Below are 72,089 nucleotides of genomic sequence, written 5' to 3' on the forward strand. Positions count from 1 at the left end.
ACAACAATAGTAATTAAATCTGGTACAGTATACAACATTACATTTACAAAAGCTTTCTTCCTCCATTCAGTTTCACCTTATGTTGTTCCAGGAATCTGTCACAAAAAGCATTCTACAACATCATCTTCTGTGATATTTTAGCCAATTCAATTTGTTCAGTCTATTTGAAGATCCAAGTTTGACTTTGAGATTTCTTCAATTTGTCATTGAAAAAGACTCATAAAAATACCTTGAAAAAATATACCACATAATTCTGGCTTTGACAAACCGCTAAAATCCACTTGCGCAATGACAAAATTTGAAGAAGCAGCCACAAAATCAAGACAAAGAAACAAACAGATGAGTACATTAAAACACATTAATTATGACTAAACTGGAACACAATTGGGAGTGATTTTCAATTGTCAGCTGTGTTTTATTGAAATCACTGATGAGAGGAACCCATTAACTGTCCACTGATGTTCACATGCAAATTTAAAGTAGGTCAATCAAATCAACAAACAGCACACCTACCTGTTCAGCATAAATTTGTTTAAATATGGGAAATCAAAGGCTATCGGCAAGAGTAACTTTCAAATACAATTGGACGAAGAATGACATCCTGGAAAGCTGAACAGAAACTTCTGGTGGAAAGGGTTTGTATTCAATGAGGACATGGAATACAAACCCTTATTTGTCCGTATTTTTCCAGGGCCATTTGAACAAGTTCAAGAAAATTACCTCTCATATACTTTTACTTTAATTAGGCTTTGACTAGTTGTGACAGCATTAAAAGCTTTTTATTTTTTAAAAAGTCCATTTGGAAATGTTATGTTCAATATAGTTTCCCATCCCAATGTCTTATCCCCAATTCATTATATGTTAATATGGCCAGCCCACCATACTGGGAAATTCACCATATACATGTTCACATGAATAGCTACCAGTGAGTGAAATTTGTTTCTGATCATAGTTCTAAATTATTATATCTCTCAATGTAAGCCACACACCTGTTGTTGTCGAGATTGTAGAAGTTGTAATTTCTAAAAATGAAAGCAGAAAATAGTTACTTCAAACATCATTTGTCAAATACCCTTTGATTTACCTCAGTTAAAATTTGAGAGAAATGCCAAAATTGATAGTGCTGATTCTAGTATCTGCTCTTGATACTGTAAGACATATATTCTCCTCAGTTATTAAATTCAGATATTTTATTCTATCCTGCATATTTCCATGCAGTGAAAATGTCGCAGCACGCATAATCCAGAGAATGGGCACATACACTGTGACCATGGGTACAGTCCCATCACAGCTGAATGGTAGAATTCAGTTAAAGTAATTTAAAAAGGAATTAGAAGTGAATTTATCATTGATTCTGCTAAAAAAATGCCCTTTTAAAGAATAAAATCTCCTGTCTTTACATAGTCTGGTTTACATGTGGCTTCAGAATTACAGCAATGTGATTGATTCTTAACTGCTTTACAAAATAACTGAGCAATCACTCGGTATTCACATTATCATCGTCTCACAGGCAATCAGTAATAGGAAACAAATGTTGATCTTGTAGGAATGTTCATATCACATTTTTAAAAAAATTAAAAACCCTTAATTTTTCTCTGCAATGAACTTTTCTGCCATCTTCCCCCCGCCTCCCCATCGTTCCCCCCCCCCCGCCACCCCCCCGCCACCACCCCCAGCCTTCCACATAGTTTCATTAAACTCCTAATTTTGTACTCTGAACAACTATCATTCCTGTCAAGACTGTCGGTTGCTATTTCTTTCCAGGAAACATCTCCTAGTTTTAGAAGTCTCCATTTTTCAGCATTCTACAATTTTATGAGATGCCTCCATTTTTAATCTACACATATCCTTTAAAGTAATGGCTTCTATTAAAAAATAAGTTAAATAAGTATTCACTATCACTTGATGGCATGGTGCTGAATTTTACCACAGATTGGTTAAATTTCAATTTTGGTTACTTTCACGGACAGTTTTCTTCCATCAGCCTGAACAGGTTTTCACACACTATCTTACTAAACTTGTCTCCTTACTTATGAACCTCGCCCCACCATGACACCCCATTCAACATGTTCTCCAACTCAGTACAGTAGTAATGGCAACTGCCAGGACCTCTTGGGATTTGTGTGTCAGTGTCATCTTTGAAGCCCAGCCAATTGCCAGGCCAATCACAGCCAGCCCGTATCTGCTGTTAATTATTACAGCAAAACCAGGCACAGGGAAATTAGCAACCAGCTTTGTTCACAGGGACATAGGAGTCCCAATAGTCTGGGGAGGGAGGGGTATGGTGTACTTGGTCACTGCCAATGGAGTGTGCCCTGAGATTTTGGTAAATGTTGGACAGAAAGCAGCAATCTGGCGTTACCAGGTTACTGCTGTAACTTTTACATTGGGAATTGCCAGCATCTAGTTTTTCTTCCATATGTTGAGAAGATGGGAAGCTGCATACCACTAATACAAGATAATATCATGATGTGAATGTTAATGCATGCAACTGGCTCATGCTACTCACAAATCTCATTTCACTGTTCAATGCTTGGTTGGAAAATGGGGCATTTTGCTTTTGATCTTGGGAAGATCCTCGCTGACCATCTCATATGATTCTCTGAACTTTCTCACCATTATCCATATATTCATTCATTTTGTCCTGCATTTACACTCAAAGACCGTTCATTATCAAGGTAAGATTAACTAGTTTTCAATTTCATGCAACTTCTTTGACAGTCTCTTATCCTTTGGCTTTTAATAATTTATATTTAGTGCCTCCTCCATCAATGGCCTAACGTCATTTAATATTCTGGGATTCATGCAAGATTCTCCAAAGGCCTTGGTGTGTTTTGTTCCATTCACATCAGGGAACACTTCTTTTTCGAATATTTGCTTCCAGCAGTAACTCTTTCACTTCTGCATTCTTATAAGTTCCATTTCACTTTGCTTCATAATATGGTAAAAATTTAATTAAAGTTCTTGACATTATATGAAACAAAATATGAAACAAAATTATAACTAGGAACTGTTTTCACATATCCATAGATAATATCAGTGAGAGTTAGTCACCTGTAGTGGTGATCGTTGTAGTCGGAGATGTGGTTGTCTCTAGAAAAGAAAATAAATTATTTTAGGTCATTGCATGACATTCTTTTGTCTTTGACAATTTGATTTAAAGTTAAAAACAAGATGCTGGGAATAATAATATCAGTTGGTTAGTCAGTATCTGCAGAGAGGAAGTGTTAGTATTTCAGGCCTGTGACCTGTCATTTTAAGCGGCAAAAGTTACTAATTTTAAGATTGAGGAAGGGAATGGATTGAGTGTGACAAAAGGAAGGCTTATTGATGGAGTTGAAAACAGGAGACAATGACTGTCAGAAATATCAGTTCTCTTGGACCAAGTGAATGTGAATGAGCAAAGAAAAGAAGGGAAAAAATATCAAAATTTGTGCCCAAAGCAGATATGCTGCTGACTGAAAGCAAAAATAAGAGAAACGTTGCAAGATGTAAATAAAATGAAACAAAATGGAGGAACAGAGTTACAATCTGAAATTGTTAGGCTCAACATTGAGGCCAGCATCTAATTAAAAGGTCAGTTTCTGCTTCTCAAATTTATGCTGCTTTTGCAGCAATGCCCAGCTGCCAGAAACTGATTTGTTGAAATTGGATAAGAGGTGGAGGCATAGTGCTCATGTCATCTGGTAATGACATAATAGCTCTGGTAATCCAAAGTGCCAATAAATGTTCTGGGGAAGTGGGTTTGAATCTTAACCTGGTAGATGGTGAAACTTAAATTTAACATTTCAAATTAAAAACAATTTAATGGTTACCACAAAGTCATTGTCGATTTTTGTACAAAATCACTTGTTTCATTAATTTACTTAAGAGCACGAAATCTGCAGTCCTTACTTGGTCTGGCCTATATGTGACTCTGCACCATGGCAATGTGGTTAACATTAAACTATCCTTTGAAATGGACTAGAGAGCCAGTCAGTTCAAATGCTGGCCTTGCTGACAATTCTTGTATCCCACAAAAAGTAAGCAGCCTTTCTGACAGCACTGCCTTGTTTCATTCTGTGACATGCCTAATCTGCTTGGTCTAATCAGATCTCACACCATTTCTTAAACTAGCAGATATTACTTTGAGTGGAAAATAAACATTGAGAGATGAAGATTTCATCAAACTCTGTTAATTTCTTACTGGATTGGTGCTTGATGCACAAAAGACAATTTACAGTCTCATTTTGGTAGGAAGTTTGGGAGAAAGCATTGAACTTTGAATTATGTTATCTTCATTTTTTTCCTACTTTGGCCCTGATTTGCTTAGGTTTTTGTTTTCATTTTCAGAAAATGACAAGATGTCCTTGCCTTATTAGAACGTTGCTCTACACACACACAAGCAGAAATAACAAAAGTACTAAAGGACAGAAAAGCAATTATCACTACAATTGACTACAAGGGCTGATTGCCCAGTTCAGCACTGTGGTCGGTGCTAGTTGGGAAATCACAAACTAGTAGTCCTGATTTGTTTTACAATTAATTTAACTATATATAATGTAGGGCCTGGCTGCTGCTGCTCTGAAGTAGAGCACTGTTGCTCAGGCCTATATTTTATCCAAAATGAATCTAAGCATTTACAACTCATTTGAAGGTGTAATCATGTGTTTGTGGCCCTTTCAGTTTAGGGAAGCCACTTCATACGTTACTCATAACTCTAACCTAGTTAGATTTGAGCACATCGTACCTAAAGACATGTTAAAAATTGAAATATGGTTAAACTTGGATTTTTAAAAATCTCTATAAATTTCCAATTTATGATGTTGCTTCGTTATTTCATGGGCAGTGTTAGTTAGATGTCGGTGACTGGGGTATTTTCTTGGATAATGGAATAATTAGAGAAGAATATCTTTTACGAGCAACCAGAGTTGATTTTTGAGAATATCACATGAAAGCAGAGTCTATGTTTTGAGTAAAAGTCGGCTGTATGAGAGTTAAGTTGGGGAATGTTGGGTAGAATCTTCACAGCCCAGTGAAAGCAGGTTTGGACTCAAGATCGGGAGCAGCATTTTCAAACAATTGTTTCAATTTGACTCTTTTTATGAGTTCCCAGCTCCAAGTACTTGCCAAAGTCAGGGTCAACATGTTGGCAGCTACCTTCCTGACAATGGTGGGCACCATTTAGACCAAAAAAGGGTCATTGTAAGGTTCCCTCATGCATTCCTTTCTACCTCTGCAGCTGCACCTCTTTAGCATTGTTCTCTTATGACTAGTAATCTAGTGCTATCGCCTTCCAATTGGATCTACTTTCAGTTAATGTCCTTCATTGTACTTTGAGTGCTGAGATGAACATTGAATTAGCATTTCCCTAAATAAACCAACTGTTCTGCAGTTCTGGGTTGCTCAAAATATAAGTTCCCTGATTGTTTTACCCATAGTGTCTGATAGCAGTATTTGCCATTGTAATGTTTTACTGTGGTGCATGAATTATTGAAAACAAGTTCACTTACCACAGCTGACAATACCTTTGCTGCATACACTGTAAAATATTAAGTTTGGAAATATTACCTTCGAAGATAGTGCTTAACAAGCCTTATCCAGTATATAGTGTCCATATTCAATACACTATAGATCCCCATTAAAAACTGGTACATTTGCAAAACATGGAGAAGCCATTCAGATTTGTCCGATCAACCCTGCATTCTAGTGAGGGAAAAATGCAGCTTTTTGCAGATCTAATACTCACTTAACAAAAATCACTTATGCTTTCACCTAATATTGAAAAAGCTATTGCTTGCTAAAAATTGCACTTCGTAGACAGAGAGCACCGGTAGTATTTTGCATTAACTTTTGAACCAGTTCCTTTTGCATTATAATTAGTACAACAAAAAAGTATATGACAATACACAAGGATATTGTCATGTTAGCATGACTGTAGAAAGGACTGACGAAGAAGAGGTAATAACAAACTATTTCCTTCCAGCACTCTCCTTGTGCCTATCAAGCAAGAGCGTAAATCACTTAAACATTCAAACATGATTTACTCAGCTTCTTTCAAACTTTGCTATTCCCTCATTAAAGGCACAATCAAAATCACTTTATAATTGTAAATTCTTTTTAGCTCATCTCTAAATGTTTAGAATGAAGTTGGCTTTCAATGCATGACAGTCTATGGACGCAACACTTTGGTTCAATGATAATGAATCATTTTAAAACCTGCCTGGTTTTATTAGCATTGACCTCAACCAAGAAAAACCTATAAGGCAAGGTATAAAATGGACTGCTGATTTGGTTTCACAAAAGAAATTTTCACATTATCCAACTGTGATTTATACCATTGAGAGTATCATCATTTTCATGATAAATTACTTTTTTAAAGCAAAAGAAGCAAATTAAACTTCTTTGAATCAAATTTTACTCTGTTCATAAGTTTTAAAGTAGAGACAATCTGGTATTTACAATGCTATGAAACACCGAAGAACTTGGCAAGACATTCAAAACAATATGAACAAACTGGGCAACTTATCAATATTTATAATGAAACACGCTGTGGCCAAAATACCAAATTACTTCAGTCATTTAATCTTTGGAATAAACATTGATAATAAATTGGTAGTGTCACTGTTAAATTTGATTAAAATCAGGTATGATTTTAACTGGTGGTGGGAGAATTTTCCCACCGATACCCATTGACTCTGGTCTTGCCAAGACACAGAGTCAAATGTGGACTCCCCTATCATTTTCCCTCTAGAATTCAGCTCTTTTGTCCAGATTTGATCCAAGGCATAATGAAGTTGGAGCTGAGTGATTCTGGCTGAGCCCAAATTGAACATCAGTGAGCAGGTTATGGTAAACATATTTGTTAGATAGCATTATTCATGGCAATTTCCATTATTTTACTGACAATCATGTGTAGACTAATGGAGCAGTAATTGGATGAGTTGGGGTTTTTCCCTGTTTTTGTGTGTGGGAAATACCGGGTCATTTTCCACATTGCTGGATAGATGCTGGTGTTAAAGTGTGCTGTTTGAGGTTGCAGCATATTCTGGAACATAAGACTGTGCCAAAACATTGTTACAGCATTTGCCGTATCTATCATTTCCAGCCATTTCTTGATATTATGTGGGTGAATTGAATTGACTGGAAACCGCCATCTATGATATCTGTGGAGCCGTCTCCTCCATTGAGTTGTTTAGTTGTTCATCAGCATTCAGAACTGCAAGTGGAAGGTCTGCAGAGTTTAGGTCTGATCCATCAATTGTGAAATCACTTAGCTGTGTCTATCACTTACTGCTTCTACCATTTTGCATTATTTATTCATTCAAGGAAGGTAGGCTTCTCTGGCTGGAACAGTATTTAGTTGCTCCTGAGAAGGTAGAGCTGAGCTTCCTTTGAAACCTTTATAATTTATTTTATGTAGATGGTCCAGTTTTATTGTCTCACCACTTTGAGATTGCATTTTTAGGTATGCCAAATAAAGAGTACTCCTAGACTCTTCATTGAACCAGGGTTGATACCCTGGCTTAATAGCAAGGGTAGAGTGAGGGGATATGCTGAGTCATGAAGTTGCAGATTGTGTTGGAGTACAATTCTGCTGCTGTGATGACACAGTCCTTCATAGAGTGAGCTAGTCAAGGATGTGTAACAGTGATTGAGAGGGAAGAAGTTGGGAGTCACAAAGTGTTTCTTGGAAGGATCGGCTTTGGAATTATCCAGATATTAGACAGTATCATGTTGCTTTTCTTCAAGCATATGTCCAGAGTCTGACAATTTGGAGACTGGAAGACTTGGCCCATAGTTTCTTTCTTGACACATTACTAACTAACAATAAAACACATTTTCTGGATACTTTACCAGTTTCCACAGTCAGGTACATTTTCAAATGGATGATATATTTTGCCATTGTAATAACAAGTGCACTCATCTAGGTTGACACATTTCATTGTATTTTCATCCAGATAAGGAGTACTGTCTGGGCACTTCGGGTAGCAACCTAATTATTTAGAAAATGTGAAAGTAAGTGTGAGGAACTATGGTGCTATCATATTAGCAATGGTTTTAATTATAGATTGATTATGTATAGACATCATGGCACAGGGATCTGTAGCTTGGTTTATTAGTTATTCAGCAGGACTCTAATTTTTGTACTTTGCCTTTCACAATTTTGTCCTATTCATGGTTCATTGTAGTACACTCAACAAAGTGAGTTATCCATGTAATTACAACTGTACAATTTTAGTTATTTGTTTAATTTACGTTACACAAGAACTAATTCATTCATGATGTTAGATTCGCCAAATAATTCTATTTTCTTTCAACTGATTTAATAAAAGCAGAAGACCTGAAATTTAAATATTGCTAATGTTCCTTTTGACGTTTTGTTTTGGCTTCTTGATGCCACACTCTGTTAGAAATTGCCTTCAAGTCACAGACAGGAACTCGTTTCAGCTCTGCAATTCAGCTCTTTTGTCCATGTTTGGACCAAAGCTGCGATGAGACCTAAAGTCGAATGTCAGAAGTCACATGAACATCAGTGAACAGATTACTGCTGTGTAATGTCCCTGTATAGCACTGCAACTGAATGAGAACTGACTGATCAAATGGAAATTGACCAGATTGGACTTGAACTGCTTTTCTCTGGGCAGCACATAGCGGTACAATTTTACACCATATCAGGGAGATACCAGTGTTGTAGCCGAACTGGAAAATTAACAAGATGCTTCTGATCGGAATCATTTTAAATATAGTTTTAGTTTTAGAACATTGATGTGTTTTTTTAAAATCTTATATGCTAAATTATCTCTAAATAACTCGACTTGTGCTTACATTAAACACATAATAAATACGTTGTGGCAGACCTAAACATCAGCAAAATTATGAAATAATACAACCTTCAAGGATGGCAGAGAGTTTTCTTCGAATTGAATGGTCACTGCATGTTTTTACTGTCAAAGATCCACATGGTTGATAATGCCAGCTGCATTCACCGGGGCTGTTGTAATAGTCACAAAAGACAGCTGCAATATGAAATAGAATTAGTTGATCTACAGTGCCAGCAATTTATTCAACATCCAAAGGAACAGCTCAGATCAAGGTGCAAACCTTGTTGAAATAGTTCAGAAATAATTAGGGGGATGGGAACCGGAGCTCCAGATCAGAGGAGGGGGTAGTTATTGAACAGGTAGAGATTAGATTAGACTTACAGTGTGGAAACAGGCCCTTCGGCCCAACAAGTCCACACCGACCCGCCGAAGCGCAACCCACCCATACCCCTACATTTACCCCTTACCTAACACTACGGGCAATTTAGCTTGGCCGATTCACCTGACCCGCACATCTTTGTGACTGTGGGAGGAAACCGGAGCACCCGGAGGAAACCCACGCAGACACGGGGAGAACGTGCAAACTCCACACAGACAGTCGCCTGAGTCGGGAATTGAACCCGGGTCTACAGGCGCTGTGAGGCAGCAGTGCTAACCACTTTGATAGAATGCAGAGAGTCTGTCAGGAAGGATACACAGTTGATAGGGCAAAGGGATGGGTTAAAGTGTGTCTTTTTCAATGCAATGAGTGTCAGGAACAAGAGTGTGAACTCAGAGCATGGATCGGTATTTGGAACTATGATGTTGTGGGCATAATGGATCGATAGATTTCACAGGGGTAGGAATGGTTGCAGGATGTTCTTGGGTTTATATCTTTTAAAAAGAGTTGGTAGGATGGGAAAATAGGAGATGAGTAGCACTGTTAATTAGATAGTGCATCACAGCCCCAGAAAAGGACTTTGTTGAGAAGGGTTTGTCTACAGAGTCAGTATGGGTGGAGGTCAGTAACAGGAAAGGAGCAGTCACTTTATCGGGTGTTTTCTAAAGACCCCCCCAATAGCAACAGAGAGATGGAAGAACAAATTGAACAGCAGATCTTCGATAGGTGCAGATGTAACAGAGTTATTGTTATGGGTGACTTCAACTTTCCCAATATTGACTGGAACATCCTGAGTGCAGATGGGCTGAGGAGAGCTAGGAGTGGACACAAAAAGCTTTGGCAAAAGGGAGTAGGAAAAACCTAAAGGTGTTCTAAACTGAAGTGAGGAGTAAGAGAATGATCAGAGAGAGAATAGGGCCGAGCAGGAATAGTGGAAGGAACTTGTGCTTAGACTTTGAAGAGGTAGGGAATGCCCTAATTGAGATTTTGCTTCAGTATTCACGAGAGAGAGGGACCTTGTTGACAGTGAGAACACTAGACCAGGTTAATAGGCTTGAACAGATTGATATTAAGAATGTGGATATGTTGGACATTCTGGGAACCATCAAGACAGGTAAGTCCCCAGGGCCAGACCAGATATATCCAAGGTTACTAAGGGAAGCAAGGAATGAGATTGCTGCACTTCTGGCAAAGAACTTTGCATCCTCACTCTCCACAGGAGTCGTACCGAATTTTTAGAGGAGGTGAATTTTGTTCATCTGCTCAAGAAAGGGAATGGAGAAATCCCTGGGAATTACAGACTAGTTAGTCTTACATCTGTGGCAATCAAGGTATTGGAAAGGATTCTGAGAGACAGGATTTATGACTATTTGGAGAAACATAAAGATAGCCAGCATGGCTTTGAGAGGGGCAGGTCATGCCTAACAAGCTTTATTGTGTTCTTTGAAGATGTGGCGAGACAAGTTGATAAAGGTGTAGCAGTAGATGTGGTGTAAATGGATTTCAGTAAGGCTGAAATGAAATGGAACCAAAGAATAAGGGCTGGATTTCTCTGCTGCTATTGACAAGGTTCCCCACAGTAGGCTTATTCAAAACGTTAGAAGTTGTGGGATATAGGGAAATTTAGCTGTCTAGATAAGGAATTGGCTGGCCGAAAGACAACAGGGAGTGGTAGCAGATGGAAAGTATTCTGCCTGGAGGTCGGTGACCAGTGGTCCCACAGGAATCTGTTCTTTGGACTCTGCTCTTTGTAGATTTTATAAATGACTTGGATGAAGAAGTGAAAGGGCAAGTTAATAAGTTTGCCAATGACACAACGGTCGATGTTGTTGTGAATAGTGTTGAAGGTTATTACAGGCTACAACCAGACATTGACAGGATGCAGAGCTGGGCTGAGAAGTGGCAGACAGAGTTCAATCTGGATAAATGCAAACAGATTAATTATGGAAGGTTGAATTTGAATGCTGAATACAGAGTCAAAGGCAGGATTCTTGGCAATATAGAGAACAGAGGGATCTTGGGGTCCATGTACATAGATCCCTCAAAGTTGCCACCAAGTTGACAGGATTGTTAAAAAGATTTATGGCGTTTTGGTGTCCATTAGAGGGGGATTGAGTTTAATATCCCCGAGGTTTTGCTGCAGCTCTATAAAACCTTGGTTAGACCACGCTTGGAATATTATGTCCAGTTCTGGTCACCTCATTATAGAAGATCCTTTAGAGAGGGTACAGAGAAGATTTACCAGGATGTTGCCTGGATTGGAGGGCATGTCTTATGAAGAGAGTTGAGTGAGTTCGGGCTTTTCACACTGGAGAGAAGAAGGAAGAGAGGTGACTTGATAAAGGTGTAAAAAGTCATGAGAGACATAGATAGAGTAGATAGCCAGAGACCTCTCCCCAAGGCAGAAAAGGCTGTCACAAGGGATCATAATTTTAAGGTGACTGGAGGAAGATTTAGGGGAAATGGCAGAGGTAGGTTTGTTATGCAGAGAGTGCTGGATGTGTGGAATGCACTTCCAGCAGTGGTGTTGTATCAGAGACATTAGGGACATTAAGCGACTGCTGGACAAGCACATGAACAGCAATAAATTGAAGGGTGTGTTGGTTAGATTGATTTTAGATTAAAGTAAATGCTTGTCACAACATCGTACTATTCAATGTTCTATGTTTTGTATAATATTTCCAATTCAATCAAATATTTAGACTTACGACAGCGTTCAGGCGTTCTCCAGCGAACACAAACACCAACTTTGTTACAAGCTTCTGCATACACAGCGACAGCTGTACAAAAACCCAGATATTTTCCCTGCATATCACAGGCACATGCTTCCTTAATGCAAGCTTCATAATATGGCTCAGAGTTAACCTGATGAAGATGGCATCACAGTGTCAGAAAATATAAGGAAAGACATTTTTAAAATATGATTAAAAACACACAGAATGCTGACTACAATGTTTATTTTAAATTCAAAAGCCCCTGTATATAAGTGTTAATATTCATGTGAGTAAAAAATTGATTCTTCTTTATAAGTTGAATAGATTTGTTATGCTCCAGTCCACTTGCCCTTCACCAACTTCGGCAACAAAAGCCCTGGTTGGCCTGGGCCTTCCCCCCCAGTGATAAAATACTGATGGCAGTGTCTTCGGGCCCTTAAGTGGCTATTAAGTGTTTTAATAAGGCAGGCAAAGCCCAAACATTTCTCAGTTTAACCTTCATGCCTGGTAACATTTCAGAATAGTCTGGGGCAGCAGAATAGGCAATGGGAAAGCTATCTACTGAATTCTGCATGTCTCTAGACTTCAAGCTGCCAACTAGGGAGTGTAAAATCCAGCCCTTATTCTTTAGTTCCATTCATGACTTGTTGTGGTAGGATAATATTATTTGGCTCTGATCTGTTTGGAAGTACTACTTAGATCCTTACATATTCTGTTGTTACTTGTAATGTAACTTCACCTTATTCTTGGTTCTCTGTACCTGAACAACCTTTCACATCCCTCACTGAATCAGTGTCTTATTATTTCATTTCATCCCTTGTTTTTGGCAAAAGAAATAAACTTTATCAAGAAAAGGAAACGGTAGGTAAAACTGCACTTAAAGCATATTGGAAAAATATTTTGAATGACATCAATAAAGAAAATAAAAAAATCAGAAATCTAGCTGAATATCAAACTATTAAATTACATTGGCAACAACTTCCCATTTCTACTACATGTGATTTATGAAATATAATAGAAGTTGGCATCTGCACTGATGATTGGGACCTTCCAGTTTTTATATCTATGATGGCAATATAAGGAGTGCTCCATTTGAAAATGTGCAAGTGCGCTAATGTAAAGATGGAGTTTCTTCATCATTTATTTTCACAGCTTTAAATCTATCACCAACAACATTCAAATTAATAGTAATACCTTTTCAATAAAAGCTTCTTACCTTTTTGTGACATGTTTTAAATGCTCCATTTGGGTCTTTAATTATGGAACATTTTCTCTGTGCCCATGGAGAACAGAATGGGTTTCTCTCACATGGAAATGTCTGATTCACCGAATCAGAGCAGAACTGATTAGATTTCCAGCTGTTCCCTAACTCAGCGGAGCTGCTCGCCATTGAGTTAAATCTGGTTGTTAGATCATCTTCGGTGTCATAATTGAAATTTCCGCAGAGACCACACACTTTGTTCTATTGTACAAGTTACAAATAACCAATCATTAAGGATAATAATCTGACATCTCAAAATTACTCTTCAATATAAATTAATGTAGCTGCTTTGATCTGTAAAGGCAGGAATATGTCCCAACAACAGGAAGCCAAATGTCTGAGAAATAATTAATTTATCTCAGCTGATAGCATCAATTGATCTCCACTCGGCTGGTCTAGGTATGTGGCCAGGGAAGAAAATCAGCTCAAAATGGTGTCAATATTGTTGGTACAGGGAAGTAACAAATGGAGGAAAAATATTTTTGATCTCAGTAAGCAAGTTTGTTATTGGATATGCTGTTGCCCAGACATAGGTATTTCAATTGCTATAAATTGGGAGTATTTTATACCATGAAGTTAATTTATTTCTTAAATTGTAGTAGGAATAGAAATGTATGTATTTAATTATTTTGCTTCTTCAGTGCTGCACCTGAGAATTGACTTCTCGAACTTAGTCAAGTGAGGATGCACGTGCAGTACATTGCGCAGTTTTGGTCTCCTTATGCAAGGAAGACTATTCTTGACTAATGGCTGAAGGAAAAATTCAAAGGATTCATTCCTTGGATAAGGTATTGAATGGAATGAATCTATTTTCTCTGCAATATGAAGAATGAGAAAAACTTGCAGTGAAAAGGATAATGACATTCCCTGAGGGCTTGACAATCAGGATTCCTCTGCCTGGAGAGTATAGTCCATTACAGTTTCAATATAAGGAATCAGCCTTTCAAAGATTGGATATATAGAAATTGTTTTGCTCAGTATTGGAAGGCTCCAGAAATCCCCATCTCTGAGATCTGCAATTGAAACCATATTGACCTGGATTTTCCAATTTGTGTTCTAGAGTTTTGTTGAGAAAGATTCAGAACACACTGTCCATCACCTCTGCAGCAACTGCTTTGAGCAAGAGGGTTTTTGGTGCCCTACTGTGGAATTGTATAACAGGAGAGGCAGAAGTGATCACCACGGCCACAACCTTGTAGTATTCACATTGCTGGCCCCATGTTTAAGGCTCAACTGCACACCAGTTCAGAAGATGCAAGCTCGGAACCTATTTTCACACTTTCATACTCCATTATCATTGCAGAAAACAAGGACTCAAGAAAGCAAAGCTCACACTGGCTTCACAGACTGGGATCTGGAGTGGCTGGTGAAAGGGGTTGTGGAATGGACCATAATCCTTCCTCTTGCTGACCACCTTTAAAGGTCACACCACCAGATAAAGCCAGCCTAGATCTATATTGGGAATACAGTGAATGCTCAATTGTTGGTTAAAAGGAATGCCAGCAATGAAGGGATAAGGTCAGCGATCATCTGTGCTCAGTGTAAGCGCTACCATCACTTCAATGTTACCTCACACTCACAAGGGCATCAGGCATTGTAGCTCTGGCACTGTATCCACCTCTTGTGAGGCTCATGGAATATTCTTGCATTATTGCATGCACAATATCTGCTTAATAGCTCTCAGCCATTTCAGTCTCCTAATCTACGAACCAGCTTTGCCCACTGTGGTTCCTCCTTACTCATCTTATCATCTTATCACCTCTCCTGCTCCTGCATCGTCAGTAAGTTCTCTCCAATCAATCAAATACTCGATTTGTCTCATTGCAGAAAAATTGGACCAGCCCTTGGATTGATGACTCCACAGAACCCTGACTGGAAGCCCTGGACTGGTTGCGCATAAACTGCAGGGCTGATAATATCCAATGGGTGGAGTGAAATCAGGTAAGGCCCTTGACTGACTGTGGTAGGACTTCCTAATTAACTGCTGTTCTCCTTGACCCCACTAAAGCCAGCTTACCTTTAACTTTCAGATATGGCTAATTGCTTGAAGCTCATGCGGTGTGTTTGCCACATTAGCTGCTGGCACATGTTGCAGGTGTGACATTGTTGCAGCCCAGTGCTATCCTTCACTGTTCAGCACTCCCCACTGTGAAAAGTTGCCTGTCTCTCCCTCTTTGCTAAGAATTAATACAAACTACAGAGACTGGCAGCATCCAAGTAAGTACGAAGCAAATCAACACCAAGACATTAAGATAAGAAATAGAAGATGCATCCTGTGTAAAATAAGAGATTCACATGTGTTCCTGCAGTCAGGGAAACCTGACAGAAGCTTGCAAGTTAAAACATAGTATGCAGAACATTACAGCACTGGACAGGCCCTTTGGCCCTCGATGTTGCGATGACCTGTGGAACCAATCTGAAGCCCATCTATCCTACACTGTTCCATTTCCATCCATATGTCTGTCCAATGATCATTTACATGCCCTTGAGGTTGGCAGTCTATTACTGTTGTAGGCAGTGTGTTCAAAGCCCCAACAACACTCTGAGTAAGAAATTACTTCTGACATCTGTCCTATATCTAAGACCCCTCAATTTAAAGCTGTATCCCCTCATGATAGCCATCACCATCTGAGGAAAAATTTCTCACTGTCCACCATACCTAACCCTCTGGTTATTACTTACAGAGTGTAAACAGGCCCTTCGGCCCAACAAGTCCACACCGACCTCCCGAAGCGCAACCCACCCAGACCAATTCCCCTATATTTACCCCTTCACCTAACACCACGGGCAATTTAGCATGGCCAATTCACCTAACCTGCACATTTTTGAATTGTGGGAGGAAACCGGAACACCCAGAGGAAACCCACGCAGACACGGGGAGAATATGCAAACTCCTCACAGAGAGTCGCCTGAGGCAGGAATTGAACCTGGGTCTCTGGTACTATGAGGCAGCAGTGCTAACAACTGTGCCATTGTGCCAATCTTGTATGTAAGGTCAAGTTATGTGTAAGCTGGTTTGCGAGCAGGCAAGAAGCTGGTGAGACTGGTCTTGACCCATGCGGACATGCGTGGATGAGGGTCAAGGAGGATGATGAATTGTAGCTTCTGGGCTATGGTGATGAACCCCAGCTGGAAGAAGACCAGGACAATCAACTGGTGAGCTGCAGCTCACCGGGTTCCTGCTCTGAATTAAGTCAGAAATATGTGCACTGCGTATCTTGGAGAAGGGAAGGAGAATTGGAAGTATTGTAGAAATAAAATATACAGAGGAACCTCTGGTCTCCTTCCTATCAGAAAGATGTTGTGAAACTTGAAAGTGTTCAGAAAAGATTTACAAAGATGTTACCAGGGTTGGAGGATTTGAGCAATAGGGAGAGGCTAAACAGACTGGGGCTGTTTTCCCTGGAGTATCAGAGGCTGAGCGGTGACCTTATAGAAGTTTACAAAATCATGAGGGGCATGGATAGGATAAATAGACAAAGTATTTTCCCTGAGGTCAGGGAGTCCAGAACTAGAGGGCATAGGTTTAGGGTGAGAGGGAAAAGATATAAAAGAAACCTAAGGGGCAACTTTTTCACATGGTGGGTGGTACAGTTATGGAATGAGCTGCCAGCGGAAGTGGTGGTGGCTGGTACAATTGCAACATTTAAGAGGTATTTGGATGGGTATATGAATAGGAAGGGTTTGGAGGGATATGGGCTGTGTCCTGGCAGGTGGGTCAAGACTGGGTTGGGATATCTAGTCGGCATGGACAGGTTGGACCGAAGGGTCTGTTTCCAAAATGGACATCTCTATGGCTATTATTCTATGACACAGGCAGAGAGTATTTTGTTCGGTTAATCAAATGTCAGATAATCGATGCTGGATAACATAGTTAGCCACGCATTGGGACCTTGCAATCTTGATTGAATGATCCGAAGTTCATTAATTGAATCCCGGACAATCGAGGTTCCCATGTTTATTGCTGTTAATAATGTGCAAATCCATCGAATTAAATTTGTCACTGCTCAATAGCAACATTCTGAAGTCACAATATAGAGCTTAGGGGGAAAATTGGAAAAAAAGTTTCTCAATGGCTAGAATCTGAAATTTTAATGTTGCCATATTTTCCCAATCTTCCCAACATCACCCCAGCATACGAGAACGGGAATATTTTGCCTATTGATGATATTCAAGACTAAGCTCAAAAGATATTTAAGCACTAAGGGAATCAACGGAAGAAGTGTTATGAAAATGGAAATGGAGAGTAAACAACAGTCATGAGCATCTTGAACAGTGTAGGAGGCAAGAATCACCAGGCAGAACTCACTTTTGATATCTTATGTGCTTATACACAGCATATATTAACGTTGTTGCATTGCTGGTTTCCCTTTGTAACAAACAAAATACAGACGGTATTTCAAGTCCGAGTCAAATCTTTGGACTGTGAATTTGCATCAGGCAAGTAATTAATAGGAAAAAGATTTGTGTATCCAATATGGTCCTGTGTTTTTAGGGCTGGCAAAGACTCCACATGTAGGTTTAGACTAGCTCACTGACTGTTGGAATATTTCAGGGTTGCAAGTACTGTCCATGCAACACCAAACTCTGGAACTCTATCCAGTCACATAGACAGACATTCTGGCTAAACTAAATATAATTTTTCCAGATGTATGATCTTCTTTTTGTTGATTTGTATGAGAGCTCTGATGATTTAGGTTGTTGTTTCAAAGCAAATTAATTGACTGGTAACTCCTTATGTCAAACTTGTTTTGGATGAATACAATTTCTGAAACCATTTGTTTGCTTTCAAAAAATATGAAGAATCAACGAGCACATGTAAGAGGGGATATTTTAACGCAGAACTCCACTTACCCTCCATTGTTTATCTAGTGTTACAGAAAGTCTTGTGTGTTTGTCCCAAATTATAACGATCCCATTGGAAAATGTGAGAATTAGATAGAGTCCGACGGTGTGATATGAATAGGGATCTTCTGTGCATGTTGATATGGAATTTGATTCAGAAACTTTTACTTTCCCATCTTCCAAAGATAGTTCCTTATCCTATAAGAGACAAATGGTTTTGAAAATAGAAGGCTTTTTAAATTACATTTATTAATAATCTCAATTGAAAATTATTCTTTTAGGGTCTTATTAAAACAGTACTGAGCCAATATTTGTAAAATAAACCTGAAATATAATTTTGATATTTCTGGAACATGTCACTCCATCTTCACAGCATGCAACATTTTCAAACAGTATCTGGAAAGTACCAATCTTTCCTCCGCAGTGGTCCTAAATGAAGAGAGGTTTCATTAAATATATGCAAAAAAAGCATATTCTGTACAATTGGAAGTAGCTCGGTCAGTTCAGTAATTAGTACTAATGTATCATCTGTATTATGGTAAAGTTACTCATGCAATTTCAACCATAAACTATTGTTATGTTTATCTAATTCTAGCAGTTTTCCTTACATATTATTTTGAGCATTGTAGAAATGTCCCTGATGCTCACTTTGCACAAATGGAAGTCTCCTTCAATATGCTAATCAGAAATGGTTATTTGAATTTCAACCTGCAGTAAGGTCACTCAGACAACATTTGGCTTTGTCCACTGACTCTCAAGAATCTATTAAATGCATTTCATCGCTTCCCACACCAAGACTTGACTCCTCAATGACTGCCATTCTGATATTCTGGGGCCATAATTGTGGTTTGCACCTCACTGGCACTATACTATTGAGGCCAGATAGACTCTTGTGCCATAGTCTTACTGCTGGCCTCATTCAAACAAAATAGAATATTCTTCTATTAAAACTATCATCCACAATTTGATATAATTGTCAAAAGAATCAGATTCATTGAAGAGGTGAAATGTGAAATAACTCCACAGGGGCCTGTATTCCATCACAAAGTCACCCTTTATTTACAGGTGGAAAGTCCTTGACTCTAATCCAGCAAGCTCAGAGACAGCTCTTAGAATGACAGAACCTCTGAAACTCCTGTTTATATCTTTCATTAAGTCATAACGTCATAAAGATGTACAGCATGGAAACAGACCCTTTGGTTGAACACGTTCATGCTGACCAGATATCCCAATCTAATCTAGTCCCACCTGCCAGCACCCAGCCCATATCCCTCCAAACCCTTCCTATTCATATACCCATCCAGATGCTGTTTAAATGTTACAGTCATACTAACCTCCACCACTTCCTCTGGCAGCTCAGTCCATACACATACCATCCTCTGAGTGAAAACATTGCCCCTTAGGTCTCTTCTTATATCTTTCTCCTCTCACCCTAAACCTATACCCTCTAGATCTGGACTTCCCCACCCCAGGGAACAGACTTTGTCTATTTATCTTATCCATGCCCCTCATGAATTTCTAAACTTCTATCAGATCACCCCTCAGCCTCCAATACTCCAGGGAAAACAGTCCCGACCCATTCAGCCTCTCCCTGTAGCTCAAATCCTCCAACACTAGCAACATCCCTGTAAAGCTTTTCTGAACCCTTCCAAGTTCCACAATATCTATCCGATAAGAGGGAGACCAGAATTGCATGCAATATTCCAACAGTAGCCTAACCAATGTCCCATACAGCCACAACATGACCACCAAACTCCCGTATGAATACTCTGACCAATAATGAAAACCATACCAAATGCCTTCTTCGCTATCCTATCTACCTATGACTCCACTTTAAAGGAGCTATTAACCTTCACTCCAAGGTATCTTTGTTCAGCAATACTCCCTAGGACCTTACTATTAAGTGCATAAGTCCTGGTAAGATTTGCTTTCCCAAAATGCAGCACCTCACATTTATCTAAATTAAACTCCATCTGTCAACCAGGGCTCCCTGATTGGACCAGGTTTACATTCCCAATCAGGCAACTCATATTCTATAAAGTCCACCTGGATAACCTTGTCACAATCATTATGAAATGCACTGTCTGAAAGATTGATGGAAGGAAATTTGATAGTATCTTTCAAAAGGGAATTGAATCCATCTTTTGGAAAGGAAACATTTGTAAGATAAGCAGAAGGAGCAAAGGAATGGGACTAATTGCACTAATTTGTTCAGCCAGGCACCTTGATCTGAACAGCTCATTCTCCATCTTATGTTTGGTATGTGCATGTGATTTAAATCCATTCATTAGTTTTTTGTTCATGAATTCTAAATGATTGCAAATACATAAAAAGTCAACCATGAATGTGTGACCTTCATCTTCATGATGTTCATTAAAAATTCTAGTTCAATAAAAGGGGTAGACATGCCAGAATAAGTATTTCCTGCGGATTGTCAGAACTCAATATCAGGCCCAGTTCAAGTTCCTGGGTCTGGCATTTTGGGTGCATGCCTGACTGCGCCAGCTTACAGGAGACTAGCCAGTCAATTAATATATTACATCTGTAATCGCTGTCCAGTTCTAACAGTGGACAGGTTCTGGAGGAAGTGACAACACAATCTGGTTTGACAACCCACACTTTTAGAACAAGGAGAACGGATGGCTAAATAGATGCAGAGGCAGTGAGATACTGCAACTATCCTTAGAGCCAGTAAAACAAACAGAAGGTAAGATACATACAGCCATCAGATTCACAACTTCATTACTCAGTTGGAAGGCTATGTTATGGATGCAGTACCCTTGCCATTTGCTGCCAGTAAGCTCTTCGACAACTTTAAAAATACAGTGGCTCAGACATCCCATTATGAGCTCGTTCACTCTCACCTTCCAAAAACAGAAGTGGGACTTGTGGTGTGGTGTATGTGCTGCTTGCAAATATCTCAATGTGTCTGAAAGTAGGGGATGATTAGTCCTTTTATGTATTTTTATTTGACTGACAATGCTGCTATGCAGGTCACTGTACATGAAAACTGACATTGAGAAAAACTGCATGGATGTGCAAAGGCATCAGGAAGTTGACATGATGTACAATATTACACATTTCCAAATTACAAAAATCCTCTTAGCCACCTCAAAAACTGCCTGTGTAGGACTGGGAAAATTCAGACAACTTTGTGGATCTAGATGTATAATCTGCTAATAACAAGGCTTTTAATTTTGTATCTCCACTTTATCATTGAAGTTTTGGGCAAAATTACAAAGGAGTGATTTTGAATATTCAGAAATGTTTCATATTATTTTAATACCTTAACTTATACTTGACCAAATAAATACAACATTTTGATTCACAGGAAATGAAGGATTAATTCATTGTTGTTTACCTGAACAAATATATATTCACAGTTCCCCTCAAAAGTATATGTGTTCTCATCAAATGTTGTGAAATGACCTTCACCATAAACCTTACAGGTCTTTGAACAATGTTTCTCAGTACAGTTCCATACTCCACCCTGGCACGTGCTGCAAAATAAAGAGCAGATATAGTGTTCTACCATACCAAGGTGCTTTAATATACTAAATTGATAAATTTGGTCATTGATTCAATCTCACCATTTATTGCAATCCTTCTGGATCACTTTTCCTTCATGATGGCTCTCTCCTTCAAACAAGCAAGGACATTTTTTATGCCAAACACAATTTCCATTGTCATCTTCAGCTTTACCTTCAGGACAGATGCAACCAGGAACGCATTGATCTGGCTGTCATAAAAGAAAAGATCTTGAGTGATTCCTCAAAAATTATTAAAACTGATCTCAAATAACATGGAGTAATAGAAATGAATACTCATTATATAAATATGTTCGTCAGTATTACTAATCTCAGGCGATACATAATTTTGAATGAGTGAATAACTTAGACAAGAATAACTTTGTGTGGCTTTCTCTCTCCCACTCACTCAAATACACATACTTACAACTTATTATCTAACAAACATAACAGTAGATGAAATTATGGAAAAACGACACATTTAATCAAAGTTCGGACAATTCACTAGAATACCAATGTAACGGGAGTAACATTTTGATTCTAAATGAATAGGGTGGGCTAAGTGGTTGACAAATGCTCACTGATTGGTAAAGACTCTTTCGTGGGGAATTCACCAGTTCGATGAAGACTGACAGTCAACTACCAAGCTTTATTTAAATACAAGCCAGGCAATTTATTGGTCAAGCCATTGCTCTTAAGAATAAAATAGAGAATGGCTTTCACCTGATTTGTCTAGTTATCATAGATTCAGTATGTTTGCATATTATTTCAGTCTGCAAAGAACATAGTACTGTGTATTAAATAAATGTTAAGTTCAAAATGCACAAATGTGCCAAATTATGAGTTTTACAATGTTCACACTCTGGATCTGACTGAAAATTTTGAATGAGTTGTCAACATATTATATGGCCCACTTGGGATTATTTAGAAAATGCTACCCACTCACAGAATTGCAAGTGTAGCACATCTTTTTCTGGTCAAATTTCACTTCTTCCTCCAAATCTATTGATACTCTCGTTGTGTAAAGGTCAAATGGTCTCAACTTTATACTGAATATCTGCAATCCTTGTGATTCAGAATTCCTGAGATTCATAATATTCTGATTAAAGAGACTTCTTCTCCTCTCATATCTGAATGGTGAGCTCCTTATCATGACGCTATGTCCCCTCATTCTAGATTCTCACGGTGTCTAACCTGTCATGATCTCAAAGAATGTGACACACTTCAATAAAATTACTTCTTCTAAACTTCAGACAACATAGGCCCATTAAGAGTCACGAGGTTTTGCTGCAGCTCTATAGAGCCTTGGTTGGACCACACTTGGAATATTGTGTTCAGTTCTGGCTGCCCCATTGGAGGAAGGATGTAGAAGCTTTAGAGACGGTGCGGAGGAGATTTACCAAGATTCTGCCAGGACAGGAGGGCATATCTTATGAAGAGAAGTTGAAGCAGCTAAGAGTTTTCTCATTGGAGCGAAGAAGAGTGAGAGGATACTTGATAGAGGTGTACAAGATGATGAGAGGCATAGATAGAGTGAATAGCAGAGACTTTTTTCCAGGGCAGAAATGGCTGATCATGAGGGGATATTTTTTCAGGTGCTTGCAGGAAGGTTTTAGGGGTGGTCAAAGGTCGGTTCTTTACACAGAGAGTAATGAGTGCATGAAACACACTGCCAGCAGTAGTAGTAGAGTCAGATACTTAAGGGACATTTAAGCGACTCTTGGATAGGCACATAGATGATAGTGAAATGAAGGGTATGTAGGTTAGTTTGACCTTAATTAAAAATCACACAACACCAGATTTTTAGCTTTTTAGCACCTTTTTAGTTGTCATCAGATTAAAATATGCCTTTCCGTTGTTTAGAATAGCATATTCAATTATATTTTGTGTTCACCTTTGCTTTATATTCCCTCATTCCACACAAACATGTACAATTCTCACAAGTTTATATTTTCAGATATCACTTACACATGGTAAATTCAAGTTGCTGCATTTCTTTGCACAATCTTTACGATTTAAGTTTCCAGCTCCTGAACAATTAAAATACCTCTTTTCCCCACGACACACTATTGGACAAAAAAAAGTGGAGAAAGTTGTTTCATAGAAGTTCCAATTCATGTTTTAGGTGCGGATGACTTTAAAAGATACAAGTAATTTACCTGGTGTCTGTGGAGTAGTATGAACTTGAGCACACGCAATATGCCCATTTATGCACATGCTGAAAGAAAAGAAAAGTTACAGATCCCTTTTCATATATTTATTATTGCAACTTGCAGCAGATTTGACAATTATACTTACCAATCATCAATACTTTCTCCAGGTGAAATATAAATGCCCCTGTGGTAACATGAGCATTTTCCTTGCTCAACACAGAGTCCATTTTCATCCATGTACTTTCCTGCAGGACAGCCACATCCATAAACTGGAACATCCTGAACACTACAGGTGAAGTCAGGTTTTGACAGTGATCTGCAAGTCCGGTTACATGTTGTCATGTTGTTGTCAAAAACTTGGTTCTTATCACAAGTTGTATCTAGAAACAAAAACCACAAACATAAGACCATAAGACATAGGAGTGGAAGTAAGGCCATTCGGCCCATCGAGTCCACTCTGCCATTCAATCATTCTCCCTGTAGATCAGGTTATCGTTAAATAGTGGTGAAAACTAGAGAAATATCAGAAACCCTGATTAAATGATCCATCCTGGTCTCCTTCTGAGGTCCCTTCCATTGTAGAACCCATTCATCAAGCAGCTTAATGTAATTCCCTCATGATACGTGGAAATGACTGAGCGCATCAGCTACAATAAAAATTATTGGCCTCAACACCCATCAAAGCATGAAAGAATTGTGCTCTGCAACTAATGGAGTTTATCATATCATTAGCTATGAGAAAATCTGCAAAATTGCTCAGGTTTTCCTCTTAACAAGTCAAGGGTTGCAGCTCTATATCCAATTGGCTCCTTCCTACTTCTGCTATCCAACGACCCACTAAAAGACCTTTTACTCTGATATCTTCCCAACTATTCTACCAAAGAATGTGACTTGCAATACTTTATCTTGAGTCTGTCATGGAGGAACTTCCTACCAAAATAACTGCACTTGCATAAAAATATAGAAGCAGTAAATTGTGTGGATATTTTATGGAAGATAAATATCTCAACTTACTGCAAATACTTCCAGTCCATTGTGTCAGGAGCACCTCGTTTTCTGCACATGCATGAACATATGAACCAAATACAGCACAAATGCAGCGATCAATATTTTGACAAGTGCAGATGGAAGCCTTACACATCTTTAAAGCAAGCACAATTAAAAACATATTTTTTGAGTTCTTTTTGGTAACAATACATATTTTACAAATCTGCAGATAATGCCAGAGCACATTAGAAGTCAAATAATCATATTTATTTTATCATATTTGGGTGCGGTTCCTGGGTGACTGAATGACAGAGTTCACTAATTTTCTACTTATGCTGCAGGTAAAGAAGCTCTCTTGATTGTGAAGTCTTGGCCTCAGCAAAATGTCCAGCACAACTCTTGGGCATCAAACAGGCAGCTTCATGTAACTTGTCAAATTAAAGTTTTGGATCAGGCTGTGATGACTTGGGTGAGCTGTCATGCTTATGGGTTTTGGAGTCCCAGGACAGTAGCAGACCAGGCTATGTTTTGTAAGCATTCTGTTTCTCAGGGACCAACAAAAATAGTGTAACATAGTGGAGACTCAAATGAGTCCTGAATTAAAATGGTAATCTGGATCTAATTTATGTCATTGAGCCAACGTATCTTAAAAGGAGGCTAATGCTTCAAAGAAATTGGTACATAAGAAACCTAGCAGTTGGTTATTTCATTCTGTAGCTGTTATTGTCTAGACTTTCTGATGACTTTCATTCTTCTCAAACAATACTTCTTGTAATGGATTAGCATGTGACATTTCCAGGCCTAATTAATTTGTAATAGATTCATTTAAAAATTGACAGATTTGTTTTAAATTTCTTTCATTATTAGGAATTTTACAACAACTGCAACTTTATCAGAGGGTAAAAATTGTATAAAAATGCCTTCAGCTTTTAAGTAAGTAAGTTACTTGTCCTTTTAGCTTTCCCAATATCAGTTACATGAGTCCTTGAGATAATGTTTAGACATGATGTTTACTGCATCAAAAAGGAGATGCCCAGAGTAATATGTTGTTCCCTATCTTTATATGTCTTACTTTATTAAACAACTGGCTCATTGAGTTGTATTATGTATCATCCTTTACTAATCAAATATTTTATCAACCCAAATCTTGATAATCATCCCAAGAAGAATTTTGAACATTTGCATTACTGAATAATCGAGGAGTATTCTGATAATAGATCAAGTACTAACTTAATGTACAATGGATATTTGTCCTTTTTTTCACATCTTTATATAATTTACTGCCACTGGTTTATCACCAAATAGTCAGACTAATGATGTTAATTATAGATTATGCAGCTTCATTTCACATTGATTCTTAAAGATTTGCGTATGTTTGAAGAAGTTTCCCACTTACCTTATAGTATACGCTGTAATCCACTACATGGTGGCAAGGGGCAAAAGCCCCTTTACTGTCCATCAGCTCAGCACAATGTTCTTTAGCATAATTATCTAGAGCATAATACATAGATGTGATTACTTATATTCTACAATGGATTGCATTGAATTTAGATAATTTTAGCAAATTAATAATCCAAAAATAGTGAAAACGAATCAGGTGTCAATCAATACCATTTAAGAAGTTCAACTTTAGCCAAAGGAACAGTCGTGGCAGATTTAAGAGTGTGCTGCTTTAACATATGTATTTTGTGAAAAACCAGTTTCAGTTCAGAATGATACAATATAAATTTAAAAGTCAAACACAATTAAATAATTCAGTCATCTAGTTTCAGTGCACAACTGTTGGGCAAATATCTTTGAATGTTTGCTGTGCGAAAACTGTCATGTTATTAAGCAGATTAAAAGAGAAGCCCTAGGCACCCCTCTCCACCTACACAGTACATTTAAAGTAGTACATCTGCTGCCTGAAGCATTATCATTTGAAGGTTTATCATTTGTGCTCCTTGGACACCTTCATTTACTAAAGTACAATGAAGCCTTCGATATTTATCAGGTTTCCGATTGTTGCGGAATTAACTAAGTCTGACATAAAGTAATTCGGTCAAGCATTTTGAGCCATTTTACCTCACTCGACATGTTTTCCAAATTGATTATTTTCAGGATTTAGAATGCATTGTTATCATAATTATGCACAGCTTCAGACACAGTAGTAAACATGTCCAGAGGGTGAGAATGACATGGACATTGTCGTGCATTAGATGATTATGAAGAGGTTTCATCATTGTCAATGCTGGTCTGCTGCATAATCTCAGTAGGTCACAAGTATATCAAATAACAGATTAAAACTAATTTGTGTTACTGGATGAGCCTTCTTTGGCACATAGCAGAGCTGAACAGATTCTCCAAAAAACAAGCAAAGATTTTTGCCACTATGACATCCTGAAAAATATTGTGCTTCTGAGACAACATTGATCAGGCACTAACTTATGTTTATGGTGCCAGAAGCAATTGGGCCGGTTTCCTTTCATTCCAATCAAGGGACACAAAACATACTTATACACTGTATTATCTGTCTAGTATATATTAGTTTGTCTGACAATTCTTCCAGATAACTAATACAGGGCAATTCCTACTGAGGACTGCATTGGTGTCATTGGGACAAGGGGAGGTGTGTCTAAAGCTGTCATCTTGTTATTTTTATTTATTTATAATTGTAGACCAAAACTGAAAAAAAAACTAAGTTATTTTAAGGAACTATTGAACTTTTGAGAACAGGTTGCTGGAACACATTGTGAGTTGCATTTACACTGTTACTTTGTAAATAGTGGGGAGGAGAGAGAAGATGGCATGGATTGAGAATGGGTGGAGAGTGGGATTGTGCCAAAACAGACTGTTGAATAGTTTAAGCAGTTGTGACTTGTCTGGAAGCTTGAGGCAAGCAATATGACAATAATCCTATGCTCAGCTTCTAGGCAAAGGGACACATGTCTCCAAAATTGAAGAAGCACAGCCTGTCTTTATATTTCTGTAACAAATTAACGTAAGCCTGAAGATGGCCAATAATTGTCTTCTACCATTTGCTATAAGCTGTTGTCTCCAATCAGTGAAATTCAACAATAAATATATAAATCCCCTGTGTTCGTGGCAAAGAACAGAATGAACTTGAAAAAGGAAATCAGAGAAGTGAAGATCTTGGAAAGAAAGACAAACATCTCAACAAAGCCTGTGGACTGGTGTTATTGAAGTATATTTCCAATGCTTATTTTCCCTCTATCTGGCATGGTGGTTCAGTGGTTAGCACTGTTGCCTCACAGCACCAGGGACCTGGGTATGATTCCAGCCTTGGGAGACTGTCTGTGGAGTTTGCACATTTTCCCTGTGTCTGCGTAGGTTTCCTCCAGGTGTTCCAGTTTCCTCCCACAATCCAAAGATGTGCAGTTTAGGTGAATTGGCCTTGCCAAATGGTTAATAGTGTTCAGGAATGCGTAGGTTAGGTGCATTAGGGAGGGGTAAATGTAAGGAAATTGGTCTGGCTGGGTTACTCTTCAGAGGGTCAGTGTTGATTTGTTGGGCCAAAGGGCCTGTTTCCATACTGTAGGGATTCTATGGTGATTCTAAGTGATTCTTACCATCGATGTATTCTTTTGTTTTATCTGTGTCTGTCCATATGTGCATGTAGGGTTTTAAAATGGGGTTAGAATTTCAACTAATAGAGTTATATGAAGTTATTTATTCCTGGTTTTGATGTGCCTTTAGCTATTATTTATTTATAATCTATACTCTTTCTTGTTATGTACAGAAATCTGGTCAATAATTCCAGCATATTGGTAAATGGGGGACTTTGCATGTTTTGATTCAAGCATTAACATTTGTGGCACCTCTACAAGTTGTGGGGCTTGAAATCAATGCACTTTCCCAAGTGCCATGTAACAGTATGACAAACCATGAACAGCCTCAAGATGACTGAGATGGGTGATGGAAAATCATAAAAATTGTTAAGTCGTATTAAAGATCAGATTCAACTTAATTTCCATTGGGATCAATTTGAAGAATGAGAGAAATCTACACTGATTCTGCCTCAGTGGAAAGTGCTTCTTAGAACTAAATCCTGTAGATCCAATAAACATGGAATGATAGAAATCAATATAACAACAATATTAGTTTAATTGTCCATGACACAAGATATTTACTGAGTGCTGTCTGATGAAAGTCTAGTCTGAAACAAAGAATATTACCTTTTTCTGAACTAACGCAAGTAGGTTCTTCTGAATCTGAAGAATTACAAACAGCACCAGAAATGATCCACGAATTAGCAAAATTGGTAACCAATCCTTCATCCATGGACTGTGCAGACTCGAAGTCATCACCTGCATAGTCATTGAAGTTGCCACATAAGCCTGAAAAATAAATAATTGAAAAAAAATCTCAAAAAATGTTATGATCTGATTTGGTTGAACAGAGTTATTAACTGAATCATATCATCGAGTTCAAGTTCAGTTTCTCTAAACAGATTTAGTTAAGCAACATATGACATTGAGCATTGTTTTGCACTGTTTTAATATTTTCTAACTGCTCATATCAAAACATCCTGTTATGACCTGACAATTTTCATAATTTAATTTCTATTATTTGCCCTTTTCTGAAACCACCATTGTATTTCCAAATTCTTTTTCTTCTTCAAAGGGCATGAACCATTGTCATCTCTCAAACTCATGCCCATCATTCTCCTAATCAGGTTTGAATTGGGTTTCCATCATATCAAAACAGATGCGTTGTGACTTTAACTGTAGTGGATTTAATCCCTTGTCTTTTTCAACCTCTTTACAACTTTGGCAGGCTTCACTTCATAACCTTCTTCCAAATGCTTGTATCAGATCTTTCTTGGTTGGTTACCTCTTCAATTAGAGATTGATCATCATCAGCATCTGATTCAATATTAGCCATGATTGAATGGTGGAACAGTCTCAATGGGCTAAATGGTCTATTCTGCTCCAAAATCTTATGGTCTTATGAGTTATTTCTGACCTCTATATTGTTGCCTATCTACATGTTGTCCCTTTGTGATACCACCCAATGACATGTGGTTACAAATGTCTAACCAGTTTTACTTCTTCACTAACTCCCTGTTGCTTTTGTGTTGTCTGGCTGCATGTCCAAAATCCAGATCAGAAACCCATCTTCTGGAGCTAGTCACAGGTCCTTAACTAATTTACGCACCTGATCCTAACTATCATACCAGCTGTTTGTAGTCTCAAGATCATTTTTGGTACAGCCGATTGTCCAACCCATCTGTCTGCACCTCTTAGTTCACTTCTACTTCAACTCATGAATTCACTTCATAAGTTCATAAGATGCAGGAGCAGAATTAGGCCTTTCGGCCTCTTGAGTCTGTTCTGCCATTCAATCATGACCGATATGTGCCTCAGGAGAAAGTGAAGACTCCAAATGCTGGAGATGAGAGTTAAGAGTGCATTGCTGGGAAAACATAGCAGGTCAGGCAGCATCCGAGGAGCAGGAGAATTGACTTTTCGGGCATAAGCACTTCATAGGCTATGTGCCTCACCCCCTTTTTTTACCTTCTCCCCATAACCCTTCAACCCATTACCAATTAAAACTTTGTCTAACTTGTTCTTAAATTTACTCACTATTCCAACATCCACCATACTTTGGGGTAATGAATTCCACACTAGGTTATCCTTAATTCTGTTTTAAATTTGGTACTCCTTACCCTAAGACTATGAACTATTGTTCTAGAAATCCCCACGAGAAGAAGCATCCACTTCGCATTGATTTTATCCACACCTTTTTTCATCTTGGATACCGCAATTTGATCTTCCCTCATTCTTTTAAATTCCAGAGAGTATAGGCCTAAACTGTTCAAGCTCTCTTCATACAACAAACCCCTCATCTCTGGGATTAATGTAGTGAATCTCCTCTAAACTGCCTCCAATGGCACTACATCTTTCCTCAAATAAGGAGACCAAAACTGTGCACAATACTCTTGGTGCGATCCCACCATGTCTTGTACAGTTGCAACAGTACTTCCTCACCTTTACATTCTATTCCTTTAGCTATAAATGCCAATATTCCATTTGTTTTCTTTATGATCTGCTGTACCTGCATGCTAGTTTTCTGTAATGCATGAACTAGGACACCAAGATCCCTCTGACAGGAACACCTTAGATAATAAGTCGCTTTCCTATTTTTTCGACAAAAATGCATGACCTCGCGCTTACCTACGTTAAACTCCATCTGTCACATTTTGGTGACACTCCTGACCTATCTATATCCAGTTGTAAGGTTCTTATTTCCTCATTGCAATTTACCATCCTGCCTATTTTTGTGTCACCCACAAATTTTACTATAGAGCCTTCGATGAGAAAGTGAGGATTGCAGATGCTGGAGATTAGAGTCAAGACAGTGTTGTTGGGAAAGCACAGCAGGTCAGGCAGCATCTGTGGAGCAGGAGAATCAATGTTTCGGGCATAGGCCTTCATCATTTCTGATAAAGGACTTACGCTCGAAATGTCAATTCTCCTGCTCCTCGGATGCTGCCTGACCTATTGTCTTTCCCAGCAACACACTCTCAACTATATAGCCTTCTATCCCTGTATCCAAGTCGTTAATGTAGATTGTAAATAGTTGGGAGCCAAGGGCTAGTGATGTCTTGACATCCTGAAAAAAAAACATTTATCCCGACTCTCTGTCTTCTTTCCATCATCTGTCCAAGCTAATAAATTAGCCTCAGTCCCATATAGATTAGATTACTTACAGTGTGGAAACAGGCCCTTCGGCCCAACAAGTCCACACCGACCCGCCAAAGCGCAACCCACCCATACCCCTAACCTAACACTACGGGCAATTTAGCATGGTCAATTCACCTGACCCGCACATCTTTGGACTGTGGGAGGAAACCCACGCAGACACGGGGAGAATGTGCAAACTCCACACAGACAGTCGCCTGAGGTGGGAATTGAACCCAGGTCCCTGGCGCTGTGAGGCAGCAGTGCTAACCACTGTGCCACCGTGCCGCCCTTAATTCACAAGTATGATCCAAACTTGTGAATTAATCTTTTGTACAGCAGCCTATCAAATGCTTTCTGGACGTCCAGATATATTACACTTACAGGATCCCCATTATCCACTTTACTTGTTATATTGTTGAACAACTCCAGCAAATTAGTCAAACATGATTTGCCTTTCATAAAACCATGCTGACTATAATAGTTAATGTTTTGACTTTCCAAATGTCCTGCTGTTGCTTTCTTGGTAATTGATTCTAACACTTTCCCATCAAAGATGTTACATTATGTGGTTTTTAATTTCCTACATATTGCCTCCTTCCCTTTTTGAATAAGGGCATTATATTCTCATTTTTCCAATCTACTGGAACTTTTCCCATGTCCAGGAAATTTTGCAATATTCCCTATACATGGGAACACATTTCATTTTAAAAACTGTCTCCACGCCATTGTAATCTTCAGACTTGATAATTTCACTCTATGTCCACTTCAGCTCATTCTAAACACTGTTACCTGTGTCCTTTCCTGAGTGAGTTTACTCCTACTCATCCCTGAAAATGTGTTGCTGGAAATGACCTGCTGCGCTTTTCCAGCAACACATTTTCAGCTCTGATCTCCAGCATCTGCAGACCTCACTTTTTCCTCCTACTCATCCCTGTCAATAATATTAACAACAGCAAAGATATCTAGGTTATGTATATCCTGAATAGAGTGCGACTTTGAGTAAGTTCTTGATAACATATATTTCTTGCACATGGTTGACTGATTTTCCCCAGATGTTTGGGGCTGAATTATAGTTTAAAATGTCAGTCAATTTGAATTCAAGTCAAGAATATCTGTTGTCAGATATAATTCTGTCTCAAACTTACACAGTTCCAGCTTTTGCCAAGGCTAGAAGTTTAGTGGAAAGCTTATCTACTCCAAAGGAGCAGATTTCCACTTTAATTGTTATAACAAGATGGTGAAACTCATTGATGTCTGAATTTCAAGTGTGAATTGGTTGATTAGAAAATGGGTTAATAAATAAACATTATATGCCATCAGTCAGGTTCGGAAATTTGACAGCTTCATCAATGTGAACACTTCATGTGTTTGGGAGGTGATTGCCTTCACAATTTGCATCCTAAATCCAAGTGGCTGCTCGCAAAGGCTCTGCAATTTGGGTATTCTGCTTTACCTTCACCCCTGGTAGTCAAGAAATAATTAGCTAGTCATACCTTTTACTTTATTTTTGTGGTTTTCCTGCAGTGAAATGTATAAATGCATGGTAGGAGATGTCTGCACTTGCATTTTTAGCCCAAATGATGTTGAAAATTGAATGAATTTTGTTGTCTTCTTAAATATGATTATTTCACCTGTGAAATGACATAACTCTTGTTTAACTTAAGACTGAACAATTTGACTGTCATATTTAAGTGTTTGATTTTCTTCAATTTTTAGTTTACCCTGGTTTAGAGGAAGTTTAATTTCAACTCCATCAGAGTAAATGTCACCATTATTGTTGAATTCATAATTGACCTGTAACAAAAAAGCTTAAGTTTAGTAGGATCATTTAAATAGAGTCAATGAATTATACAGCATGGAAACAGACTCTTTGGTCCAACTCATCCGCACCGATCAGATTTCCTAAACTGACCTAGTCCCATTTACCAGCATTTGGCCCATATCCCTCTAAACACTTCCAATTCATAAACCCAACAGATGCCTTTTAGGTGTCAGAATTCCACCTGCTTCCACCAAACATGATTAAAACAGTTAAAATTGAAGAATAAAACAAGCAAGTGAATAATAAGTTTAATTTGACAGTTTTTCCTTACACATAATATTGATAGAAAGGATAGTTATAATTACAAACAAGAATAATCTTTGAAAATGTAAGATTATCAACTGACCAATTCTCCTGTTCAAGTGCATGCATATGTGGCCACAAATCTGCCTCCCAAGATGAGAGGCAAAACTGTCCTCTGGCAAGAACAGCACACGTGCACCGTTGTAAAATTGAAATGAACCTTTCATTAAAAACTTGTCTGGACATTAGATTCCATTCCAGAAAATCATAACCAAATAATACCATTTTAACATCCTTTCCCCATCTCCACATTACATGATAAACCCTGACATTAATTAATGTTCTGTATCAGATATTTTAAAACAAAACATCATTCACAGTAAATAGAACATGGTACGAAAAATAATCACCTGTGCTTACCTTAGACTGGTAATATGAAACACGTCTTACACATATCTGTCCAACTGCTTTTTGACACATGTGCATCTCAATAGTTACTTTCCAATCATATCCCTGTGGTGTTTAAAAACAAGAACTTTAAAATCCATCCAAACAAGATAAGGCATTGTAGTTTTTTCTGACCACAAATATAATAAAGTAGCTCACATACAATAACTGCATAGTATGTGCATTCGCCTCTCAAATTATAAGTTTTTTTATCAAATGTTGTGATGTATGTTCCTTCTACTTTACATCTGCTGGGACAGCTACGATGAGAGCATTCCCAAAGTCCACCATTGCAGACACTAAATAAGGAAGGAAATAAATGATAACAGTGAAATATTTGACAATTGATGAATGTACACATATGAGCTAAATTCTGTATGAGCTAAATTAGTTACCATTACCATGTCTGACAGGATGTGTTCCTTCTGTCTCCATTGTCATAAGTCATACCACTGTATATGCACGGACAACTTGAGCTGAGGATACATTTGTTGGTGCCTCTTATATCATCAAGAACTGTGCCTGAAATTGAAAAAGGTATCGATGTCCTGAATATCAATTAATGCAGTTTTAATTTTAAATTGTAATGCCAGAAGCCTTGGTGATGCAAGCTCTTATCTAGAACTGGAGTTTTGGTGCTGTGTCAAGACTCACATTTTCAATTTAACTTGGCAAAAGATCGTTATAGAATGTAATTTGGTAATTGGCTGGGACAGTAATAAGCCATTGATTTAGTGACACAGATAGGAATTTCCTCAAAACTTTTCCTAAATTAGCAAAAGGTCACGTTTATTGCTCATCTGCAACTGCCCATGAACACATGGCGATGAGCTGTTTTCTTGAGATTTCACGTAGAACAGAATAGAATAGACCAGAATAGGATAGAATAGAATAGAATAGCCTTTATTATCATATGCACTCAAGTAAGTGCAGTGAAATATTTGTAAAGTCACCTCCCAGTACTATCTTAGGTACAGGACACCTAGGTACAGAACACTTTAAGTGTTGCACACAATTGAAATAGTTTTAAAAAAAAGATTAGCAATGGGGATACAGTGTTTAGAAGTCCAAAATGAATATAAAAATTGTCTATCAGTACTCAGGTTCTAGCCCTTATCCAACATGAGTCCATGGCAACTGGCTTTAAAACATGAGGCCACAGTGCATCCATGCATTGACCTCCATCCAGGACTCACTCTCCTGCCGCTCCAGGCTCTGGCTCACAAGGCACACCAACAATGTAAGTGTGTCTGTGTGCCTTTCCCTCTCAATTGGCCAGATGGTCTGATTATTTCTTTTTAATTTCAGATTTTTTGGCATGAGTAAAATATCCATGATATGAAAACCATGCCTCAGGTGACATTTAAATCATTAATGTTTAGAACGCTTTTGTGAAATGTTTAAAGTTGGGCAATCAGCTCTGCATGGCAATTGACTATCAAGACAAACATTGCTGTAATGGCTGGGGACAAGCAGGAGGCTGGGAGAACACAACAAGCCAAGCCTCATCAGGAGGTGGAGAAGACAGTGTTTTGTGCGTAACTCTTCTTCAGGGTTAGATGTAGGAGTAGAGGCAGCTAAAGCTAAAGAGAGGAGGGGAGGGGTGTGGGTGGGGAGACGGACAGAATGGTGAAGTGGTGACAGATGAATACAGGTGGTGGGTATGACCTGGCAAGTCGATAGGAGGAATGAATCCAGTTGGTAACTGGAAGGAAACGTCGGTTGGAGGGATTGAGGAGAGGAGGTGGGGCTGGAAAGGGAGTCAGGAGATGGGTGCGAAGCTTATTTGAAATTGAAGAGCTCAATGCTGAATCTTTAGGATAGTATTCTGCTCAGGTGGAAGCTGAGGTGTTGTTCCTCCAATTTGCAATCTGATTCACTGCAGCAATGGAGGAGGCCAAGGATGGACATGTCGGAGAAGGCATGGAAAGGGGAATTGTGTGGTCAGTAACTGGGAGATCAGGCTTGCCATTACTGGCCTGGCTGAGATGGACGGCAAAATGTGCCCTTAGTTTACATTTAGTCTCCCCTATGTAGCGATGACCACATCAGGAGCACCTGATGCAGTAAACGAGGTTGGAAGAGCACCTCGTTTGTGGCCCTGGATGGTGGTGAGGGGATGGTATGCTGGCAGATTTTACAGCAGAAGGTACCAGAGAGTTCGGGGGGGGCTTGGTGGGGAGGATGGCGTGAACCAAGGAGTGGCAAAGACAATGGCCCTTGCAGAAGGCAGAAAGGGGTGGGGAGGTGAAGATGTTCTTGAAGATGGAGTCTAATTAGAATTATGTTAGGGACAGCAATCATGTTTTTAAGTTTGGTGCAATCAAATGCATTTCATTCCTAGGATGGTAACATTTACAAGCAGTATGATAGCTCACAAATGAATTGATTTGCAATGATGCAATTGAATGTTTATCAAACTGAATATCTCTGAGCAATGATACAATACAAATGCAAGAATAGATCTTTCCTAAGACATACAGGAAAATATAATGGGAATGGATTTAGCCTCTGAAAAGAAAAATAATGACAGGCTTTCGCAGAAAAGGAAGGAATAGACATTATTTAAATTGGTCTTCCAGAGAACCAGCATGGACATGACAAGTCAAATGGTCTTCTCCTGTGTTGTACTCATTCTGTGATTGTATGATTCCTTGCTAGAATGGACAAACATTTCAAACCCATTGCTCTGATTGACAGAACAATGTTGTATTAGAGTTTCATTTTCCTGTAAAATGCCACTCCTAAGTTTGAATGTGTTGATCTAATAATGTCATTGGACATCCTCTTCGATCACGAAATGACTTAAATGAGCATTTCTAATAATTCACAAAATGGCACAGCAGATCGACTACTGACGTACAAGAGGCAATTACAGCATGCATTTGGATTTTAAACTATTCATTAATAAAAATTTGAAGACGGGAAGTAAGCATTCATATGAATAAATCTATGAAGAAATCCAGGGTTTAACTGTTTAGTTCTCAAGCACCCTTGGATCCCCACTTCCATCTTCCAGCAAACATGTACTTTATACTTAATCTTTGTGAAGTTTTGATCCTGAATCTAACCACCATTCTAAGCAAGGTTTTAGCGTTATCACTTTGCAACCCTATGTACAGCATCAATACAACAATGGCCATACCCTAATAGATAAAAGTTTTGTCTCAAACCCTCCCCTATACTTTTAAGACTTTTGGCACCACAGCCCACCTCCAATGATCAAGATGTTAGCCCACAGTCTCCTCACTCAGACCTATCCACAATGACTCCTTTTGCCCCTTATTGGTTCGCACTACCTCAATGCCTTTCGACTTTTACATCAATTCCCTCTCTAACTTCATTTTCCAACCGTAGAATCTCTTACCTTATTGGTTCCATGTCGTCTTAAAAACTAATTGTCACACGCGATTTTCCTTTATTCCTCTAGCATTCCATTCTTGTTCTTCTTTCCCTCAGCTGGCACATCATACATCTACTGCCTCAAATCAGTACCTTGGTGTTCAAACAATTCAAATGCATCTCAACTACCAGGACTTATACAATGCCACAGGAGGCTGGCATAACCCATACAATAATATAAACATTAATCAGTCTCCGTTTTGAAAAATATTGTTACCTGGTGGGCATTCACAAGTGCTTACACAAGCATCTTTTTTCTGTTGAGGCTTTTGATTAGTACATGTTGGAATAACCTCTGCACCACAATCCCTGTAAATCTGGTTCTCAGGACAAAAGGGTGGTTCTGGAAAAGAGAAGGCATGCATTTCACATTCAATGTTAGTGAGTAATGATGTTTAAATATCATTGGAAGGAAGCAGAGTTAACATTTCACATTGAAGATCTGCAGCAAAATTAGCAGTAATAAGATTCTCAACAGCTAGAAAAGCTAATCCAATTCTGCAACAAGTCAGTAGTAAGAGGCCTATTTGCTTACAGTTGCATGCTGTGAATACATAACCTAGCCTTATTGTTATGCAGTTTCATATTTTCTTTCATACTGGAGAGAAACTAGATGGTGAAAAATGTGTTGCTGGAAAAGCGCAGTAGGTCAGGCAGCATCCAAGGAGCAGGAGAATCGACGTTTCAAGTGTAGTTGGGTTTGAGACAAAACTTTTATCTATTAGGGTGCTGCGCTTTTCCAGCAACACATTTTTCAGCTCTGATCTCCAGCGTCTGCAGTCCTCACTTTCTCCTAGAAACTAGATGGTGACAATTTCCCAACATGAAGGTCAGAGTGAGTACATAGGCACTTGAGCATGAAATTTACTTGTCTAGTCATCCAACCTGGAAAATATTCACTTACATATCAGGGCATGTTCCATGGACAGTGACTGTTCCAATACCCCATCAACAGATGTTGGCAATGCGCACATACCATAAGTTATAGAGGGATGAGGAGTGACAACAGTGACAACCAACTTCAACACGGGACAGTGGACACCAAGGGTTGGCATGACTAAGCTGTAGGAGAAAGTGAGGACTGCAGATGCTGGAGAGTCAGAGTCAAAAAGTGTGGCACTGTAGGACTAAAGCTTGGAGTAAAGTTGAGCCACTCATGATCAAAAGGGATTGTAAAGGTGAATATTGATGAGATGATGTCATAATTCAGAGAATTACATAGGAACATGTAGAAGTTCAATAATAATGGGATTTATAGGAAGTGCAAGGAACTTGGGAGTTTGGGAGGTGGGGATGCAGGGGATGGGGCAGCGCTTGACAATAAGGCTGTATCTGTGACTCAAGTAAAAAGTGAAGTCTGCAGATGCCGGAGATCAGAGCTGAAAATGTGTTGCTGGTTCAAGCACAGCAGGTCAGGCAGCATCCAAGGAACAGGAAATTCGACGTTTCGGGCCAGAGCCCTTCATTAGGAATGAGGAGAGTGTGCCAGGCAGGCTAAGATAAAAGGTAGGGAGGAGGGACTTGGGGGAGGGGCGATGGAGATGTGATAGGTGGAAGGAGGTCAAGGTGAGAGTGATAGGCCGGAGTGGGGTGGGGGCGGAGAGGTCAGGAAGAAGATTGCAGGTTAGGAGGGCAGTGCTGAGTTTGAGGGAATCGACTAAGACAAGGTGGGGGGAGGGGAAATGAGGAAACTGGAGAAATCTGAGTTCATCCCTTGTGGTTGGAGGGTTCCCAGGCGGAAGATTAGGCGCTCTTCCTCCAACCGTCTTGTTGTTATGTTCTGTATCTGTGACTCACCCTATTAGGTGAAAACTGTGTTGCTTTTCGTACTCATACAAATAGTAAACTCACAATGGAAATGGGAACTAGTTGTAACGGCATACAGAGTCAAGGGAGAAAGTATTTTTTAAGGATGTGGGCTCTACTTGTGAATGATATGAGGCCTTTCAAGAGGCAATTGCATTAATCAGCCACTTGCACAGCACTAGTTTATCACTGTTCCCTGCAACTGAAACACATAGAGTATCTAACTGCATGGTTTACAGTCCTGGATGCAAACAACCTTTGCAGATTGAAAATAGTCATCTCTGTGAAGCAGAGGTTATCACAGGTGACCTTAGAAGTGTTACTTATGGGCTACTATTCACCAAGAAAATCCAGGATTTCAGTGACTTCAGACTAACACAGAGCTAACTTCACCTCACCTTGAACTATAAGTAATTACTAAGATATTGGGGGTGGGAACATTAGGGGACAATGCATTAAGAATCATACAGCACTTAAAGTAGCTTATTTGTACACATGGCTTATGCTACATTCAGTGAATAAGGAATCTGTGTCTGAGGTCCATGCAGAGGCAATCAATGATCCTTCCTTGTTGGAGACCTCGATGTTCCACTGTGTGAAGGATAATGCTGAATTGTTATTTGTCAGTGATAGAAGTGCTGACTGCTTGCATAACTAAGGACCTATCCTGTTTCTGATATTTCCTCACACAGGTTCATGGAAACTGTCACCATGCATCCAGTCACAACAGTGATAATCATTACAGTGGACACAGTGCTATGAAGATGCAGTAAATGGATGGGGATCAGATGTGTTAGCAAGCCCAGGACTAGGAGCTGCTAAACAGCCAAGACATTTCAGAAGTTGCAGTTGACTGTCCCCTCCTGAAATGGTGGGAGGTACAGGAGCTCCAGAGACCATCATCCTGAAAGCCATTTCTTTCAGATGAGTGAGGTGCTCTGTCACCTCAAAGTGACATACCAGGACACTAGCATTGAACTATGCCAACTGCTGGAGTGGGATCCGTGATTTGAAGGTATGGTAGCCATCCTGTACCTGTGTCCATCAAGGGGACAACTACAGGAAACAGTCATACAAATAGCTCTTTCCAAGGATCCATTTGTGTGGAACCTCCTAATCCTCAACCCACAACTGTGTCAAGGCTGTTCCTGATGTAGTTTGTGCCAGATCACACTGCTAAATCTTATTCACCTGTGATGAGGTAAATGATGCAGCCCGAGAATTATGCTTTGTCAATATGACTGTAAATGCATCACATTGACGAGGCCATATCACAAAGCAGCTGAGTTCATCAACAGAAAATTATTCTATTTCATCAATGTGAAAGCCACCTGTGATGTCAAGAGGTAAACATTCTTGATAAGTGAGGCTCCTGCTTCATTCTAAGAGCTGTGTGTAAGGATTGTTGTAAGCAGACTAGGGCTACACTCAGCAACCAGGACTGAAGGCCCTTTTACACAGCCACTGGCTGAGGTGAGGTAGATACAATTCTTCAACAGGGGAATGGATGATAGTCCTGCTGATGATGTTATTCCACTGCTTGGACCTGTCTGCAGGAAGCTTCGAGTACAGTCTTAGTAGTTGTGCTCTGCTGAAGAGCTTGGAAAACAGGAATAATCTTCAGAAAAGGATGATGAGGATTCAAAGTAAAGGGAACAGCAGCATCAGATACAACAAACCAAATAGGACTTGATTGACACTGGGTTCCTATCGACATGAATTGGGTGTAGTCATTGACTGTAAATTTGATGGTACTTGAAAGGCAAGCAATTCCGATAAGAAGGGCTTATGCCCGAAACGTCGATTCTCCTGCACCTCGGATGCTGCCTGGCTTGCTGTGTTTTTTCAGCACTGCATTTTTCAACTCTGGTACTCCAGCATCTGCAGTCCTCACTTTCTCCCAATTCCTGTATGGTCCCAGAAGCAAATGCAGCTTTGCTTTGATTGGTTTCAACTTAGTTTTCTTAACATTTGTTCACTGGAAGAGTGCATCACTGGCTAGGCAAACATTTATTGTTGTCCCTAATTGCCCAGAGGGCAGTTAAGAATCAAACACATTGCTGTGGGTCTGCAGTCACTTGTAGACCAGACCAAGTAAGGATGGCATTTCCTTCCCTAAAGGGCATTGGTGAAACAGCTGTTTTTTACAACAATTGATAATAGTTTTAAAGATTAGATTAGATTTTTGCTGAATTCAAATTGCACCATCTGCCAAGCAGGTTTTAAACCCATAGTCCCCAGAGCATTACCTGGATCTCTGGATTAACAGTCCAGCAATAATGCCACTAGGCCATCGTCTCAAATTTTGCTGTTGCTAAGTAAAAGTATACATTGTCAATAATTTAATAGCTTTCCATTACATGATGCAGTCACATTGTACAATAAGATAATGTTATTCTTCACTGTGGGCTTTAGGACAGAGTACATTGAACAAGATTTTAAAAGGGAGCATACTAAGGACAGGTAACCTGTGCACCTTGGTTCTTGTAGTTGCAGTTACAATCCTTTTTGATCAGACAGATGATGATGTATAAATGTAGAGAATTAATTAATGTGAAGTTTTATTTACAATGAAGAGTCAACCAGACCACCTATGAGTTCTTAAGCATTTTGTTTATTTCCCTCTTACTTCATGCTCTGTGAATGACACCTCCTGGTTCTCATTGCTCGAGGTTGTGCTCAGCTACGCTTTAAAAATGTCACTGGCATCTGCTATCCTGGGATACCCTGGTACTAGTGAGTATATCAGCCATTGCTGCATACTGAATAATGCAGCGGGGTACTTAGAACATAGAACATAGTACAGTACAGCACTGGAACAAGCCCTTCAACCCAAAATGTTTTGCCAAACATGATGCTAAATTAAACTAACCCCTTTTGCTGTCCATGGTCCATATGCCTCCATTCCTTGTTTATTCATTTGCTTTTCTAAAAGCCCTTTAATCACCCCGATGCCTTCACCACTATCCTCAGCAATGCATTACCCTCTCATGTCTCCTTTGTACTTTCACCCTCTAAACAAATGCCTGCCCTCGAGTATTAGATGTTTCAACTCTGGGAAAAAAAGATTCTGACTGTCAACCCTATCTATACCTCTCACAATCTTAAAACCTTCCTTAAGTCTCCCCTCAACCACCGCTGCTCCAGAAAAGACAACCCTCGTCTGTCCAGACTCTCCTTGTAGCTCATAACCTCAAATGCAGGCAGCATCCTTCCTTTAGTGTGGTGACCAGAATTGAATGTAATGCTCTAAATGCATCTAATGGAACTTTTATAAAGCTGCAACATCACTCCCTGACACTTGTACTTAATGCCCCTTCCAACAAAGGCAAACATGCCACATGCCTTTCTTACCACCCTATCTACTTGTGTGGCTACTAAGAGGGAGCTATGGCCTAGGACCCAAGATCCCTCTGTACACCAATGCTGGTAAGGGTCTTGCCATTAACCGTATGCTTTTCATATTTGCCCAAATTAAACTCCATCTGTCATTTCTCCACCCATATCTGCAACTGATCTCTATTCTGCTGTAGCCTTTGACAATTTTCAACACCATCCACAACTCCCCTGATCTTTTGTGTCATCTGCAAGCTTACCAAACCACCCATCTATATTTACATCCAAGTCATTCATGTAAATCACAAACAGCAGTCATCCCTATGGAACATCACTAAACACAGATCCCCAACCAGAAAAACATCCTTCCACTATTACCCTCTGTCTTCTATGGGCAATTCAATTCTGACTTCAAATGGCCAAGTCACTGTGAATCCATGCATTTTAATCTTCTTGAAGAGCCTCCCATGAGGGACCTTATCGAAAGCCTTACTAAAATCTAGGCAAAAAACATCCACTGCTCTACCATCATCAATTGCCCTCGTCACCTCCTCAAAAAAAGGCACAATGCATAGAGGCATAACGGAGACCTAATTTGGCAAGATATGAAGAATAATGTGAGATTGCTCACTGAAGCTCACAATCAGAAACCCTCTACCAATTCTGCAAAATTAAATATAGCTGATTTCTGTTTCTCTCCACAGATACCTGACTTACTAAGTATTTCCCTTATTTAATGCTTTTATTTCAAACTATCCACATATTCAGTACTTTGCCTTTACATTAATATCACTGTTCTATCGAAAAATGAAAATAATTTGAGATTTCACCTTGAACTGTTGTTTTTTTTTTAATTTACAGGAAAACATACCACATTGTGTACGATTCCTCCAGTCATGACCTGTCACTGCATTTAGTTGTGCAAATTCTGTTAAAGTATCACAGTGGACCTGGTCACTATTTGAAGAGCAGACATCTCTTGAACAAATTTCAACATAGATGAGATAATCTTGGTATATCGTAAAATAGACTGAGAATGGTTGAAAGCACTTCTGAAATAGACAAATTACAAAATGCAGTCTTTAACCCATGAAATCAACAGTTATTACGTTAATGAAACTTATGTAAGCAAATATAGTTTTAGTATTAGGTCTAAAAATAATAACCAAGTGCTGTCCAGTTTTCCAAAGCGAGGCATATACATTTAGGATTTGAAAGCATTTATATTCATACTGAGGAGTCTGTTCATATTAAGGGGAAAGAAATCTTTTTCATAGAATTGATCATTAATAATTTCAGTTCAATTTTCAATGGGTGGCTGCAGATCAGGTACAACTACCGTGCTGGCAGAATTTGGGATACACTTTTAGCTCACTGCTTTGATGTAAGGTGACATTGTGCATCAATTGCCCATCATTATGTCTTTGATGGAAATGATGATTCTACACACTGTGGTCAAGCTACTATGCCAGTTTTATAATTATTGCTTCAGTTATGTAGGTGATGCCACATTTGAAATATTGACTGCCATTTTGAAGTCCTTATCTAAACAAATCAATAACTGCCTTTGAAAAATGAAACAGAGGTGCATCAGATTAATTCCAGGGATGAGATACTGGGTGGTATATTCTCATATTCTCTGGAGTTTAGAAGGATGAGCAGTGATCTCGCTGAAATATATATTTTTTAAAGAGACCTTGAGAAGGTAAGGTCGAAGAAGCCTTGGCACCTGGATGATGATACTGAAACACTTTAGACAACAAATTCGGCCATGTAGAAATGAAGTGATGAGAAATTTAATCACTCAGATTTATGAATCTTTGAGCTCAATTCCAGGAAGCCATGTGATGCTGCTGCCCCTTAAATAAGGTTATTTTGTTTTTTTTCAAGAAAGGTTGTGAAGACAGAGGTGCTGAATTATTAACTTTAACAATGGCAGGGGAGAGGCCAGTTCTCCCAGTTCAGGATGTTTCTAGTTTCATTGATTTTTAATAGGCAGTCAGAAGCTTCTACCGTGGAGAAAGGTTCGATGCTTCAGCAGATGGTTCCTGACCTGCTTTCTCTCTGAAATCTCTTTGGAAGTTGTTTCCTCCTGCCTGTTAGATCCTGGGTTCGGATTTACGTTTGGCCGAGGGTTGTGTTTATGGGATGTTATAGGAATTGGAACAACTCTTTCATTAAGTTGCGGTATCGAGTCGGTTGGATTTTCAAATAAATAAATTTTCTTTTGTCCATGTTTCAACTGTAGAGTTTAAATTAATTCTGTTTGCTTAAAGCTGAGTGGTTTGATCATGCACCACTTCTGGAACATCCACCTCACATATGCCTGAAATAAAAAGTTAGGATCTGAGCTACCTTCTTAAAATATTTTGAGGGGGTCTGGCCTGGTCCATACCAGCTTTAGTCCTCCATCATTAAATACTATCAAGACTTAGATTGATTATTTATTCTTGAAAGCCAGAATATGATGAGAAAATAGATTAGCTTACCTACAGTGTGGAAACAGGCTAGTTGGCCTAATAAGTCCACACCGACCCTCTAAAGAATAACCCACCCAGACCCTTCCCTTACATTTACCCCTGACTAATGGACCTAATACTATAGGCAATTCACCTGATCTGCACATCTCTGGGTTGTGGGAGGAAACCAGAGCACCTGGAGGAGATCCACCCTGACACAGGCTGGAATTGAGCCCAGGTCCCTGATGCTATGAGGCTGTAATGCTAACCATTGAGCTACCATGCCACCCAGAGTTAATATTCAATTCAGCCGTGCTAACATGGAATAGTGTAGGAGGATCAAGGGGCCAAATGGCTCACTGCTGCTCCTATTTCTTCTATTATTACACTAAAACAAAACATTAATCATAGTTCTTCAACTCTAGGTAGATACTCTATTTGTTATTATTTGTTCAACTTCTTTCCCACAGACAATATAAAATAAAACATTTATTTATAAATATGGATAAATATAAATAGTCGGGATTAATTTGCAGTGAATTAATTTGTATTTGCAAGAATTCACTACTTCATCAAAGCAAGTAACTTACATTCATGGCATTGACACAGTTTGCAGTATAAGATGTTGTGACATTACAGGACTCAGCTGATGGAGAGTGCTCACGGATTGAGAAGTCGCTCACTGGAATAAAAGAAGAAGGTGATATATCATGTTTTTAAAATGTATTAATACATATGTAACAAATCTTTCAGTGAACTTGAATTTAGAATCATAGAGTCATCAAGTCATACAGCACGGAAACAGACCCTTTGGTCTAATTCATCCATGCCAACCAAGTTTCCTAAACAGAACTGGTCCCATTTGTCTGAGTTTGTCCCATATTCCACTAAATGTTTCCCATTCATGCACTTGTCCAACTGTCATTTAAATGTTGGAATTGTACCTGCATCTATCACTTCCTCTGGCTGTTTGTTCTTTATTCACACCACCCTCTGTGTGAAAGAGTTGCCGCCAGATCCTTTTTAATTCTTTCCCCTTTCAGTTTAAACCTATGCCCTTTAGTTATGGACTCCCTTACCGTGGGGAAAAGACCTTTGTTATTCACCTTATCTATGCCTCACATGATTTTATAAACCTCCATAAGGTCATCCCTCAACTTATACTTAATGGTTTGTCCAATAAAGGCAAGAGTGCCAAATCTGAAAATGTGTTGCTGGAAAAGCGCAGCAGGTCAGGCAGCATCCAAGGAACAGGAAATTCGACATTTCGGGCATAAGCCCTTCATCCTGATGAAGGGGTTAAGCCCGAAACGTCGAATTTCTGTTCCTTGGATGCTGCCAGACCTGCTGCGCTTTTCCAGCAACACATTTTCAGCTCTGATCTCCAGCATCTGCAGACCTCACTTTCTCCTCCAAGAGTGCCAATGCCTTCTTTACCAACCTGTATCTGTAACAGGATGTCTGGTCAGCATGGACGGGTTGGACCGAACATTCTGTTTCAATGTGTACATCACTATGACTGTATAACTATGTATCTGTACTCCAGGCCTGTCTTTTCAACAATACCCCCAGGACTCTGCCATTAACTGAGTACATCCTGCTCTATTTTTTCTTCCTAAATCAACACCTTACATTTATGTAAATTAAACTCCATCTGTCCCACCTAGGCCCATTGGTCCATCATATCAAAATCTCATTATTCTATAACACCAATTTTTTGGTGTCATCCGCAAACCGATGAACCATGCCTCCTATATTCTCATCTAAATCATTAAAAAGTGGATCCAGCACTGATCCTTGAGGCACCTGAGCTCTCAGGCCTCCAGTCCAAACGACAACCCTGTATCATCACCCTCTATCTCCTACTGTCAAGACAATACTTTATCATTTAAAGTTCAGATAACAATTTTGATTTGCACACAAAGATTTTAAAAACTGAAAGCCACAAAATGATTTTGTAGCAAAAATTAAATATTTGTTCATCAGGTAAACATGACATTTGATATGGTCTGTAACAAGTCTTGATTTACCTTTGCTGTTTAAAGCCTTTAATTTTGTTTTTCCTCATATATGGAAACATTTTAGGAGAATTTAACACAAACAACATGGGTTCCTCTGACAGACAGGTCCGTTGATGGGTTTCCCAAGAGGGTCAGGAAGAGCAGTGTGTGACATTTCGTTCTTCCACAAGTGTACATGTCAATCAATCAGCCTCATCTGCTTGGTATAGAGTATACCAGCAATTACACTGCCATCTGATTAGAATAAGAGATGAACAGGGTCTAACTAATTAGATAAGAGAGGTGGGATTTAACATGGGAATACAGCACCAGGTGACAGACGGACAGGAACTGTACTATTTTTAAATGGCAACCAGCTTTGCTTTCAGACCTCCAAACTCTCAGAAAGAGAGCTGCAGAGACTAGAAGCTCACAGAGCAGTCTACAGGCATGGACACAAGTGGATACTGAGTAAGGAATCAAGCATTTTGAAGCTCCCAGATCATTGAAGAAAAATCATTGAAAACAGAAGCTACAGAATGCCAAGAGGGGATGATGCAGACCACACAGAGAATAGCATAATGATTCAGCTTAATGATCCTCCTCAGATGACATCCTCCAGAATTCCTGGGAATTTAGATAGTATATTTCCAGACTGATGGAAAGTGGAGATCTTCCCAGAAAATGTAGCAGCCCTAAGCAAACATCACAGTAAAGGTGAGCTGCAATAACACTGGGAATAGGTTGAAGGACCTATTCTATACTACAATGGTGGTATCTGATTGATATGCATTGCGGAAAGAAGCTGGACCTGAACAGGTGGCTTACACATTGTGAAAGGATCCGTAGACAGCCACATTTTGACTGTGCATCCTCACCAGTGGCCTGGAGGTTACAGGTTGTATGTGAGTCAAAGGTTTCTGCACCATGCTCTTTGCATTGTTCATCATTCACAAGATTATGGTGAGGAGGAATGTATGAACATAGTAAACCATTGTGGGACTGTGAAAATGAAGGACTCAAAGAAAGTTTTCTCCTTCTGCATGAAAGAAAACAGGACCTACAATAGTAAAAAGGAAGAAGGATGGCTATCCTAGACATTTGATCCGTGAGCTGACCAAGATAAGGCTCTTGAGCTGGCAAATAGCCTCAACAAGTTTGTCAGTTGTTTTAACACCATTTGCTGGTCTATCACAACTCTTCTATGTCACATTTAAATACCTGCTTCCTACCCTCAAAGCTCTGATGTAAATCCTTCTACATTATTTTCCAACCCCACCCATTATGTTTCTCACTCCAATGAGCTTCCATCGATACTGCCCATGGTGACCAAATATATACTGCTAAACGTTTCCTTCATCCTGAAAAACCCATCTAGCCACCCTTCAGCTTTTTCCTTTCTGGTATAAAGAGTGCCAGCCTATTCATGCATTTCAATCCATTCTTTGTGGTCATATTTTATTGTACCTTCTCTGCCACCTCTGCATTCTGTAACACATGGACGAGGAATGTGCATAGTGCTCTGTTAGCAAACTAATGTCACCTATTGGATCAATGGAAACCTCCTCGTGCAATCCTTGCCACCATCCCATAACCATCCCTCCAACAACTCCCTGACTATTTCAGGTTTAACCAGGTTGCTGATAACTTCAGCAGTCTATTTAATATCTGGTTCAGTAGATAAACCCATACCTTCTCTATCACTAAGAATGCATACTTCTACTGTGCTATTTTTTTCTTTAATTCACCAAAAACAACATTTTTCCAATGGTTGCACCCTGACATCAGAAAAGTTGACCGGGAATAAGTCCCTATTGACATCGGCAGCCCCATGTACATAAATTCTGTTTTATACTGGAAAAGAAGTCCCACCTCAGAAAGTTGGGAACCAATTGGGAGAGGTGATTGCGGCATTACATGGAAATGAAAAAGTACATATCTAGAAAAAAATGTTTAAAACAATAGGAAAATGAATGTTAATTTAAAATTAAGTGCTCATTCCTACCATTTTTAAAGTGGGCCCCAGTTTCTCCGTTCTCTTCAAATTTGCCACAAAGTCCACAAACCTTTCCCCTGTATTTAGGATGGAGTTTTAGCTTTTAAAGAAATAAAGGCAATATTTAAAATAAGCACAAAAACATTTTCATTATTTCATAATTCTAAACTATTTTTAAAATGTCATTATTTTCAAACTACATCACCACGAATTAATTTAATATTAATTTGGTTTTTCTTAGTCATTTTTATAGCTTTTCATTTCAGACATAATCCAATTATTGCATTTGAACTATTTTGACGAAAATAATTGAATCATAATAAATTGACACCAAACATGATTGCAGATAAATTTATTAGAGACATCAACAAACCAGAAGAAAATGGGAGAAATAGTAAAATAATTTAGCCTCATCATGTATTGAAATTTTGAATTGTGTGATTGCATCATTCCTTGCAAAAGTAAGATCTTTTTTGTTTAACATAATGGAAACTTATCAATTGATGACTTTCTGAAGGTGCTTTTTACACATGTGCCTGCCATTATAGGGTTAATTGCATCTATACAGTTCATAGGAATGAATATGTGCCAAAGCCTGGCGTGTCTGAAATATGAGGGAGCATAGAGACAGATGGGGGGTGGGGGGCAGGGTGGTGGCAGGGGTGCATGAATGGGCATGAGAGAGTATAGCAGAAGCCGGGACTAGCGGGATGGAGGATCTTTCTCTTTGCATTCTAACTGGTTTGAAGATCCCCCAGCACCAAACATCAGCCAGCAACTGCATTCTGAAGAAGGGTCATTGGACCCAAAATATTAATTCAGTTTTCTCTCTATAGATGGTGCCAGACCTGCTGAGTTTCTCCAGCAATTTCTGTTTTGGTTTCAGATTTCCAGCATCCACAGTTCATTGTTTTTTTTTGCTCAGTGTTTAACTCAGTGACACATTTCTTCCAGGCATGAACACCTTGAAGATGCTCTATTCCTCTCTCTGACAGAATTTGTGTTCTATCCTTTTTTCTTGTTCCCCGTTATTATTTTCATTGCTGTTTGACAAGGTATTTTCAGAAATTCACTTCCACAGCCACATCACATTCCTCAGTGACTGCCTCAAGCTCATACTTACCCTTGCGGAGTCCAACTCAAGTTTTATCTTTATGTTTTGAATCTACCGAGGATCACCAGTATCTTTGTGATGTACAATACTCAACAGACAGCCACATCCAGAGATCCAGACATAGTGCTATGTATCACCATATACACACACTCAATCTTTCTCTCCAGTCTCACACTGATTCAGAGCTGTCCTGACCCTCCGTTCCATTTCATCCTTAGGTTCATTTATACAAGAATCTTTCTCTTTTTTCTTTAGGGCAGTAAGGACTACAAGATGCAAATGTCAGAGATATCCACATCTCTCTGGAACCTTCATCTCCTCCCCTTTCCTTTGAGTATTTGGAGTATTGTACAGGAACCTTGATTATCTGGCATTCAATTATCCAAATATTGGACTATCCGGCAAGATCGCAAGGTCCCAATCCGGCATTAAATTATCCGGAATTCAATGAAACAAACAAAATACTCTCTGCCTGTGTCTTTCAGATAATCGAGGTTCCTCTGTATGCAGTTCTGAGCCCATACCTCAGGAAAGATGTCCTGGCCCTGGAGTGTGTTCAGAGGAGGTGCACAAGAATGATCCAAGGAATGAAAAGTTTAACATAGGAAAAATTTTTGACCTGTACTCGGTAGAGTTTAAAAGGATGAGGGAGGGATCTATTTGAAACAACAGAACACTGAATAGCCTGGACAGAGTTGGGAAGATGTTTCCAATGGTAAGAAAGACTAGGACCCAAGGGCACAGCTTTAGAGTAAAGGGAAGACCTTTAAGAATGGAGATAAGGAGAAATGTCTTCAGTCAGATTGGACTGTTGAAAATAGAATCACATGCATCATTACAGACATGATTTTCAGCATGAATAAAAATTAAATACAGATATTACTGTTTAAAAAAACTCACCGATAATGCATTTTCCTTGTTCCAGATTAAGGATATGGAATGTCTTAAGCTTGTAATCCTGATTCTAACTCCATTGCTATGGATCCTGGTCACCTTGTCATAATATGGCAAAGATGGTCTATAATCGTTATATCAGAAATAAATAATAAAGACATCATTTTGTGTAAGATTGCTTAAATCTATGTTTTGATCCATTATAATTTAATACCTGTACTTGGAGATATGGCAGTTACATCGCTAGATAAATATTTCAGACAGGTACAATTTCAAATCTCACCTGGACAAAGACATGTGAAAGCAGTTTAAGTAAAAATGACACTTTTACCTGTTATAAACTGGATCTGATATCAGTCCCTCAAAACTGCATGGCTGAGGCCAAAACTTGAATTTTGAACCCTCTGCATTAACTAGGAATGAAAACGATCACAAGCTGGTGCACATGGCCAGCACAGCTCCCTAAGGAGACTTTGGATCAACAAGGCAGACCAATGTGATTTTCCAGTTAACTTCCAGCAGACAAATAGCCTAGTTCAGGTGTCTTATGGCAGCATCCAGGGAGTGGACCAGGTGGCCGGAGCTCCAGGTAGGTCCAGAGGAATACCTAGGAGAAAGTGAGGACTGCAGATGCTGGAGATCAGAGCTTAAAAATGTGTTGCTGGAAAAGTGCAGCAGGTCAGGCAGCATCCAAGGATCAGGAGAATTAATGTTTCGGGCATAAGCCCTTCTTCAGGAATGAGGAAAGTGTGCCAATCAAGCTAAAATAAAGGGTAGGGAGGAGGGACTTGGAGGACGGGCATTGGGAATGTGATAGGTGGAAGGAAGTTAAGGTGAGGGTGACAGGCCGGAGAGGGGGTGGGGCGGAGAGATCGGGTAAAAGATTGCAGGTCATGAAGGCGGTGCTGAGTCCGAGGATTGGGACTGAGATAAAGTGGGGGGAGGGGAAATGAGGAAGCTGGAGAAATCTGCATTCATCCCTTGTGGTTGGAGGGTTCCTAGGCAGAAGATGAGGCGCTCTTTCTCCAGGCGTCGTGTTGCCATGGTCTGGCGATGGAGGAGGCCAAGGAACTGCATGTCCTTGGCAGAGTGAAAGGGGGAGTTAAAGTGTTCAGCCACAGGGCGGTTGGGTTGGTTGGTGCAGGTGTCCCAGAGGTGTTCTCTGAACCGTTCCACAAGTAGGCGGCCTGTGACCCCAATATAAGGGCCACACCGGGTGCAGCGGATGCAGTAAATGATGTTTGTGAAGATGAATTTGTGATAGATATGGAAGGATCCCTTGGTGTCTTGGAGGGGAGTGAGAGGAGAGGTGTGGGCACAAGTTTTGCATTTCTTGTGGTTGCAGGGGAAGGTGCCGAGAGTGGAGGTTGGGTTGGTTGAGGGTGTGGACCTGACGAGGGAGTCACGGAGGGAGTGGTCTTTCCAGAAAGCTGATAGGGGAGGGGAGGAAATATATCCTTGGTGGTGGGGTCTGTTTGGAGGTGGCGGAAATGACGAAGGATGATACGATGTATCTGGAGGTTGGAGGGGTGGTAGGTGAGGACCAGTGGGGTTCTGTCCTGGTGACGATTGGAGGCGCGGGGTTCAAGGGCAGAGGAGCAGGGTTGGAGGAGATGCGATGGACAGCATCGTCAACCATGTTTGAGGTGAAATTGTGGTCTTTGAAGAAGGAGGCCATCTGGGTTATTCGGTATTGGAATTGGTTCTCCTGGGAGCAGATGCGGCGGAGGCGAAGGAATTGGGAATGTGAGATTGCATTTTTACAGGGGGAGGGTGGGAGGAGGTGTAATCTAGGTAGCTGTGGGAGGCAGTCAGTTTATTGTAAATGTCCATGTTGAGTCGGTCGCACGCGATAGAAATGGAGAAGTCTAGGAAGGGGAGGTGGGTGGTGTTCCAAACATCGGTGGAGAGTTCTTGGACTAAGGGGGTATGCAGAGATGAGTTCCGTGGGGTAGGAGCAGACTGAGACAATGGGTCGGCCGGGGCAGTCGGGTTTGTGGATTTTGGGCAGGAGGTAGAAACAGGTGGTGCGGGGTTATGGGACAATGAGGTTGGAGGTGGCGGATGGGAGATCCCCTGAGGTGATAAGGTTATGGATGGTGTGAGACAGTCCAGGTAAATTTGAGGTTGGGGTGGAAGGTGTTAGTAAAGTGGATGAACTGTTCATCATCCTCGTGGAAGCACGAGGTAGCGCTGATACAGTCATCAATGTAGTGGAGGAAAAGGTTGGGGGGGGTGGTGCCAGTGCATCTGCGGAAGATGGACTTTTCCACATATCCAATGAAGAGGCAGGCATAGCTGAGGCCCATGCGAGTGCCCATGGCTACTCCTTTGGTTTGGAGGAAGCAGGAAGTTGTTTAGAGTGAGGACCAGTTCAGTCTGTCGAAGGAGGATGTCAGTGGAAGGGTACTGGTTGGGTCGGCGGGAAAGGAAGAAGTGGAGGGCTTTGAGGCCTTCGTGATGGGGGATGGAGGTGTATAGGGACTGGATGTCCATGGTGAAGATCAGGTGTTGGGGGGCGGGGAAGCGAAAATCAAGGAGGAGGTGGATGGCATGGTTGGTGTCCCGAACATAGGTGGGGAGTTCTAGGACGATTGTGGAAACAGGCCATTTTCCCAACAAGTTCACACCAACCCTCCAAAGAATATCCCACTGACCATTCCTCCTACCTTATTACTCTACATTTACCCCTGACTAATGCATCTAACTTACACATCACTGAACAAGCAGGCACAGGGAGACTGCAAACTCCACACAGACAGTCACCAGTGGACGGAATCAAACTGGGGTCCCTAGCGCTGTGATGCAGCTGTACTAACCACTGAGCCACTGTGAGGCAAATTTCAGTGAAATAAAAATGATAAGATAATAATAGATGTTACTCTGACCACAGCTGGAGTATTGTGTGTCACACAATAAGAGACTTGTGATTGTACCCGAGAGAGTTTGCAGAAGAGATTCACCAGAACTTTGTCTGGCTGCAGTAATTTAATGATGGAGAGAGATTAGATAGGCTGAACTATTTTCCTTACAGCAGAGAAAGCTGAGAGGGGATCTGCTTGAGCAGTATAAAATGACGAGGGATTAGCCTAGCATCAATAAAAGGAAAAATGTTGGAATCTGTGATAAAGGATGTGATAACAGGACACTTGGGATTACATAAAATCAGAGTGGATTTTTTAAAGGGGTCATGTTTGTCAAGCCGACTGAAGTTCTTGAAGTAAGCAACTGTTGCATTGAGCAATGACTATAGTTACCAATTTTGTAGCAACATGTTTTGATGTTTTTAAAGAATTCACAAACCAATCGATGGTTTTTTTATTGACAGTGGAAATGGTATGTTATTACCTATTTCAATAACCTTTCTGGTTTCTTTGCATCAGCATTATAGTCATTTTATAGTTAAAATGCATTAAATATATTAGCAGGTTAGGTGCCAGCAGAATAACAATTGACTATATACAGCAAGTAATAGTTCTCTTGAAGATTTCTAATTATAACCAAAGAAATTATCCTGCAGAAGTGAACTTACATATGGTCGTTAACCAAAGCTGTCCCGTTTGTCAGAACAATAATGGTGTTTTCAAGTTTGATGAATATATGTTCCAGATTTCCATTTGACCCTCTGCGGATCTTTACCTCATAATAATCAACTTCGCTTTTGCATGATTTGCTCATGATGAGGTCACAGGTGGATGTAAAATAGAAAAGCTCATTGTTAAATGTCCTGAAGATTCCTCCTCCCCATATACTGCAGGTGCCTGGAAGAAAACAACATTTCCCTGAATTACAAAATCTGAGATTTGTTGCTTTGGCAGGTTCAATGTCATTTTGCACTTAAATACATTTGGGCAATGAAGTCTATCCAATACAATGTACTCACGATGATTCACTGGAGAATGGAAAGAAGCATCCAATGATCGCTTGTGGACGATTTGGGTAAGAGCAGACTCATCCAGATCTAGTGCAAAATTATAGATTTAAATCTGACTGAATTACTTGTGAAATTTATTTTCAAAATATTACTTCTAGGTTTGTATAACCAACTTTCTTTAAAAACAACTAACTGTGATGAAATAACCTGTGACTATCATATACTGTAAGGGAGAGAGAGAATGAGAGAGAGAATGGATGATGGAAGAGAAGCTTTCATACTGTTAGCACAATGTCAAACTTTCTGGGAAAATATGTTGTTCTCAGTTTTTTCTTAATATTGAATGTTTATCATTACTCTGCTTTCCCCTACCTGGGCTTGGTGATATGTTAATTCTGGATCCTGTAACCTTGTGCTGCATTTTCCTGAACTATAATCAATGTTCACATTCCATCCATGTCACACATCATTCTCTACATCCAATTGGTTTACAGAAACGCATCTGAGCAAGCCCAAGTTATCTTGACCTTTTTTTTTAAATAAATTAAACATATTTCATGATTGCTTTAAATATTTTATCATTTTTTAATGTCTAAAGTGCATGGCTATATTTGATTTACGTACTTACAGTTAGACATTCTCATGTTTTTCAGAAATTTTCACAATTCAAATATACCTTGATCCCAAAAATTCTGGACTTTAGGGAGGTTACAATTTGTTAACAAAAATATTGTATTTAACAGGTTTGTAGTATTGCTATTTCATTTTGTTTTGGTTGCATAAAATCTAAAACATGATGGAAGAACATCATGTTGCAGGGGTTTACAGAGATAAAGAAGGTTCAGGCCATGAAGAAATTTAAACAGAAGAATGTATATTTTCAATTGTAAATTAAACTCAGAAATGAAAGAGTCAACAACAGAACATTGAATTATTATTATTATGAGTTTTATAAAACAGGTAAATTAGGTTCAATTATTCTTGAGCGACAGAAGCCAAAAGATAAATTTCAAAATAAGTTCTCAGCTTATGAAATATTCCAAACATTATTAACAAAATGTTAATCCTAACCTTTCACATTACCTGTATATAGAATATCCTGGAAATTTTTGTACGTTTTATTTTATGCAAACTTACCAAACTTGGATTCTATATAGTCTGGATTAGTCCATGTGTGGGCAGCAACATAGCCTGTGATAGAAAGAGATCATATTTTTCTTATTGAAACAAACAAGACAAATCTTCTCATTTAGAGTAGAATTCAAGACTTTACTTTTCTTTTCTACATTTTAACTATTTTGGCATTTAAATTAAATCTAACAGTAATGATTTTCCATTTGTAGGCCATGTCGAGGAGAATGCATGTTCAATAACATCTAACTCGCACATCTCCACCACCTCAAAAATTGGACAGATTGTTATCCAATCAGCTTGACTAGTGAGCTTATTAATGAATCACAGGCCAATCGAATGTCGGAAGGTTTTGGAACCTAATGACTGTTGGTCAAGGCCTATTCTTCAAGAAACTCAACAGAAATAAGTTAAGTGATTTTCTTTAGCTTCTCATAGTGTGAGAATTGCAGGGAGAGAATTTCAGGGGAATTGGAAGCTGGGACAAGGGTTCCTTTTCAGATACCACCCACAGATTTGGGTAAATTGAGACTCTGTCAAGTCAGGCCACCCAAGTTTCCAATCAGCAAGTCAACCATTTTTCTTTTCTGTTAGTAAGCAGGCAAACTAGCGGTAACAAGTTGAGAGCCTTAATTAGCCATTAATTTATTCCTTATTGGACTTAATTGCAAATGTCAAGAAAGTCCCCAATGGATCTTCTTGCCCAGTATTTAATCAAGGCAGTCCTTGGTTCCAGGGGCTGAAAATCTAGTGCTCTACAGAGAACTTTCCAAGGAATGGGGGAGATACTAAACAAGTATTTTGCATCAGTATTTACTTTGGAAAGGGACATGTAATATATAGAATGTAGGAAAATAGATGAAGACATCTTGAAAAATGGCCATATTATGGAAGAGGAAGTGCTGGATGTCTTGAAACACATGAAGGTGGATAAATATCTGGAATCTGATCAGGTGTACCCGAGAACTATGTGGGAAGCTAGGGAAGTGATTGCATGGCTTCTTGCTGAGATATTTGTATCACCAATAGGCTGCTGGAACACTGGAGGTTGGCAATACTGTTGAAGAAGGGTGGTAAGGATAAGCCAGGAAACTATAGACCAGTGAGCCTGACCTCGTTGGTGGGCAAGTTGTTGGAAGGAATCCTGAGGGACAGGATGTACTTGTATTTGGAAAGGCAAGGACTGATTTGGGATAAACAACATGGCTTTGTGCGTGGAAAATCATGTCTTACAAACTTGATTGAGTTTTTTGAAGAAGTAACAAAGAGAATTGATGAGGGCAGGGTGGTAGACGTGATCTGTATGGACTTCAGTAAGGCATTTGACAAGGTTCCCCATGGGAGACTGATTAGCAAGGTTAGATCTCATGGAATACAGGGAGAACTAGCCATTTGGATACAGAACTAGCTCAAAGGTAGAAAAAAGAGGATGGTGGTGGAGGGTTGTTTTTCAGACTGGAGGCCTGTAATCAGCAGACTGCCACAAGGATTGGTGCTGGGCCCTCTACTTTTCTTCATTTATATAAATGATTTGGATGTGACCATAAGAGATATAGGGAGTAAATTTGCATATTACACCAAAATTGTAGGTGTAGTGGACAGCGAAGAGGGTAACATCAGATTACAGCAGGATCTTGATCAGCTGGGCCAATAGGCTGAGAAATGACAGATGGAGTTGAATTCAGATAAATGCCAGGTGCTGCATTTTGGGAAAGCAAATCTAAGCAGGACCTATATACGTTAATGGTAAGGTCCTAGGGAGTGTTGCTGAGCAAAGAGATCTTGGAGTGCAAGTTCATAGCTACTTGAAAGTGTAGTTGCAGGTATACCTTCCTTTATCAGTCAGAGTATTGAGTATAGGAGTTGGGAGGTCATGTTGCGGCTGTAGAGGACAGTGGTTGACAGTGGAATATTGTGTGTAATTCTGGTCTCCTTCTTATCGGAATGATGTTGTGAAATTTGTAAGAGTTCAGGAAAGATTTACAAGGATGTTGCCATGTTTGGTGTATTTGAGCTAGATGGAGATGCTGAGCAGACTGGGGCTGTTTTCCCTGGAGCATCGGAGGATGAGGGGTGACCTTATAGAGGTTTACAAAATTATGAGGGGCATGGATAGGATAAATAGACAAAATCTTTTACCTGGGTTGGGGGATTCCAGAACTAGAGAGATAGATTTAGGGTGAGAGGGGAAAGATATAAAAGAGACCTAAGGGGCAACTTTTTCACACAGAGAGTGGTACATGTATGGAATGACTGGCCAGAGGAGGCTGGTATAATGCAACATTTAAAAGACATTTGGATGGGTATATGAATAGGAAGGATTTGAGGGATATGGGCCAGGTGCTGGCAGGTAGAACTAGGTTGGGTTGAGATACTTGGTCAGCATGGACAGGTTGGACCGAAGGGTCTATTTCCATGCTGTACATCTCTATGACTCTGTGAGTCTATGGATCCTGACCTGAAAAAGACAATCAGTTTCAGTCCAGATTTGATGCTGGATGAGTACCACTCTCACACTGAGATGCTGAATACCATCTTGGAACACCAGAGGCAGCTTCCTCAACGCCAATATGTTCTAAGAACTCAATGCCATGCCACTGGAGCCAATAGTGACATCAGAAATATTAACTGTTATATGATACAGATTTTCCAACTAGTCAGTGAAGCTAACATGGATACATTGACTACAGGGCTTCAGATCTTGTCACCAGGTTTCTCAGACCATAAGAGCTCCCAGGATCTCCTAGATAAAATGCTTTAAAACTTCTATGAGTTTTTTGAATGGGTACTTCCCACCAGTTATCAAAAGATATGTTTTGCCACATCTGCTGGTTACATAATGAATTGAACAATAGACAGTTAATCGCCTGAATCTGCCCTTACAGTTTCCAGCCATCTGCTACTGTTATTTCCACAGTGATTCCAAAATTTTCTTACATTGTAAGTCCATCCAATAAATTTTATTTATTGTTCACCACAATGTTAATCTCACAGCTGCACTATAATGGTTACCCAATGTACATTAACATTACAAGGACCTTTGCTAAACTACTTTTAATGCGAACTGGTAACACAGAATTCCTATCTCAAGTGTTTTAGTTATGGGGCAGGACGTTCCATTAAATAGTAACAGTAGCACTGAACAATATTCACAAACCACAACATGATGCATTTGAAACATCAAATGGGTCAACAGCACCTTCTGCCAATTAAAACTTTACACTTGGTGGAGAAAAGAATGGTTAAAGTAATTATTGAAAATCATTTTCCTGGATCTCAGAATACCATTTCCAAAGTGATAACGATAAAACCGTGAGGCTAGGAAACAACCCACTCTCGTTTCTCAAAAATAGCACAAAACAATGATAGAAAAGAAGAAATGAAAGAGAAAACAAGAGGAGAGGAAAAAACATCATGACATTAGATCTAAAATAATTGCTTTATTTGCATTTGCATCAACATCCTGATACTAAATTGGAGGACAGTGGAATAGTGATCGTTCCATTTGACTAGTAATCCAAAGACCCAGGCAGTTCAAATCGAACCATAATATGTAGCAGAGTATAAATTCAAAACAGATGTTGGAATTCACATTGAATTAGTAAAACTAGAACTATAAGTTTAAAACTATTACTGGTATAAAACCTATTTGGTTCGCCAATGGTGTTTATGGATAGAAATCCACCATCCTGATTGGGACTGGTTTACAGGCCACTGCAGACCCACACAATGTGGTTAACTCTTAACTGCTCTCAGAAATAGCCATGGCAGTCAGTTAAAGAATAATTCAGCATGAGCAACAAATACTGGCCTCCATGTGATCTCACATTTGATGAATAAATAAAGAAGAAAACATTGTAGTACTGGACTGATTACCAATGCAACTAACTTATTAAGTAATAACATTATCTTTATTTTTGGGATCATCGATTGCTTACCATAGCTGGTTAAAATTGATTTTAAATTTATTGATATCTGGAAAATAGGAATCGTCCCTTAATTAAATGTAATATTTGGAAACAAATTTGCTCTACTTTCTGCTTCTCGAATCTGGTTTCCCCCAGCTGACTCTAAGAGCTATGGTATTGTTGTACCTGTTTACTGTTGTGTGGTCACATAGCAATAGTGCAAATATACCTAATGTTTAAGTTCTGACCCACCCACATTACTCTGTGCTTTCAAAGTTGTTAAAGGGTTAGAAGTAAACAAAATGTGTTTTATCAAAAAACACAAAGTTATTAAAACAAAAACAAATTAAATTTTGTATGATAAGAGGTTTTATTATTCATTTTATATAAATGATTATTTAATAAGCTTGTTTTCCCAAAGCTCTGTTTAAACCCGTTACATTTCATCTGATCTTTATTGATTCTGCTTATTGAAAGACTTAGAAGAAAATTCAAGAGTGAATTTCAGGAACTAACATTTATAAACATCTTTTGACAATTAACGTTCATTAAATTCTTTGCTAACAAACTGTAAAAACAGCTATGAAATTGAAAAACTTACAACAGTTTAATTGAAACTTTGAATCTTAATGTAAGAAGGAAAAATGCGATTAAATTTGAAGACTCCGTTACTTTGGAGTACAATGTCAGTATAAGTTTTATTATCTCAATTAGTTTTTCTTTTCTTGACTGAAATAATAAATTAGTTACTACCACAGAATGCAAAATTAATGTGCATGTTGCTGCCATCGTATTTTGTCCTCTATGGGCAGGAGATAGTGTAATCAGAAAATTTAAGTCTTTGCTTATAATTATGCAAGCCTCCCAAAAGGAAAGTCAGCATAAAAACACTTTAGACAGGTCTTCAGGCACTTGGTGAGATCCTGGACTGAGAGGCAACATAGCAAGGGACAGCAGTCACGTATCATTCCCCACCTGTCACAGCCTAAGATCTGTAGAAGTTGAACGTGGGAGAAAATATGGTTTGTATCAGGTGCCAAAGTTGCAAAGGTTCACAAGATAGAACGAAAGGCAATGGGAATGTGTGATCTAAGTGAAAGAATTAAGACAGATAGATCAACAAGGTAAATGCATATCAATGAGATTTAAACAGCCAATTGAAACTACTGCATCTGTCAAAATGATTCTGCACCTGTAAAGATTATGTGTTATTTCTGTAATTAGGACCAATATCAAAGATAGATGTTAACCACTATTTACCCAATGTAGATAACTGTTCAAAATAAGCATGAAAAGTGTAAGGGGTGAGTACTGTACCAAAACAAAACATTGGTTTTCAATTGCTGTCTGTAAACATGTTTCTAAATATTCATTAACAATTCTTCAGTATATAATAAAAGAAATTAATGAGTAAATCAAGAGCCTTGAGTGACATGCATGCCCCATATGCACATACACCCTGAAACAAGCAAAAATTATAAAACTATGAAGTTGTGTTTCTTAGCTGTTGATATGTATGAAAACAAAAATATCTAGTAAAGTCTTACCTTTAAGGAGAGCAAAAGCCCAGATTATTGCTAAAACAGTGCGTTGCATTGTATTAGTTAGTCCTGAAACTAGAAAGGCAATGTCATTCTAGCAAACTAGGTGCTTACTACTGAAGCTCCTAATTTTTATATTGCAGATCAGTTCCTGGGTATTTGAATGGAATGAAGAAATTAAAATGAGTAATTGTATTCAGTAATTAAAATTCCGCCAATGATGATAGACAGGCAGACTCTCTAATTGCAATTATCTGGAATTAACTACCTGAAAGTAGCACTTTTTATATTCCGTGATCCAATGTTTTAAAGACAATACTACCTTATTTTTCTCCACAAAAGTAAGAATAACTTAGTCTAAATTTTTAAAAATGCAAAGTAAGAGCTGTGTTCATTGTCAAACATAAACCTGAATCAATGTCAATAGTCAAGGAATACTTTGCTCTTGTTATATTATTTTTTCACGTGAATTGTCAAAAACACTGACTTAATTACCTGGGGGGAATTAGATAAATCTTTTCTGAACCAACACAATTTTCAAGTTTTGAAGTTATTTAAAGAATTTCCTTCTTTTTGTTTATAGGTTAAGGTGATGGAAAATTAGGTTAAGAAAGTTAAAATCAGTAAAACAAAAACAAAGGGCTTTGAATCTCTTTTAAGAATGACATATTATCACTGCCATCTATTAGTAGAAATATCTAATAGATGGCAAGAGAGGATGAGAATTAGGTCCATTCAGGCCAAAAGATTTACCTTACAATGGAAAGTAATCATGGATTCTGGAATATTGCACCGTTGCACTAGAGTATTTTTGAACAGTTAAGTTTCCACTTAATTTCTTGCGGACTACAGGCAGTTTGAAGTATTTATATGTCATTGGTAATGGCTGAAATGACAAAACAACAAACTTGAGAAAAAATAAACAAGTATTTTCAGGATCCAACTAATATTTATATAAGCATAGAAAATAGGTACACCACATTATAACATCAATCTATTAAACTTCAACATTAACTGCTTTTCATTGTTGCAGCAGAAGCAGATATACCCATTGCTTTTTCTAGGACATCTCTTGTTTCTTTGCCTGAAAAATGTTTCAGGTATCATCCAGCAGACCTGCCTTTTCAACATTAATTATTATTGGTTCTAACAGTCTTTCTGACACAATTCAAGGTGGTTTCCTTGATCTTTATTCTTCCCCTGAAATAAACACCCATACTGGTGTGTCTATGTCCCACTCTCTTTCCCTCCTTTCCAATCATATTATTCTTGCCAAGTTTGTGAAAAATCTGAATTGAGCTTAGCCTTATTATTCATGCATTTATATAAATTAGAAGTAGTGAGTTCTGATTCAAACAAATGGAGAATAAATGTTTTGTCTGCTCCCAAATTCCTTGGTGCCTGGGGTTCAAAACTAAAATAGAAGCAAGACTGAAATTCCAAATTACTACTGCAACAGATTACAACAGGTTCAGAGGCATTTCAGAAATTGACTAAAGGTAGAGATTGCTATCATATTTGGTACCTATCTGAAAGAAGCTGGAATTTTAAGGTATGTTGTACATTCAAACTGATGGATGTTCTGTTGCTTCTTTGTAGCTCTTCAGTTACTAGCTTTTTCAGTGAAAAAAATCAAGCAAATTGAAGAATCTTGACATAGACAAGAAAGAAGCATGAAATTGTGAACACTAGAGGGCGGTAACGTAGAATTATATTCTGTTTTACACTTGAAATGATCTCACTGAAGGATTTTACATTGCCGTCATGTCTTTGCAATGACAGCCAATTTACATAACTTCCATAAGCTTGTCAACAGCTTTATAAAAGCATATGATCTGTACATTGAGGATGTGTGAATAAATAATCCAAAGTCCAAACAAATGGATTTGAAGACATGAGTTAAAATTCTTCCATGACAGAAGGGCAGTTTAAAGTCTTGCAATTAAATAAATCACAAATATGAAGTTACAAATCGCACAACATCAGGTTATAGTCCAACAGGTTTAATTGGAAGCATTAGCTTTCGGAGCGCCGCTCCTTCATCAGGTGGTTGTGGAGTACACAATTGTAAGACAGAATTTATAGGAAAAGTTTACAGTGTGATGTAACTGAAATTATACATTGAAAAATACCTTGATTGTTTGTTAAATCTCTCATCCTATCGTCCTCACCTCAGACACAAACACACACACTCATTTGCAGACTTAGACATTTCATTCTCACACACACATATACTCTCTCTCACACAGACACCCAAAACCCCCCACCCCTGACACGCACACATATACACTACACACATGCACCTTTTCATAGACTTAAACCACTTTACACTCACACATATACAACCTCTCACAGACACACACAAATTCCCACTCCAGACACACACACACGCTTGTGGGCTGAATTTGTACTTACAGAATTAAATTGTACTTTGCTCAAAAACTGCATGAATCTATGTAAGACTTTGTTAACTCACTTTTTAGATTAGAATCAGTCTAAACATTGTGGCACAGACAGGGAACACAGGGGCTAACACCTTTAACATCTCAACATCTTATCTGCGCTGACACCAATTGTTACAGTTAACCTGAGAATGTAAGTTTTAAAAAAGGTTTTGTGATTTACATATGGAAGAAGTGAAACTATCATGGATCATTCTAACAGATGAGAGATTTAACAAACAATCAAGGTATTTTTCAATGTACAATTTCAGTTACATCACACTGTAAACTTTTCCTATCAATTCTGTCTTACAATTGTGCACTCCACAACCACCTGATGAAGGAGCAGTGCTCTGAAAGCTAGTACTTCCAATTAAATCTGTTGGACTATAACCTGGTGTTGTGTGATTTGTAACTTTGTCTACCCCAGTCCAATACTGACATCTCCAAATCATGAATAAGAAGGTGATACTTATAATGGTGAATATGAAACTATCAAATTGTCAAAATAAACCCATCTTATTTCATTGATGTCTGTTACAGAAGGAAATCAGCCATATTTACCTGCTCTTACCTATATCTGAAGCCAGCTCTGAAGTAGCCTGAGTTGTACTAAGCAAGCAGAACATTATAATCTTGGCATGAGTATCTTCACCTTGATGTTGTTCAACAGAGTAACCCACCAGCATCCTTTCAAAGGTCATCAGGGATTGGCAATACAACTAATCCTGCCAAGGACGATCCACAACAGTGGATGAATGCAAAAGGTTGCATTTCAAGATTGTGTATGATTTTAGTCCAACGCTTCACAAGAATTAAACTACTGTTCAAAAAGACATTTAGACTTAAGATTTTTCTATCACGATATTAAACTAAAACAACTTTGACTGAAGTTTTTATATTAATAAAAAGAATAAATTTAAAATACTTCAGAATAATATTTGCTCCCAATATGGATAACAACATTAATATGAAATTTGAAAACTAATATTTAGGATTGACGTCATTAAATACCTTATTTCCATTGAGTGTATTCAATCTTTGGAATGTATTACCAAGCAGGAATTAACTCTCGTCCATCAAATAAATTCTAGGCAATCTATTCCTGCAGGAAAATTGAAAGAATATAGTTCGAGTCTAGGTTAGATTATTTATAGCATGTTGTCTTCTGGAATGTTCTTGATTGTCTTCAAGAGCCAAGAAGATTTTGTTTTAAGTTACTGAATTGACATTAAGATGGCTGAACTGTACAGTCCCTTGATTCTAGGGATGACAGTGCAAGACTAACCCACAACCACTCAAAAGTAATGCAGATATCGCACAAATTTCATGCTGTCTGCAAATTTTGACGATTGTAGTTTGTAGCCCAGTATTGAATGGACTATTAAATGGCTGCATGCCTGAGCAATGAGGCATTTGCTAAAAGGCTAGCACCCTACACTTAAAGCTCACATACATTACATGTACTGATGCAACATTCTGTGAACGTGAGAAATCTGAAAACAAATAGGAAATGCTGAACTATTCAACAGGTACAGCAATATAGTGTACAGACAAGAAAAGCAAATATCTCAGATCAATGACCTTTCATCTGTTGATTGCTTAGAACATGAATGCAATGTCACAAGATGTTTATGGACTTATTTAGTGAATGCATGCTTAATCCTATCACTCACCACCAGCCACTCATGCTTTTCCATTTATGATCCTCATCACACAACTACCCTTATTAGCTACAATTCAGACTTCATGTTCATTGTCTTGCTCCACCTTCACAAAGTTGTTTCAATTCCAAGCACCTTACAACTTATGGCTTGCTCAAACTGTTTCAAATAAATTCATCAAAGATATTACACCACACTCACTAAAACTCTTCTTTTCTCTTGCAGTGCAAGGCAGCACATTGTTGGATACAGCAACTGCTGACAAGTATGCCTGGATATAGATTGCTATCCCCGCCAGTATATGATGCTAGAAGCCAGATGAATGATCATTAATGCTCTGACAAGCAGCCAGGCATAGTCAGTGGGCACATGTAGACTACAGACAGGACAGATGGAAAACACTGCATGTGTCAGTTCCACAGTGGGTGGGCTCGATTGCAGTGGACACAAATGAGGACAGTGATGGGGTGGTATGCCCATCAGAAATGTATGGTTTATTAGTAGGTCCAATAAAAAGGCTGCTGTCACTGTCGAAGAGCGTGGAAGAGACCAGCTCCAACTTGACTTGTACGGAGGGGTTCAGTTTGTTAGGTGTGTCCAGGATGATTTAGTAAAACAATATGTAAACAATGCAACTGGGGGAGGGGCCATATTCGACCTGGCATTTGGGGAATGAGTCCACCCAGGTGATCAAAGTTTTATTGGGAGAGTATTTCGGAAGCACTGACCATAATGTAAATTTAAGTTGCTTACCCATAAGGGCAAGAGTAGTCCCAGTGAAATTATTAAATTGTAGGAAGGCTGACTACTACAATTTTATACAGAAACAGGGAATCTAAATTGGGGATGGCTGTTTGAGGCTGAATCCACATCTGGCATATGGGAACATTTGAGGTGCCAATTGATTAGAGTTCAGGACCAGCATATTCCTGTGAAAAGGAATAATAAAGATGGCAAAATTTGAAAACCTTGGATGACAAGAGAAATTGACAGTTTAGTCGAAAAGAAAAAGGTAGCATAAGTAAGTTTTAGGAAAATGAAGATGGATGTAGCCCTTGACGAATACAAAAATGGCAGCAAAGAACTCAAACAAGGAATTAGGAAGGCCAAAGATTCCATGAAATGTCTTTGGCAGACAGGATTAAGGAAAATCCTAATAAATTTTATATATACATAAGGAACAACAGGGTAGTTACAGAAAAGGTAGGCTCAGGGACAAAGGATGGAATTGATGCATGGAGATAGAAGAAATGGGTGATGTCTTCAATGAATATTTTGATTCAGTATTTACAAAGGAGAAGAACATGGTGGATGGTGAATCTTGGGAAGGGTATGTGAGTATTCTGGGGCATGTCAATATAAAATGTTGGTGCTGGGTGTTTTGAAAAGCAGACAAGTCCCCAAGCCAAATGGGATCTATTCTGGAATGCTGATGGAGGCAAGTGAGGAAATTGTTGGGGCCTTGCTCAAAATTTTTGTAATCTCTTTAGTCCCAGAAGAGGTCCCAGAGGAATGGAGAAGAGCCAAAGTTGTTCCTTTGTTTAGGAAGGATGATAGGGATAATCCAGGAGATTACAGGCCGGTGAACCTTAAGTCAGTGGTGGGGAAATTATTTGAGAAGATTCTTTGGGATAGGATTTACTCACATTTGGAAAAATATGAACTTATTAGCCATGACAGCATAGCTTTGCATGGGGAGGTTGAATTGAGGTTGTTGAGGAAGTGAAAAAGATGATTGATGAGGGCAGGGTGGAAGATGCTGTTCATATGGAGTTTGATAAAATCCATGGTGAGCTAATAAGTTGGATACAGAACTGACTTAGTCATAGAAGACATTGCATCATAGTGTAAGGGTGTATTTAAACAGATGGTCTGTGACCAGTGGTATTCCACAGGGATCAGTGATGGGACCCCTGCTAAATTCCATGTTCCATTTCTTAGCCCATCACTGATCCCTGTGGAACACCACTGGTCACAGACCATTTGTTTAAATACACCCTTGCACCATTATGCAAAATCTTCAATGACTAAGTCAGTATATGTAAATAATGTAGGTGGTCTGATTAGTAAGTTTGCAGATGACACGATGATTGGAGAAGCTGCGGATAGTGAGGAGGATTGGCAACAGATACAACTAGATATAAGCTGGGGAGTTGGGCTAAGAAATGGGACATGGAATTTAGTTTGGGCAAATGCAAGGTGATGTATTTTTGGAGATCTAATGGAGGAGGGAAATGTACAGTAAATGTGCATCATTAAAGATGGAAGAACAGGTGGAGAGAGCATTAAACAAAGCTAGTACTGGGCCCTCCTATTTATTAATAGGGGCATAGAAAACAAGAGCAAGGATTTCATGTTGAACTTGTGCAAGACTCTTGTTAGGCCTCAGCTGGAATATTGTGTACAGTTTGGGCACCATATTACAGGGAAAATGTGAATACATCAGAGAGTGTGCAGAAACATTTCATGAGAATAGGTCTAGGAATGGGAAGCTTTGGTTATGAAGGTAAATTGAAGAAGTTCTCAGAGAGAAAAGGGCTGAGAGGAGATTTGTTAGAAGTTTTCAATGTCATAAGCAGGCTAGAGTGATTTGATCGGAGAAACTGATCCCACTCATAAAAGGAGAGAGAATGAGGGAATAGATTTAAACCGGTATACAAAAGAAGCATGGGGGTTGATGTGAAACCTTTTCACTCAGCACGTAGTTAGGTATGGAACGCACTGCAATGAAATGTGATGGAGGCAGATTTAACTGAAGCATTGAAGATTGGTGCTACTTGATTAGAGATGGTTTTCAAGAATATGAGGGAAAAACAAGAGACTGGTACTTACTAATGATGTTCATTTAATGAGCCTGTACAGGTATGATGAAGCAAATGGTCTTCTTCTGTGAAGTAGTAATTCTTAGTGCTACAGTGAAAGATAAAACATTGATCATGAAATTTCAGTCTGTTGCCATTTCTGTTGGCCTGTTCACTTCAAGTGGTCAGTGGGACGATCAGGATCTCACAACAGTGCAGCAATTTATCTCCAGTATATTACAAAGTTTGCTGAGATTTTGCTATAGGGAAATGGTATTGGTTTCATAGAAGACCAAAAACAAGTTAGTCCTCTTTCAAATTTATTGTATCATTAGAGTCATATAGCATGGAAACAGATTTGTTTGCTCCAATCAGTCCACGCCAATCATAATCCCAAACTAAACAGCTCCAACCCCCTTGTGCTGGGCCCATATTCCCCCAAACATTTCTTATTCAGGTATCGATTCGAATACCTTTTAAATATTGTAACTAGACCAGCATCCCTCTCTGGAAGTTCATTCCATACTGAGCCACCCACTGTGTAAAAAAGATGCACTGCATGTCTTTATTAAATCTTGAATCTCCCATCCTAAGGAAAATACCCCAGACATTTGCTTTATCTACACCCCTCATGATTTTATAAACCTCTACAAAGTCACCCCTCAAACTCTTAAGCTCCAATGAAAAAGGTCTCAGCCTCTCCTTAGAACTCAAACCATCCATTCCTGGCAATATTCCAGGAAATCTCTTCTGAACCCCCTCTGGCTTAATAATATCTTTCCAACCAGAACTGGGCACAGTACTCCAGAAGAGGCTTCAACAAGATCCTGTACAACCTCAAAATGACATTCTAATTCCTGTACACAGTGGTCTGAGCAATGAAGGCAAGCATTCTCAATGCCTTCTTAACCATCCAGTGTATATGTCATAAAAACCAAAAAAAAGTATGTGCTAGAAATCAGAAACAAAACAGAAATCGCTGGAAAAACTCAGTACATCCAACAGCATCTGTGGTGATAAATCAGAGTTAACATTTTGGTCCATTGACCCTTCTGTCCCCTCATGTACCTGAACTTCTCGGTCTCTCTGTTCTACAACATTACACAAGACCCGACGTTTAATTGTACAGGTCCTGCCCTTGTTTGTTTTGCCAAAATGTATTTTCTCATATTTATCCAAATTAAACTCCACCTGCCACTCTTCAGCCCATTGACCAATTAATCAAAATTTCTGTAATCTTAGATAACCTTCTTCGCCACCAATTTAGGTGTCATCTGCAAAATTTCCAAACATGCCTTTTTATTCTCATCAAAATCACTCATATAAATGACAAATGAAAGTGGACCCAACACCAAGCCTGATTAACACCACTGGTCACAGGCCTCCAGATCAAAAATGAACTCTCCACCACCATTCTCTGTCTCCGAGCGTAAAGCCAATTTTGTATCCAATTGGCAAGCTCACTCTGAATGCCATATGGTTTAACTTTACTAATTAGTCTACCATGCAGAATCTTGTCAAAAGCTTAGTACACAATGTCTACCATTCTACGCTCATCAGCCTTCTTGGTTACTTCCTCGAAGAACTCAATCTAGTTTGTGAGATACGATTTCCCTCATACAAAACCATGCTGATTTATCCCTTACCATTTCTTGCCTCTCCAATTGCATATAAATCCAATCTTTCAGAATTACCTTCAACAACTTACCCACCACTGAAGTCAGACTCATAGGTCTATAGTTCTCAGGCTTCTCCTTACTTCCTTTCTTAAAAGTCAGCACAGAATTAGCAGCTCTCCAGTTAGCTGACACACCACCCATCATTACAGATGATATTTCTGCAAGGGGCCCTCCAATTTCCTCCATAACTTCCCACAACATCCTCGGATATACTAGATCAGGTCCCAGAAATGTATTCACCTTTATATTTTCAAAGACCTCCAATACTTCCTCATCTGTAACGTGAACAGTTTTCAAACATCAGTATTTATTTTCCTGAGTTCTCTAGCCTTACACTACAGTGTCTATGCAAATACTCTTCCATTTGCTTGATATTCGGCCAGCTCAGACTATTGTTACCAATTCCAAGGTTATGCAGCTAGCAGTTGGGGCTTCTCAGGTTGATACTGCACAATGTAATCCTATTTCTACAGTCTCCATCATGAAACCAGCAACATTCTGCAAGTCATCTTGCTGTAGCTGAAGCAACAATGCATGGATATTTAATGAAACAAAAGCACCCCAAGACACCATGTTGACAGGCCTTCTGAAAGTGAGGTTCACAAGTTGGAAGTTTGATTAACAGAATTTCTACAGTGTGGAAACAGGTCATTAGGCCCAACAAGTCCACACTGACTCTCCAAAGAGAACTCACCCAGACCCACTCCCCTAACCTACTACTCTACATTTACCCCTGATTAATGCACCTAACCCACATCTCCCCAAATTATATGGGCAATTTAGCATGGCCAATTCACCTGACCTACAATCTTTGGATTGTGGGAGGAAACCAGAGCACCCAGAGGAAACCAGCGCAGACACGGGGTGAATGTGCAAACTCCACACAGACAGTCGCCCTAGGCTGGAATCGAAGCTTGGACTCTGGTGCTGTGAGGCTGCAGTGCTAATCACTGGGCCACCATGTCATGGCTTTCCTGGCTAAAGCAGTAAACACACCTGTTCATGCAGGTGTCACATAAATCTTCAAACCCAAAAATAAGATCCTGGTGGGGACAATGTTTGTACACTAAAGGGCACACTAAAGTTCTTTAGCTGAGTTTTGTGTGGAATGTTGAATATTTATTGGAGAAACTTGAAAAAGACTGATTGTTTAGTTGTGACTTTTACAAGTGTAATTGTGGCCAAAACTACCTGGTATGTAGCAGAAGAATAGTAAGTGTGAGATTGTGTTACAAAGGAGCTCTAGATTCATTTAGGGAATGTCATCTAAGTAACACTGGGATTCTAGGTAATCTAAGATAGAGGATATCGGAGTGCATCTAGGAAAATTAACAAACAGTGAAATTCACAACTAATCTTGGAGGAACTGTTGGGCAAAGTTCACAGCACAGAATCAGATAAGTTAGTTGTTGTTTTAAGTGTGGCCTACGGAGAATCTGCAGTATTGAGTAGAGTAGGTTCTTTCTTGATTATATGTTTTTGGAGATATGTCTCTTGATTAAACTTCAAATATAAGCCATAACTATTAATTGAACCTGGGACAGTGTTTGTAGAGGAATAAGACGGTGTTATTTTCTGGGTCTGTAGATTGTGAAGGAGCAAAAATGGCCTTTGCAGTGATATATTCTTCTTGTCAGATGTGGGAGTTTAAAGAGAGTTTAAGGGTTACTGCGGATTATATCTGCCATAAATGCTGTTGGATGCGAATCTTACGAGGGGATCGGTTAGAGAGACAGATAGAAGGGATGAGGAATTTGCAATAGCAACAGTATGTGACGGATGGCAGTTATAGGAAGGGGGTAAAGTCTCAGATACAGTCACATAGATGGGTTAACTCCAGGAAAGGGGAAAGAGGTTGGAACCTAGGGTAGCACAAAAAGCCAAGTTCCTGGTATTGAGACTGGCTCTAATGCACTGAGAGGTACGTCGGCTTCCAAGAGACCAATTGTGTTAGGGAATTCTGTAGTCAAAGGTACAGATAGACTGTGGGCAGCAGAGAAAAAGCAGAATGGTGTGTTGTTTCCCTGGTGCCAGGATCAAGGATGTCTCAAAGAGGATGCAGAATGTTCTCATGGGGGAGAGGGGCCAGCAGGCGGTCATTGTCCACATTGGAACCAACGACATTGGAAAGGAAAAGGTTGAGACTCTGAAGGGAGATTAGGCAGAAATTTAAAA

The 72,089-nt window shown here is 39.1% G+C and overlaps 1 protein-coding gene across 1 annotated transcript; it reads right to left on the reverse strand.

Annotated features, from left to right (window-relative positions):
* Window positions 1-7,832: 7,832 nt before the first annotated feature.
* Window positions 7,833-34,303, reverse strand: LOC132826616 (mucin-19-like). The gene is made up of 16 exons (XM_060842571.1): window positions 34,270-34,303; window positions 34,115-34,167; window positions 33,842-33,934; window positions 33,078-33,150; window positions 28,846-29,007; window positions 26,067-26,161; window positions 24,698-24,824; window positions 23,829-24,063; window positions 21,620-21,742; window positions 21,365-21,503; window positions 18,328-18,432; window positions 18,013-18,201; window positions 13,114-13,359; window positions 11,892-12,048; window positions 8,874-8,999; window positions 7,833-7,975 (listed from the first exon to the last, which is right to left on the reverse strand). Exons 1-16 carry the CDS (start codon window positions 34,301-34,303, stop codon window positions 7,833-7,835), a joined length of 2,100 nt encoding a protein of 699 aa, XP_060698554.1.
* Between the last annotated feature and the right edge of the window lie 37,786 nt (window positions 34,304-72,089).

This window comes from Hemiscyllium ocellatum, chromosome 23 (assembly GCF_020745735.1).
Source record: "Hemiscyllium ocellatum isolate sHemOce1 chromosome 23, sHemOce1.pat.X.cur, whole genome shotgun sequence".
Classification (NCBI taxonomy): domain Eukaryota; kingdom Metazoa; phylum Chordata; class Chondrichthyes; order Orectolobiformes; family Hemiscylliidae; genus Hemiscyllium; species Hemiscyllium ocellatum.

Bases quoted from the DNA above. Each gene is read 5' to 3' on its own strand.
- LOC132826616 (XM_060842571.1), bottom strand. From the start codon at position 34,303: ATGGAGACAGAAGGAACACATCCTGTCAGACATG. The intron at 29,008-33,077 runs GTAAACTAAAAA...TTTATTTTTCAG, and splicing joins TAAACTTCCTCTAAACCAGG to GCTTATGTGGCAACTTCAAT. The intron at 21,504-21,619 runs GTGATCCAGAAG...TTTATTTTGCAG, and splicing joins AGAGCCATCATGAAGGAAAA to CACGTGCCAGGGTGGAGTAT.